Raw genomic sequence first — 72,089 nt, 5'->3', positions numbered from 1 at the left:
TCATTTTAGCACAGTATAATAGGAGTCTGAATCCCCATGAAAGTAGATGGCCCTTGTCATATAATACTGTTCTTATATGCTGTGACTGGCCTACTTTTTTCACAATACAGAGTTAGACACCTGGAAGTGTTATTTTACATTCTTGAATGGGGATTTGTAAAGGATATTTTTCATAAAGAATATAGCAATGAAGCAAAAATTATGAATATAAAGCCAAAAAAAAAAAAGCAGGAGAATGGAAGAAAAACCAGGAGGATGGAAGCACTCAAAATGTCTTGAGTTACTATGCGGGGCCACCATTTGTCATTCTGTCTTAAAACTGAGATTGGAAATCACAAAATTACAATGATGCAGCGTACACGGTTCTTCTGCGGCTGACAACAATTTCCTGGCTAAGATTACAGAGTACAGCACGGATGTGGCTTTTAAAAACACAATGCATTGGGAACATATGGAACAGCAAACAATTCCCAAAAGGGCTTCAGAATTCTGTTTTCTTCTTGAGACTGAAGGAAAAGAGATAATTGCTTTGAAATTATCTCACAGAAATGTTCAATTAAAAAACCGTTCTCTCTGTCTGGTTTAAAGTTAAGCTCCAAGAGCTAACCCTTGTACAGTGCTATTTATCTCAAACATGCTTTAAAAATTGTGATTATATGTGCAGAGTGCATGGATTACTGAAGGTTCAGTCAAGAAACTAATGCGGTAGATTATATATTAAAACATAGACTAGACATGAAGTAATTCATAGGCTATAGAAGACATATCTTCTTCCGCTATGTGGGTTGTTCTGCAGAGGGGTCTTTTCCTTATCTAAATAGGGTTGCTATGGGGGGGGGGGGGTCTAAGGAGAGGGGGCTTATCAAGGAATGTATGGGCTGGGGTTGGGGTTGTAGTATATCTATTGTTTTATACTGGAAACTCAGCACAGCTGGAAAAATGAGAAGAAAACTGACATCGCCACTGTCCAGAGCTAGTAGCTACGTATTAACCTATCATCTGTTACTCTGTATTAGGCCTAGTTCATATAATCTAGTACAGGGGTTGGCAACCTTTTTGTGCAAGACAGCCAAACTGAATGGAAATTTTGAGCAAGTGGTCTGCAACGAGCCAATCATAAACACACAATTTATGTATTTTTGTTAATTTCTCTGAAGTCCGGTTCACAGGTGGACAAGTTTAGCTTCATGCAAGCATTCAGGCTTTCTTCTGTTACTCTTGAGCACACATTGTTTCTGATGTGATTAAAGCGGGAGAATGCCTGTTCACACATACAGGTGGATCCAAACATCGTTAAGAGAGCCAAACTGACGTTATGCATTGTGTCGTATGTAAGTGGAAGTTCATTCCAAGTTTGCAGAATTACGTTATCTTTGCACTCCAATTTCTTCAAATCAGTCCATTTGTGCAGTTTTGCTAGTTCTTTGCATTGGCGAGCAGGGCTTTCCAGATTTTAATTTAGAGTTGTCACAGAGACACGGTGCAGCTGTACCGAGACTCGACTGCTAATCAATCATTCAATTGGAGTCTCGGTACAACTGCACGTGAATTAATAAAGTGCAATTCCCTGTGCTGACATATTATTTATTTTTACTTGCATGTGAAGTGCAGTGCAATCCTTGTGCCTAAATACAAATATACATTTTAAACACTTGTGTTACACAGACCCGTTTATATCCCGTGTACCAATGACTATACACCAACATTTAACACACCACACGCAACATATAACAGATAATATACACAGGGGCGGGAACTTTGTCACATAAACCCCCCCCTGTGCAAAGCATACATGGCCTCAATGGCCACCTCCCCCCTTAAAAGCCCAAAAATCCAACACAAAGTCCTGGGCCAGGACCGGAGGCTTCACGGGGCCCACAGGTCATAAGGCTGTCAGCAGCAATGCTGACAGCGGGGTGGCATACTCCTGCCAGGGTAGTCCTGGCATCTTCGGAGCCGGCAGCTCTCCTTGGTGGGGCTCCAACCACAGTATTTCCAGCAGCGAAGAAGCTGCAGTGGAGCAGGTCTCCTGACCTCCCCCACGATCTCTGGCAGCGAAAGTGCTGCAGTGGAAGCAGGTCTCCTCACCTCCCCCACGATCTCCGGCAGCAAAACTGCTGCTGGGGTTGGTGGTCTCCAGACCTCCTCCCCCTTCATTGTGGCCGGCAGCTCCCCTTGGTGCGGTTCTGGCCACAGTACTTCCTGCTGCGTTGCGGAGCAACAGGTAACCGTGTAGTCTCCTGCCAGTGAAGGTGGCGGAGGCAGAGGCAGCTCCTGCTGCTCTACTCCTGCCGGTGGAGGAGGCAGAGGCAGCTCCTGCTGCTCTACGCCTGCCAGTGGAGGTGACGGAGGTAGAGGCAGCTCCTGCTGCTCTGCGCATGCCGGTGGAGGTGGCGGAGGCAGAGGTAGCTCCTGCTGCTCTGCGCCTGCCGGTGGAGGTGGAGGTGGAGGAGGCGTGTAATCTCCTGGCAGTGGAGGTGGGAGCGGCGTGTAGTCTCCTGGTGACGGAGGTGGGAGCAGCGTGTAGTCTACCCTTGTTACAGGGGACTGGTGCGGCTCACCCTCTCTTGCAGGGGATTGGTGCGGCTCTTCCTCCTGCTCTGGAGACAGCGGTGGACACTCTGTCTTCCTCTTCCCCTTTTCCCTTCTCTGCCTCCTCCTCACCTTCCTCTCCTGGGCCAGTTCCTCCTCTCCCTCTTGGTAGGGGCAGCGCACCACCGGGTGCCCGAACTCCCCACAAGTAAGGCACCAGCCCTGGTCCTCTAGACCACCAAGTAGCTCCTCCAGGTCCTGGCAGCCATCTCTCCAGTTCCAGCCTTCCATGTTTTTTTTTTTTTTATTTCTTTTTTTTTCATACTCCTCTCCTGGTCTGATGCTTGGAGGCGCTGTTATCCCACGCAGGACACCACGTGTCACAGAGACGGCCGAAGTGGGCGGTGTCAGAACCAGGAAGGAATGAAATACACAAAGACGGATGATGTGAAATGATGATGGCGCTTGCTTGCGCCGGTTTATTGTAAAATAAAAGGGTTTAAACAAACAGAAAACAGGACGCGGCACTCTACGCCAAAATAAAAGAGACAAACAAAAACGGACTATACTTAACAAAACGGCACGGACAGACACACTGACAAACACGGTGAGTTTACATAAACAAGTATCATGCCGGTCCCACCAGCACTCAATAGCAATTGTTGTAAATAATTTCTCCTCTCTCTCCCTGTTCTCCACTCACCGAACACCCAACCCCAAGTGAAAACATGCTGCTTTTATGCAGCTGTACCGAGACTCAACTGCTAATCAATCATTCAGTTGGAGTCTTGGTACAACTGCACATGAATTAATAAAGTGCAATTCCCTGTGCTGACATATTATTTCTTTTTACTTGCACGTGAAGTGCTGTGCAATCCTTGTGCCTAAATAAAAACATACATTTTAAACACTCGTGTTACACAGACCCGTTTATATCCCGTGTACCAATGACTATACGCCAACATTTAACACACCACATGCAACATATAACAGATAATATACACAGGGGTGGGCACTTTGTCACAAGAGTTCAAAACTTTTCAACCCAAATGTCTGACTCCTTGAAGTCGGCAATTTCCAGTTCCAAATCTCTGATTGAGATGTCCAGAATCACCTTCAAGTCCAGTGCTTCCACATAAGTTTCATGGGGACAAATCATAATCTTGAGCAAAGTGCTGTGCCTGCGAAAGTCCACAAAACGAGACTTGAACAACATTTAGCAGATCAGATGTAAACACCACAAGCTGCTGCAGATCTAGATTGTTGCTAGGATACTATACCATGCATAAATCTCAAAACATCTGTAACATCGCAAAGTGAGTCAGTCTGCCAGTCTCAATATCTCTGATTAATAGATTCAATCTGTATTCAAATGCAAAAAGTGCCTGCTATAGAGACAGTATGGTGTTTCCTTGTTGAAGTTTAACATTAAATTAATTAAAATGACCTGTAATGTCCACAGGCCAGCCAAAGTACATTGCTGATCATCAAAAGTCCTGGATACTTGCAATCCACTTCTTCCAGCAGGAACTGGAATTGATGGTGATTGAAGGCTCAGGCAAGAATCCAATTGACAATACGCACTACCAACACCATTACATCATGACGTTCTACTTCACACGACTGAGCACAAAGTGCTTCTTGGTGCGAAATATAGTGAAAACTTAAAATGGGACATTTCTGTTGTTCTGACAAAAGAGCAACGAGTCCCCTATGTTTTCCCATCATGCTGGGTGCACCATCAGTACACACTGAAACAGGCTTCCCTATCTGCACATAGTACATACATACATAGTTGTGCAACATCACAGACATCCGATGACTCATCCAAAGCAAATAAACAATCTGTAGCATTTCTGTATTTCCTGCTTGTCAACCTGATCTGCCATTTCCACAGCTTGATCATGAACTTTTTTCAGATAACGGCATTTTTGTCTTTTGTCAAGATTTTGTCTTCTTTCGGGGAATTCATCAAACAGCTCCTTGTCTATGTTAAGCATACAGCTCTTCACATAATCGCCATCATTTAAAGGCTTACCTTTGCGAATCATCTCAAAAGAGCCTTTTTGCACACCTCACATTCTGGGTATTTCACTGCAAATGCAGCACATTTTGCCATTAGATATTGTTGTAAATTACATTTTTTGTGAGAAGCCAGCCGTTCACTGCATATGAGACAAATTGGAAATCCTGACTTCTCCACAAAGGCGTACATATCAGTCCATTATGGCTGAAAAGAGCAGTATTCCTCATCCAACTTCTTTATTTTTGCCATTTAAATGAAACTAAAGACCTATGCACTACACTTGACTGGAGATGCAGTACTGAGTGTCCTGTTGATATTCAGTGCCTTTTAAACCAATTTTATTGAGAAAAAAAATACTTTTAAACAGTGCATGTAAAATAAACAGTGCGTGTGAAAATAAATTGGACCTGACGTGCCTGACAGACGCTGAATAAATGGACCACTAAGGGTTAATAATTAGTGCAACTACTGCTGCTTCCCGAGCAGGGGACAGTCATGTGCTGGAAGTGGAGACACAGAATCAGCGCAGACGCCTTTTTCAAACAAGCAAAGGTTGGCAGACAGCAACGGGGCCAGAGTGTTGCACCAGCAGGGGAACAATCCCAAGGCTGACCACACTGAGTGTAAAAAGGAAATAGAGATTTTAATATGTAAACTAGGCATGCACAATGTGACAGTGTGCGTAATAAAGGGAGGGAATTAAATAGATTGGGGCTCATTTGAGGAGGAGGAGGAGGAGGAGGAGGAGGCAGGGGCTTTGAGGAAGAAATGTATGGGGGGTTAATGAGTTTGATCCATACAACAATGGAAATAAGCCACCACACATGGCTCCTGTGCACCCAACCTTTACCATGGATGCAGTGGACTGGAGGTACAGCACAGTATGTGCCATTGAGTTCAAAAGAATTCTGAACTAGTTAAAGAACTGGTTGATGGGAATGGGCAGAGTGCATGGAGGCAGTACGCCAGATCAGATGAGATTTAAATAAGAATGACTGGTCTGCCGTAATAGTAGCCTAATTTCACACTGTACACTATATCTGGGGGGGAATTCACACATCACCAATTTAATGCAGGAAGTAGCTGGGTTGCTAGGGTTGCAGGCAGGTGACAATATGCCGAGATTCACTTCCATTAAGCAGAAACCAGGAGATCACCCCCTGGCATATGGCAACCTTAAATACGTGGCCTATGAGTTAGTGGTACAAGTGCTGGTTTATAACAATGACCTTTTTTTTAAACAGGCTTTTGTAACTGGCTTGTATTCCCAATTTAAAATGGCTACAGGTATTAATTTAACAGCGCAACATCCCTGGCGAACCATTGTACAGTGTTTACAGGCTACATTTTAATTGTTGAAAGAAGGAGGGCTTTTGGCATCATGCCCCTCCATGAACCCTAACAAAGAAAAGAGTAGTGTTAGTGCAGTAGAAGGCCCAGAAAGGGGTACTAGATTTTTGTTTAAGTGCTACAATTGTGGGGAACCAGGTCACATCTCCAGCAGGTGCATTAAACCACAAAAACCAAAGGCAGGTCCAGCTCCTCAAGCACAGACACCAGGCCTCTAACACACGCCAGGACTATAGACTGACCTGACCAAGGCCCTTAATGAGCATTTGTCAAAAATGGGCCCGGTGTCTGAAGTCGAGCACACCCTGATAGAGGGATAAGCTGAGCTCTGCTAGGGGTACGGGGCTTCCCCTAAGGTGTTTTTTGTTCAGTTACAGATCAAATCAGATTTAAATTGACGGATCAGTGAGTGGAGGCCCACTGTTCCCTTTTTTGGTCAACACTGGTGCATCCGTAACTATGCTACACACCTAGCAACCCCAACGACACCCCCTAGTCTTAGGTGACGTCTCCTCTCTGGATGGCTTCCAAAGACCGTCAGCCAAAGCTTAGTTTTCTAAATCTGTTTCTGTCAGCACCACTAACGGTATATTAAGGGTGGCCAGACCTATGCACATGCATCTCCCCTGCCAGCAGAGGTGTGGCTGGTACAGCTGGATTATATTGTCACATGATTGGAATGGGATGAGGAAGGCTCATCAGTCACATCATTTAGGATTATCCAGACAAGCTCAAGCAAGCTAAAAACAAGATTAAATTGTAAGGTTCGATTTCTCCTCAAAAATAATAAGCTCTTCTTCAGTTAACTGTGCAAAGTGGTTGCATGTTGTTGATGCTTTAAATACAGACTGCATTCACAAAATTGGATACATTTACATTTAAGTAGATGTTACAAGAGGATTAAAACAAATCTAAAGCAACATTGTTGGTACATCAGTCCTCTCAACTAACAGAGAACCCGAAAGGAAGAATTTCTATCATTATTTAGAGAGGTGCGGGTATGTGACAGTGAGAGATATTTGAAGTATTTTAGAATGAGGGGAAAGGGTTTAGCTCACTCGAAGACCTGACCTACCAAAAGAGTGACCACACAAAACATGAAAAAAACACATAAATGGTGAGGCAACACAAACAACATGCACACTTTGATATAATTGTGCAACCGTGCAGCACTTTTAATACATAATAACACAAATAACATTGTTAAAATGCTACTATTTGCAATCTGCCCTGCAATGGATTCTGGGATTCCAGTTTTAACACAATTAGATGTAATATCTACGGTATTTAGTCGTAAACTACACATGATTTTTTAAAATAAATTTGGTCCGTGAAAACAAAGGATAATAAATCAGTTTTTAGTTTTTTAATGTAAAAAACTTTTTTTTAAGGAAACATTCTGTAAAAAAAAACATATTTTCTTGTTTTTAGTATGAAGGAAATATGTTGTTAAACTTCAGGTAAATTGTCATTTTATAAGGCATTTTACCTTCACCATTTACCATATTCTTACTGTTGAATTTACAGACATTTTTATTATTGCAAGACAGATGGACTAAGCTTGATTGCCCCTTGAAATCAGCTTGCTAGTTTGTCATTCTTGAAATCAAACACACCTGTTGCTAATGCAGCATTGGAACCTTTTCTATGTGATCTACAAGCTGTGTTAGCTCAAGAAGCACATATTTCTTTATTCCATTTTTATCCACATTTGTTGAGCAGAAAAAAAAGCTGCAGGTCCTATATTTTCTTATTTGCTCATAAAATAGCAACCTTCTGAAATGTAAATGACAGATGAAAACCTGAATTCCACATGATGTAACTCATTTGTTCATTTTATTTATATTTTCTATTGTATATTATGAAAAAAACTATTAGAAACTAAAAAAGTAAACAGTTTGCACAGAAAGCTAAAATAATTAACATTTATGTGAAATTCTTGGACAAAAGAGTACATACTGTACAGTGGTACCTGTGAGCACTGGAATATGCGGGCCATTCTTATGATGAGTACAATGTAAACAATGCTCAAACTCATCAAGTCCAATCAGTGCCATCCTGGCAGACTCTTAAAAAGGACATATTTAAAAAAATATTGCCTTTGCTAAAGACTATAGTGATCTGCAGGATTGTTTTCAGTAGACTGTAATCATTTTCCACATCTTTAATCAATATATTTAAAAAAAAAAAAAAATGCCTTTAAGGAAAACTAGCCAATAGTATATCATGAGTGATTTGGACAATGACTTTTTGATGAACATTTTTTTTTCATCACTACCTCATTCCAGTGGTTGTATGGCAGTTTGCGTGGATATTTGAGCATGTTTAAGTGCTGTAGACATTTTATATACATACTTTGGCAATCACTTTCAATTTGTATCTGCTATATTGCCGGCCCTATTGTTTCTAAAAATATAGATCAAAGTGAACTGTGCTCACTTTCCAATCTCCACAGTGTAGTATGTAGTTAGTACTGCCATTAACCACATTTTTCCTGTAACTTCATAGACTTTTATCTTTTTTTTTTTTTTTTTTTTTTTTTTTAATTTAAATTCAATTTGCCTAATTTAACCATTGAGATAGCCATCAAGTTTCCAAGGGGATCCAAACATATTTCACTGAACTAATATGACAAACCACTTTAGATTGTTATAATTTTTTCTTCATTTAAACTGAATTTGCCTTATTTAACCAGAATCTGTAATATACATCCTAGAGAGAGACAGGCATCCATCTTGTTTGCAAGACCATCACAAAACAAAAACTTATAAACATCAAACAATGATTTCTATTCACATAAGTTTACATTTTAAAATATTTTAAATCTGTATAAAATAGAGTTTTACATTCATTCATTTGTTTTTGACTGTTGTGGGCATATTAAAAGATAAAGATACAATTCATACTTTAAATTTTCTCAATGATTTGTAGATAGGGCTTGTAGTTTCAAGGGGTCTCACTGAACTGACGTGTAAGGTTCAGGGAGAAGCGCCATTTCAAGTGAGGCAATAGTGTTGGGCAGGAAATAAATAGCTTCACTCTTTATAAAACGTGAAAATAAAGCAAAATAACTGTGGATTTGTGATGCTAGAAAGAAGCCTTGATTATAATACACACATACAGACACTGGAAGAATTAATTATCACTGCATTTCACTCCATGTCAAAAGGAACTTGAATCTCATCCTATATACTTGAATAGTGCGGGTTTGTACGCTCTCTCATCTCTCAGACGTATGTCTGACTCAACAAAATACTGTACATTAAACAGAGTCAGAAAGACATATTCATTAAATAGATTTTTGGTTTGAAAGTCTATACATTTATAACGGCGTTGTTAACTGGCCCAACGGTTGGTCCTCGGCTGGCCCACCCCACCCCCACCCCCACCCTCTCCCCCCAGGACCGGGGGGAAGATGGGCAGTACGTACGTGGGGTCGCTGGTTACACCAGACCGGTCAGCCAGTCCCGTGGGCATGTGTGGTCTGGCCAGTCCCCTGTGGGCTTACCTGTAAGCTGTCCAAGGCTGCGTTGTCATCTGACGCTGTAGCTCTGAGGTGGCTGCATGGTGAGCCTGCAGTGTGTGAGTAAGCGGGTGACTAATAGCACATGTTTCGAAGGACAGCGTGTGTTCGTCTTCACCCCTCCAGAGTCAGTGCAGGGGTGGTAAATAATTGGACGTTCCAAATTAATAAAATTAATTGGTACCGACTAAATACATTTTTTAAATGTGTTGTTTCATTTTAGTAATAGGGCTAAGCTATATAAAATATTTAGCTTAAATATTTAATTCCTTTCAGCTAATGATTAAATGCACAGCTTAATTAAACAAATCCCTTCCATAATAATTCCAATGTTTTCAATAAAAAAAAATTCAAGATGGTCACTCATCAGAGGATGTTGTATGAATTTGCAATTTGAGCAGCATAATGATAACCCTTGGGCTTTGTTCCCATGAATCCGTCAAAAAGGATGACAGGATTGCAGTGAAATGTTGGTTTATATTAAGGTGCATTGAGCCAAGTTTGAAAATAATTGGATCTGAAACATCTTAATGCTGAAGCATTATCTACACTAAAATGATTGTAGCTAAAAAAAATGTAATAAAAAGTTCAAAATAGTTTTAGCAAGCATGCATTTTAATTTTCTATTTCAACGTGACTGTGACAGAGAAAGAATGAATTTGGTTATAAATCTCCCTCCTGATCTGTGAGGGTGCTGTGTAAAGGGAACAGAGTGCCCTGGACTGGGTGGCCTGACAATTCATTCCCAGGGTTAGGTGGAAGTCGGCCATCTAGAAAGGGGGGGGAGCTACGGTACACCAAATCATCGACCCGGAAGGGGAAGCGATGTGGCAACTGTGGATTGGTGCAGTAACAGTTGAACTCGCTAACCAAGGAGGTGTGACTGACTGTTCAAAAGGGGACACAGCGAGGTGATCTGTTCCTTTATTATGGTTAAACTGAACCAGAAGGAGTACTGTGGAATTATCGTGAGTGTTTTGTTTGTTTTGTCGTGTCTAAAAATCTGCTTGTTTGTTATTATTAGATGGCTAACACGATCCGGAGCTGTTGCAATAGGCTACCACTAAACCCGGACAACACTGCACATTTAATCACGAATAAATTGCAATTCACCACAAGCACAATAACAATCACTCTGGACTTGTGAACGTGTGTCTTTGTGTGTGTTCTACTGTGTTTATTATTTACAAACTGTGTCTTATTATTTCAGGACTGCAACCTGTTGTTTTGGAGCAGTGCAATACACATTGTTGTGTATTTTGCCTGGGATTATTCTTTCGGGTCGCCAGACAAGGATTATAAAAATACAACCTGTTTGAATCGTAAACTTTTTTTGTCTATCTTCTGTTTCACAATTACATCATCATGTTTTGCAGCCAGTAAGATGCTCTGACCCCCAAGACACTGCTGCTTAAAAGACCTAAAAAGTACAACAGTAACAGACAAGGAAAGAAAAGTGGCAGCTTTTTTTTTTTTTTTTTTAACCTAGTACAGTACCAGATATTTTAATGACATGTGTTTCTTTCAAAATTGCACATTTAAACTTACGTAGTGCATACAATTATATGGCAAGGCAGATTTATTAAATTATTTTATAAGCTACAACCACTTTAAATATGTTATAAAACAGTTTGAAAAAAAATTTAAATTCAATACATAGGCCTAACTCTAATTAAAAAGCACTGGGACAGAAAAAAAGAGACTGAGACACCTTTCCAATGTGATTAGCTGAATATAGTAATTATTGTGGATATGTTATAACTGTAAATACCAGTTACTGATAGATTTCCTATAGACTATAATTTGTGTGTATACTGTGTCACATTTCATCTGGTTCCTAGTAGATGATTGATCCCAGAACTTCACCTTGTTGCTGCTTAAAGCATCCCAATGATTCAGCAGCGACAACGCAGTTTGGTATCCTATTCTATACATTCACCACTGTGTAGAAAAGTGTCTCCTGCTCTTTGTCCTAATATGGTCTGCCTACACTGTCTAGCTGTGCCCTGTAATCCAGGTCTCTCTGCTGCGCTGAACGAGTGTCGACTCTTTTTAGGGTTTCACTTCCATCATCTCCACTCATCCTTTTTTGTTCTGGGCTAAACAGTGCCCTCAGCATGTCTTCATAACTATATCTTTCAGACCTGGAATTAACGGTAATCTTTGCTGGTCTCACTAGTGCACTGCACAACCTCATCCTGCCTTCACTTGCACTCTACACATTTGAATACTGTACAGTCAAGCGTTCTCTTGGCTTTTTTTTTTTAATTTGTATTGCCTCCCCACACTGCCTGGTTGTTGTCAGCAACAAGTCTACAAATCCAAGGTCTTTCTTACAGCAGACTTGTTCCAACATATGGTATTAGAATCCTTCATCAGCATGTACCACTTAACATTTATTAACATTACATTTCATAAGCCATGTTTCTGGCCAATTCTGTATGCGGTCTAAGTCTTTTTGGATTTCCTGGGCCTGTGTGGATTTCCTGGGCATATGTGCTGGGCACTACTCCCCATATTTGTATCATCTGCAAATTATTATTTTCATAGAACACATGCTTGCAGGGAGATCCTTAATTTTCAGTATCCCAGAAAAAAAAAATGGTTTGTATAAAATCGAGAGCCAAATGCAATCCGAAACGTCTTTAGGAGGCTAGGAGTATAGTATAACAGTTTGGTGAAGACTGATGTAGAAGCAAGGCAGTGGTCGTGGTGGCCGTGTAGAGACTAGGGCAAATGTCACGTAATGTCAGGGTTAACCCAAATTCAGACGACTTACTTATTAGATACCTCTTACCCCTTGTGTACAGTTGACCTAAATTAAAGTGAAAAATAGGATTTCCCATAGTTGGCACAATCTCCACACCACACAATGTCAAGTTATTATGTGGCGGTGTGCCCAACACATGTAAAATACCAGATTAAAAAAAAAAGTAGAATTTGAATTCATTTATTTAAATAACAACATGATGTTTGCTGTCACATGTTTTAAATTTTAGACAGTAAAAGGGTGAAAGATTGACGGTGTCAACTGTTGCACAATCAACAGCATTTTATTATATATATAATGTAATATACTGATAAAGAAACTGTTTCATAATGCCATATGCCATATGTCCGGTTCAATATAATAGATTTTGAAAGAATTTTATTACATTGTTGAAGTATGCAGCTATTGCAAAGCATAGGATTTCATATATCCGTATCTTACTGTTTTAACATAAAGCAACAGTTAAGTTGTATATTGAAGACTGCAATGGTATCTCCTTTTAACTTGTTATGAATATTATTAAACCAGTATGGCACTGCTAAAATTAAATGTCATGCTTTTATAAGTTCCATCATCAATAGCAATGTAATCACATAATAACTACTTAGTAACACTGTAATTCACAAAAACCGCATTAATTTAAGCCAGTAGTTGCAAGTAATAGTAATTATCAGGTTGTTACTCTGACTACATTCTGTTTGTAGGGTTTGATGCTTTTGCAGGGTGACCATGTGACTCTAGGTTAACTGTGACATTGAGGCAAGTCAAATTTTTTAACACAAATCTAATTTATTTTACCTCTCTTTTCTTTAAGGGATGAAGGACTAGAAGTACTAGAATGCATCGTGATTTGATTAAAACTCCCACCTCAACTGCAGGAGGGTCCTGGGAACACTGGGACAGCTGAATGTTGATCACAAGGTGTTTACCTCACATGAATTCAAACTGGTAATTCACATATAACTGAAATGTAATTGACTCAACAGAAAGCATCCCCAGCAAGCACATAAGAATGAGAAATATTTTACATTTCTTTTTCAGTACACCAATACAATTTTTTGTGAATTTGTTGGGACATAAATTCCTTCTTTTAGAAATATTCGGGCCAGACTTGCTTCATATAATAAGAAAAAAAACACAGTTTCATATTTTTAAAACCAGTACTCAGAGACATAGATGTGGACGTTGACAAGGTTGCGATGAGAAACGACCCCTCTGATGACGTAGTTCATTGCCAGCTTCAGCACGACGTGCAAGGGCCCGACAATGGGCTTCACCTGCCGCACCACACCTGTTTGAGAACACAGTTTACAGTGGTTAGACGAGATAACATATGCATACATACACATATATATATTCTTGAAAAATAACAAGTTTGCTGCACTGTTTTTAATTTTCCATCTACACAGCTAAACCTTTCGTGTACATCCCAAAATAAACTTGTTAATTTATGTACACTGCAGTTTATATACATATATATATATATTTGAAAGGAGTTATAACTGCAGTGTACATAAATTAACAAGCTTTTTTTACAGAATCTACCTGGACAAAACGATCTTGGTAGTGACTGACACTGAACTTTCTCCAGTGTGAATTTGTTATTCTCCCTGTGAAAACAAAGACCTTGGTAGGCTAATGAAAAGATAAGGCTGATTCACCTATTGTAGTGTGAACCACGTGTGACGTATGCAGCCGTTGCCATCTTCACACAATCTGCAACCATGGCAACAGGCGTGAGGAGGTAACAAGATTGAAACAGCGTGCATTGAGAAAAGCACGAAAAATATGCTTAATCTATACTGGATATGTTTTCAAGAGATAAAGCAGCATGTAAGTGTACTTTTTATTTTTTTCATTTCTTTACTGTTTTCTTTCAAATACACTGTTTAAATGTTGCTCAATGTCAAGTTGTCTTGAAAGAACTACTGTATAAAGATGTTCAATTCAATTTGGGGGTTTCTTATTATTCTGATAGAGCAAATTCCCAAACCGTATTATTTATTAGAGAGCTAATAAAAAGAATGGCTTTAACCGGGTTAAAAACCAACCCTGGTGTCCTGCCTTTTCTGCACCGCCACTGGAAACCTAGCATGCACTTTGATCAACAATTAACAATTTACTCAAAGCCTCCACTAGTGTTTTCTACTATTACACAACCTTGACTTGCATAAATGGTACTGGAATCCTCATATCAAAGACAGGAAGACAGAATAACATCAAACACAATTCAAAAGTAGCATACATTTTTATTTTAAACGCTTCATTGTATTTTGACAGATTTAATTTCGTTCTGCAATCAGCTTTAGAACACCAGGTGTGATAGATGTGGCGGCAATACGTAGACAGTCCTTCAAAGATTCTTGTGTCAGCCTGTTGTGAGCATCTGTTTTTAATATTGCATTCATTGTGGAATAAGCCGCTTCGCATGTGTAAGGAGATCCAAACACAGAGAGCACAAACAGAGCTAACGGTAGTTGTCTGGACATATATAGGCGGACCAGAATGATTCCAGATTTGTTGTGTTAATGAATTCAGTTTTCAGCAACGACGATGCCTGTAAATATGCTACTTGTCAAGTGGCCCTCTGCAGCTGCCCGCGGGTTATTTGGCCCGCCATCAAATTTAATTGCCGACCAATGCTATACACAGTATTTATATTGCAAAATCAAATGCCATTCCATGTTTGTCTAATCACAGGTTTTTAAGCAAAAGAAAGAAAAAAAGAAAGCATATTAAAAATGTATAATATTCTCATAAATCAAACTACCACATTTTAGAAAACAGGTTTTGCAGATCAGCACCAGACCAGCACCAGACAGTGCTGCGCCTGTAGAATAAAGACGGAGACTGCTTTTTGACAACATAAAAAAGCCTTCTAAATGTTTTTATTTTTTAAAATACAAATCACTGGATTTGTTTTTTCAAGGCTTGCTACTGTGGCATGTAGAATTATACTGAACTCCCTTACGCACACAGAAGCTGCTGCTGCAGTAGGAAGAGAAAGTTTTTTTTTTTTGTCCAAATTAGGAATGAACTATCAGACAACTGAAATTCATTCCGACTGTATCATCCAGCCAATGACCAATGACCGAAGAAGCTGTCTCTTCTTTTGCATTTCGTTCTTTGCTTGTTGTACATTTTCCATTTCGCAATTAGATAAATTGAAATAACCTTTCATTTCGTTCTTTGTCATTTGTCAATGCTCAGACTGCGAAATTGTTATTTTTGTCAGTCACTGACCGAATCCTGACTAAGAGTGTAACATGTAACATATACAGTATTTTATATACACTACCAGTCAAAAGTTTTAGAACACCTCCACTTTTCCAGTTTTTATTGAAATTTATGCAGTTTAATCTCTCAATGTACTCTGAAATTAAAGCATAGAACACATAAACAATTGGAGATAAAAAAGAAATCATGGAATCGTTTTATTTAACAAAATTTAATCTAAATTTTTTACTCTAAGTAGCCACTTTTTGCAGATATAACAGCAGAACACACTTGTGGCATTCTTTCTACAATGGAAATCAATTATATTGTTCGTAAGGTTCTTCCCAACACTGTTGCAGAAGTTCCCACAAATGTGTTGCACTTGTAGGTTGCTTTGCTTTCACCCTTCTGTCCAGTTCATCCCAAACCAGCTCAATTAGGTTTAAGTCTGGAGATTGTGCTGGCCATTCCATGATTTGAAGCCTACCATCTTGTTCTTTTCTTCCAAGGTAGTTCTGACACAGCCTGGAGGTATGTTTTGGGTCATTATCTTGCTGTAGGATGAACCCCTGACCAACTAGGCGTATATCAGAGGGTATTGCATGGTGCTGCAAAATGCTGTGGTAGCCGTTTTGGTTCAGGGTGACACTCACTCTGTGCAAGTCACCGACTCTGGAAAAGAGCCCCAGACCATCACGCTTCCTCCTCCATGTTTAATAGTTGGTGTCACACACCGAGGAACCATCCTTTCGCCTACTCGGTCGCATACAAAAACCCTGCATGATGAACTGAAGATTTCAAATTTTGATTCATTGGTCCATGAGACCTTTTTCCAGTCTTCACTAGTCCACTGGTGGTGCTTCATGGCCCAGGCAAGCCTCTTTTTCTTATTTTGCCATCTTAGCAATGGCTTTCTTACTGCCACTCAACCTGTCAAACCTGCAGCTCAAAGTCTTCTCTTCACAGTTGAAACTGAGAATTGCTTACTTCGACCAGTGTTAAGCTGTGCTTGAAGCTGTTGTCCTGTGAGCTGCCTATCACGCAAGCTGTTGACTCTCAGAAACTTGTCTTCTGATTCTGTTATGGATTTGGGTCTGCCAAACCTCTTCCTGTCGGAGTTTCCTCCAGTTTCCAAGAGCCTTTTGATGGTGTAGGAAACTGTACTCACTGACACCTTGGCTTTCTTTGCAATTTCTCTAAAGGAAAGACCGACACTTTTAAGGGTTATAATTATTTGTTAATTGCCTTTTCTCGCCATTATGATAGCAATATACTACTTCCTGCAGTACAATACTGTCCAAATAATGCTTAAGAGGGTGTAGTAACACAGTCTGTTCCAACACTGCTTTTATAAGACAAAGGGTGTGTAAGTAATCAACAAAAGTTGGGACACCAATAGGAATTATTAGCATCAACTTTCAAGGCTTAATTTACTTCCATTGCTGCAGAACAGCTGTAAGTTGTTAACCCATTACTTGTTCCCCGAAAAAGGCATTTTTATATAACTCTGAAATGTACATTATTTTTCAGTTTTTGGTAACCTAAACTTTTTTTTTTAACCACTGGCAGTTTACCGCTTGCCTTTGTACCATTTCGGGTTATTCACTGGACTTGGAAAAACTGGAAAAATGGGGGTGTTCTAAAACTTTTGAATGGTAGTGTATATATATATATATATATATATATATATATATATATATATATATATATATAAAATGTGTGGACATGCCCCCCCCACTATTTCATTATTTCAGATAGAATAATCTTTATACATGCATCAGGTACAGAAACTGTCTTACTCACACACACATACACACACGCACACACGCACTTTGAAAACAAATTTACACTACTGTGTGTGTGTGTGTGTGTGTGTGTGTGTGTGTGTGTGTGTGTGTGTGTGTGTATATATATATATATATATATATATATATATATATATATATATATATAAATACGTATGTAAAACGTAACGTTTTTGCTCAACAGACCTAGCTTCTGAAACCAAACTTATTTGTAATTTAAAAAAAAACCTCAGTTAGAATAAACAACAGGAGTGTACAGTGCATTACAGAGGCTATACAATGAACATAAAACTGTCATTGCGCATGTGCAGCCAAGATTGACGTGAAGAGACTTCAAGGTGTTTCAGTTGTTCATGGGGGAATCCTGTACATGACCATTCCTCAAGGAGTACTGCCTCTAATTGTTTCAGGGAGGTTAGAGTGGAAATTTGCAGCTGGTTTACCTCAGTGGTGAATGCAACTTAGCCATAATACAACTTTCAAATTCTTCTTTTATTAAATACAAAACAGTACATTAAATGCTAAACAGTAAATTACATGCTAATAGAATTTTAATTTATAGTAACTGACCCTGTTTGTAAACCAAAGCCATAAAACAGTCACTTTCACTTACATAAAGACAACACAGACGTTTTGTACCAGCAAATGGGCAAGAGGCTGACAATAATTACTTTTTTAATGTCGGATTAAAAATATTAAATTTTTTGTGGAAATAAATTCCTACTCATAAAAGCCTCAGTATACAGAAATACAAACACACACACACACACACACACACACACACACACACACACACACACACACACACACACACACAGATGAATCATAAAACAAGCTGTTATCTTTACTTTTATCACAGTTGCAGCTTTGTTATTTAAATGTTTTCAGCAGCTTGATTGGAGAGATGCTTGCTCTTACTGAGTTACATAAACACTGCCTGGAAGGATTTGATTATTTGACACATGAAACTTCTTATCTATGCCTACCGTTTAAGCCACTTCACTTGCAAGTCTTTTTGCTTACAATGACTTGTATTTCCCCTGATGGCTTCAATTATAAGCAGAGGTTGTAATCTTGGCATGGACCCAAAGAAGAGGCCTGTCTCGTGCAGTTAAATGCCAGAACCAATTAACTGATTAATTCCATATCTTGTAAGTTCTTCCGGATGTGGAAGGAGGATACACCGTGAGCATTCATGGAGCACTGTAGATATTCCACTGTTTAGGATAGTTGAATAACCACGGGCCCCCGAAGGGTTGTTTACGGCTCTCTTCATGAAATGTATATTTGCATTAAAACAGTGCCGCAAACACAGTGTTAAATACAAAAAGGTTATCCTGTACAACTGAGGGAAATGCATTGTACTGAAGGTTTACAAGTACACAGGACAATTTTGGTTTTATGGTTTCCTGATCCCCGAAGACTTGTATGACAAAATCCAAAATAAGCGTCTTTCACACCAAAACAAATGAAAAGTACACATTGCTGTGCCACAGTATTGTATTCTAAGACACTATCCTGATTAAATGAGTGTTAATTGCAAATGCAGTGATTAAAGTCAATTGCGTCTGCCCCGCAGGGAGTGGCTTCTCCAAAGGTGTGATTCTGATTAAAAACCCAGGGCAAGAGCATTAGTGGCCCAGCCAATCAATGCTGAGTATGTTGGAGAATCCTCTATCCAATCAGGGCCAGGCAACAATCCCTTTAAGAGACAGAATGAGCTTGAGTCACCGTAAGACTCCGGTTTTGAATGTAGACGTGGCAATCATGTCGAGTGGCAGACACAGTAGCACAGAGCAACAACAAGCAGCGCAAGTCAAAAAAGCAAGTGGTAGGTCACTCGGCAAGAGAATACGTAAACCATGCTTCAAAACATAGGAGATTGCTATATTCATATCTGTTAACACTCATTTGTTCACTACTTCTGGTCCTGGCTATTATCTGTGCCCTATATTATTGCTTTATGTGTGCTTCCCACTTTTTTACTTTTGGTTCTGTGTCATGTGTGGTTTATGTATTCTCTCCCAATGGCCTGTCCTTGTATGTGCTGACTAGGCCCACACGCTGTACTAAAATATATTCACTTTATAAACCATACTTTTTGTTTTAATAAACCAATTTAGCCTAAATAAGTTGTTTCATTTGTAATGCATTAATACAGATAATACTACATACCCAATATACCCTTCCTTTCAATGGAGGAAATTATAGCAATTACAAGCATGTCATCCATGATTATTAGGGGTCTACTTAAATCGTGGAGAATTTACTTATTTTTCCCAGGTAGGTTATGTAATAAAATAAGGATTTCCCCGACATGTTTAAACATTAAATAAACCTAAGTAGATTATATTTCAGAGCACTATAAAAACTTAAAAATAGTGGTACTTGCTTCCTTACTAAAGTGGAGTGGTGTCATTTGTTTTTTATCTGTGCTGACTTTCAAGTTTGTTTTCTGAAAGCTGTTATTTTTGTTTTACATTCTGTTTAGCAGCCTCTGTAGTAGCCATTTGTTTAATGTGTGATTCTGAAACAAAATATCTCCATCTGCATGTACTTCCTTTAGGAAATATTATTGACACGATCATCAGCCGAAATATACTTTGCTTTGTCGTCCAAATGCTGAAAACTAGATTTTAGCAACCTGAATCAAAACAACACTGACTTTGTCCCACCTCCTACTGTATAGTATAGGTCACATAAAAGCCAGTACAGATGCACAAATAGGCTGATTAAAACATCATTGTCATGTTTTTTTGCTTCTTTTAATGGTATTTTTTTTTTACTTTTCTTTCTTTGATTTCCTCTTTCTATGTCAGTCCAAGCGCATGCAGTTGCTACTTAGGACTACTTTGCTTTTTATAGTGTGTTCAGTTCTTAAAGTTCCTGACTGCGACACTAAATAAACCTGCTTTAACACAGGGCTCAATTGTCTATTTCTGTCCTCAGAATCACTTTAGCAAATATGTTAAAGAAACCACGCCCCGAAATTTATGCCGACCCGTGGCGCTGAAGCAGGCGCTCTATAATGGCACAACACATGTCTTCAGAATACCATTTCAGTGCAGTGGGGTTTTTTTACGTTTTCGCTCCATTTATGCACCACAAGTCGGGGGATAAGTGTCATTCATGCTTGCACTCGCATTTGCGCTGTTATCAAAATACAGCCCTATTTTTGGTAAGTGAGTACAAATCCTGGAATAATTTCAACTCACATTGACCCCACTATTTTAGTTACCAGGTACTTTATAAACCTTTAAATATGGTATGTGACGGGATACAAGCCAAAATCTTCCCCCATGGCATGTTAAGGCGATTTCTGTTTGCTAAGAGGGAGTATTAAAGTTATTAATCATTGTATTTAAATTAAACAAGATTTTGCCCTATAGGCTTTTATGGAAGTTTGCGGTTATCCCAGAAATGCATATATATTATAAATGATATGGTCATGATGCTAATGGCACTATAAACAATAAGTAACCCTTCAGCAACACATATGCAGACAATTGCATCATGCACAACTAATGCTAATGCAAAACCCTAACCTTGATTTACTGTACAAATCAAATTTCTAGTAATCCATGCAAACACAGTGTGCAAAACAGCACACATTTACAGTTATGTTGATAAATAAAAAAAAATATTAATATAGTTTGCCCATGTTAAATATTGATTTTTTCCAAAACTGAAAATAAACACAAGGCAGCCAAGAAGATTGGTCTTCACAAACAAAGCAAACCAAATGAATCATGCTTCACATTAAAGGCAACCTTTTAAAGCAACCATTCATCCCTTTTTTTATTAGTAATGTCGCTGCTGTAGACTGCTGAAGACACAGCAATTCTGATGATGGCTTCACACCAGCTCCTCTCAATTGAGTGCTTTTGTGTTTGCTAACTCTTTCAGTTAGATGGATGCTATTGCTGATAGCTGTCAGTGTATCAATCAGCAGCAGTCTGACTAACTAATCTTTTACATTTCCGGGTTTTAATACATTATAATAATTTGCACACCCTTTTAAATATACATAAATGTACAGCGTAACACAGTGTAATACAGAATAGCACCAGTGTGGGGGAGTAACGCATTACTGCAACCTGTTCAGTAACTTGTAACTGTAATTGTTCCTTTCTCAGTCAGGCAACAAAATATGGTAAAAGACTAAATTTTACATGAAAAATGAGTTACTTTTTGTTACACTGGAAAAAGAGGACTATGGCTCATGAAAAACTTCAAAACCAGAAAGCGCTTCAACAGCAGTATGTTCAGTATTATTATCTGTTTTGAATTCCCTGCATTACAATAGTCGGTGCCTCCCACTTTTGACAGAGAGTAAAGTGCAGCACACATTTATATATTTTTTTTTTTAATTGTGATGTTATTTTAATATAAATCATGTTTTGGCATTAAACAGCTTTTTTAAAAAGGTTTAAAAAACAATTTTTTACATTTTGGCTTTAGATACTGTAGTATCGGGTCTTGCAGGACTGCCGAGTGGGACTTTATGGTTCTGCATTGAACTGCTGGGGGGCGGGATTTGTGTTGTTCACTGTCTGTCTGTCTGTCTGTCTCTCTGTGTAGCTGCTGCAGCCTGGTTCCAATCAGGTCTGCTCTTTATAAGGTCTGGACAGCCTGCGTGCTGTTTTCGGAGTGTGCTGAGAGAGTGACAGCAGCAAGAGCTAAGACCATCTGCAAGCTAAAACAACGGCACTTATAAGCACCAATTCATTCAGCAATAAACGGCCTTTCCCGCACCAAAGAAATCCCTCTTTCTCCTGATGAACCCATGGCAAGCTGCCGCCACAGCATCTTTACCTTACATTAAAACTGATTATTAAAATCCATTTAGATTTGTTTTTGTTTAAATCTAAAAATAAGTTTGACCACCCTACCATTACTGTAAAATTCAAAAATAATAAAATTATTATAAATTGTAATAAAATGATTTTAGCGTAATACTATACAGTAACTTACATATACTGCACACACTTTAAAAGACTTAAAATTCAGACTTTTAATTATTAGTCCACATGTTGCCATTTCGATCTGAAGTCCATCAGTATTTGTGAAAGCTTCTCACCTTTTCTAACTGATCAATCGCAGTTAGTTTAAACTCTGTAGAGCACAAGTTTATATGCCAAATTTTAATCCTGTTCTTAATTTTACCGATTTTGTAGCTACTGGTACCTGTTCTTCTGTTTATTTCCATCCTGTCTGTAGTGTCAGTATAAAATCTTTTTTTTCCAGTGTGTCTCTTTGCATCATGTAATTTACAGTGATCTAATATCACACTTAATTGGTTATTATTGGGAGACATACATTATGTCCAGCATATCCGAATGTATGGCATTACGGTGTCTGTATTAGCGAGGGACTACAATTTTAATAGCGAGACAATGCTATTTAGTGAAGAAAGTAAGATGGCCATCTAGCTGAATGCATCAACAGATAGTGTGAATGTATTCATATACATGCAAAAAACTGTCAATAACCTTGTAATAATTCAAACAAAGTAACAAGACAGTCGCTATGTTGCCACTGGATCCTAAGAGGAAAAAATTTTCCAGGGACATGCTACACAAATGCAGCATCTGAATGCGATATGAGAAAGAACATACTTGAAAAATAAACTTAATGGAATATATCAAAGAAAAGGAGAGGTCTCTGGAATGATAAGGCTACCATTTCACCTATTAATGACTATGGAATATATCACTCATTCATCAAAAAGGATTCATTTGAAATCTTTGTTATTAACTATGAACGCTTGGAATAAATGAATATTTTTTGGCAGCATGGGATGTGGATTAATGTGAATGCAGTATAACAAAAATGAGTTTGCATACATGCTTGTTGATTTTTAATGACCTTCTTCCCGAACAATAACTAAAGGTCAATACATGAATTTACAATATTAAAACTTACAACAGATTCAATAAAATGCACTGGGACAAAAATACACGTGTGTCTTTATTGAACCTGAAATAAGTGCAAGTAAATCCTTATGTCACAATAATACAATTGTCATATCATCATGCTAGAAAATGGCACTCAAGTAGGGAACGAGTGGGTTCCATAGCTGGATCTTCAAAGAACATTTCGAGCTGCAGTCTGACCAATCCGAAAAAAAAAGACCTCTGTAAAATGTAAAGTGTGCCTGAGAAATAACTATTTGTAACTGTAACAACAGTAGTTACATTTTGTTCAAAGTAAATTCCCAAACACTGAACCGGCTGCTGTCAGGCATGGTGCCCAGAAAGTACAACGAGATAGTGTTGCTCTGTATGAGCACCTAAACCCCAGCTGGATTCAAACAAATCCAGGCCTCCAGGTTTGTCACCAAAGGGGGGTTCAAGGAAAGTTGTGGGGGGGGGGGGGCACCAAATACAAGGCATATTGACAACTCACCGGCGGGGCAGGGCCCGACCCGGTGGGGGGGCCCATGTAAAGTGTCAAGGAAAGTGTCAGGTATGACTCACAAACCCAGGCCAAATACAAGGATATTGAATTACCAGCACCAATTATTATGGTAACTATTAAACATGCCCCATGGTTAAAGTGACCATATGGCTCCGTGTTCACAGCTCAATCCATTCTGGTAAGTGTAGTCCTGCTTCTCTTAAAAGAAAGAATGGTACCCGAGACAGAATGCACTGGGTTGTGAGTTGAAATGCCTCAATTGTCCCAAACTGTACCGCTGAACACAGAGCCATATGGTCACCTTACCCATGGTGAAGACCTGCTATTCATACAGTAATTGGGAGTGTGAAGATTCAACATTTTATTTAATTAAACCTACAGAAACAAAGTATATGCACATTGTGCCAGATTTATATGTGTGTGTGTATTTGTTTTTACTAAAATAAAAGCTACATTATAAAAAGGCATGGCCCATTTAAAATCCCACCATAGCCAGACTGTTTAGATATCATCCAGAATATTAGTAAGCTTGTTTCTTTTCAACATTTATTTTTCAGTGGCTCCCAAAATCCAATACTATGTCACTGACCCTTTAGTTTACAGTGTGGATTTGACAATGTTAATCATTGGAACACCATGGAACATGTTAATTAAACAACAGGTATTGCCACTTTCAGCTTAGATGTAATTGAGTGGACCAAAGATACAAGTGTCCAAGCTGCTGGTCAGAGTAATAGAACATGATTGTGTAAGTAGCCAGTCCTGTGCAGGCCGTTACATAATTAACAGGCTCATGATGTTTCAACAAAGAATGTGAGTTGTCTAAAAAATAAATATATTATTCTAAAGGGTGAGTGATTTTTTTATGGTACTTTCTGAGCCCCTGAAAAAAACATTAAAAAAGGAGCAATCCTAATTATTTTCCATCTCATAGACTTTTAATAAGCATAATACATACTTTCCTCAGGTGTGTCAAAAAGCACAACAGCTATACCCAGTCAAGTGTTTCCCTGTTTTCTACATTTTTCCATACTTCAGCCTTCTGTGCACTCTACACAGCCAATGCACACTATTTGAGCTCAGGTTCCCAGTTAACAATAATATACAATTTTATATTGTTCCTTTGCTTTGTTTTCATTGTACTTAAATGTTGACAATATTGAACAACCCTCTGGTGGCCAGACAATGCATCACAGAGTGTCTCTGCCATAGACTGTTTTCCTTTGCATTTCATCCTCCACGTACCCTCCGGTTTTCGTGATACTCTGACCACCCTGTGCATATACAGTGCACGTCAACTTACCGACTGTCATGCCACGTTCGAACCGCTTGATGATGTCGAAGGAGTTTCTCACATTGCCTTCTGTGATATCAAACACGATATCTGACTGGATAGTGGCATGGGCTGGGGACATTGCTCTCAGGAAAATGATCTCTGCAGGAATGCAAAAACAATACTAGCCTCATTTTCTTGACCTTTTTTCATTTTTCATTATCACTTTGTAATTCCACAAGTTACTGTTCACACTAACCTTCAACAAATAATGTGACAAATGAGTAACTGAACAATGCCATTGAATGTACAGATATTAGTAGTAACTGTTGCAGGTCCAATGAAGAAAAAATGACCAACTCAGTATTTCTAAATTGGTAGAAGTTTGATCATATTTCCACTTCACTTGTAGATAATTATTCATTAAAATCTAATCAGGGACACTAGAATATGTAGTGTGCAAGAGGTCTGAATAACGTAAAATAGGTAATAAATGCCCCACCACCAGTCATTCTGCAGTGGTACATCTGTCTCCATTCTTTCTGGAGGATAGTGAATTTTATAATTTTATAAAAAATTCAACAGATCCTGAACAATAGTGCTTTCTTGGAATCTTCCTTGGTTTATTTCACCAATAACTAGAAGTTGGATCAAGTAGAAGGAGTTAACAAATATTAGGTCTTTCTTAGAGCCTATTCACATTCAGTTTGTTCTGGAAGTTCAAACCGAGTGTCGCTTGGTTAGTTTGAAAGCATTTATGAATGTGCCAAGCAAACCCATTCTCTTTCAGAGTGAAATCAATCTGAACTGCAGCCCCCTCAGGAGGAAGGAAAACAAACAAAGTTGGATTTGTTCTGGAGCAATGTGACAGCAAAATTACTTCAGAAATAAAATGTATTTTCTTCCCCCAACAAACGCAATGCCTTATTCCTTCTTTTTTTCATTAAATAAAATGTGCAAATGAGGTTTTAGTTTACATAACGTTGGTCTATTAGAGAGTTAATTTAAGAAAAGTTTGATACACTTGTGACCTCATGGTGGCCTGAATTCGAATACAAGTTTGGTCTTGATATTGCAAATCACAACAGTAAAAAAGTGTCCTTAAGTTTAAGGTGATGGTAAAGCAAAGTTTTACTGTAATTCAGTTTGATAAACAACAAAATACAAGTTAATCTGCCCTTACCTTCAGGTGTGTTGAACTCTCTGAATGTGGGCAGAGAGATGACCGTGTAGGACACTGTATGGATCGGGTCCAGCACACAGTTCACATCATTTAGACGGCAGGACTTGATGCAGCGAATGGTTTCTGTTCTGTCTACTCGAACCCTGTAGATTAAAAAAAATATAAAAACAATGTAGCTGTTACATAACTGGTAATGGGAATATCACACACCACTGGAAAATAAAGTCAACAGAATACTGAAAAATGAAATTGTGGTTATGGATTTAGAACACAGAAACTGAAAAATAAGGAAAACAGATGCAGCACGAAATGTCCCGAAATAAAAACTTTTGATGCATTTCATAAATGAGAAATCTATAGATCAGTAAAAAAAAAAAAAAAAAAAAAAAAAAAAAAGTCTGTGGCAAGATGGGTTTGTTGTGACGTCAGACCCGGAAGAAACACACAGGCAGTTGTCGGTTGAATGAGCCGCTTCGCTCAAGATTTATTAAATAATAACACTTTTAAACAATAAACAAAACAAACCGGCACGTTGGCCAAAATAACCAGACACAAACAAACGGAATACAAGCACCCTTTGGATGGTGGGAAACAGATAAGCTGCACAAATAGCAACTGTGTTCCTCTCAGCTCTCCTCTAACACACTCTCCTAACTCAGCGAATGCTGCAGGTTCTTATAGTGGTGGACTAGCTTGCTATCAATTATTGTATTAAACCCTCGGCCACATTTTGCACAATTTTAATAAATCTGCGTAACTGTCAGCTAATTCAATAATTACTAGGCGATAGTCACACATTCTCATAAGAGGTACTGAATACACAAAACAAAACACCTTTTCGCCGTCATACATTTACAAAACAGTAACAAATGGCAGATGAGTTTTCATTGTCCTGCAAAACACAATACATAATAAAATACCATACTCATATTAATAATAATAATAATAATAATAATAATAATAATAATAATAATAATGTCCATTTAAACATAGTGAGTCATTCTTGGTGTACCAGAAAATAGTTGAGAGAGCATAAGGGATTTACTTTGCTTGGTAATTCTCTAGTATAACTAGTGGTTGATAAATCTGAATTTCTAACCAATTTTTAAAATAATTTTTAAACCTGATTTCATCTTAACAAATGGCCAGATATATTCAATTCTTGAACTCATTGCTAACAGAAAAATAAGATGACTTTTAATTGTTTTTGTTTCAGTAAACTTAAATCTGATAAAGCTGACCTGTGAGTAACCTGACAGCTCCCTTCATTATTGCTGTGAAGCAATTATAAATCAAGGATACGTTTATAACCAATAATCAGAATATTAAATGGCGGTAATATTAAAATGTAAATCTTTCACTTACTATGTTTTTTTGTTGTTGTTGTTATGAGTATGATAACATTTAACATGTTTTTTTTTTTCTTTTACCCCCCCAAAAAAATAAAAAACACCAGAAACCTAATTATAAATAATACTAAATAATGCACACACCCTCCACAGCTGGCCTTTTATGTGTATGTAATTAATTTACAGTGTGTATTTTGCTAATGTACCAAAACAAACTTTGCAGGACGCTATTCACTTTCGTGAGGCCGTCTCTTGCCTGACCACAAATTGTTGAGACCACCAAGTAGACCAAGGAACTAAAATGTCTGACGAGGAAAATATGTTTATTTTAAGGAAATCGCCACCAAAGAGCCAGAGGGATAGATAGTCTGGATTTCCAGTTATTAAAAACTGCAGCCTGAGGAGAGTACCATGTTACAGTTATGTTTAATTTATCATTGCATGCTCTTTAGACACAGTTGCACAAAAAAAACAGCTGGCATGTCTGTGATTTATATACTTTTACTAAAAAGCAGTGAAACCCATAGTCTATAAGTTTAAATATCCAGTCACCTAGGATGTACTTTATTGGAACAATTTTATCTAATTATGTAACATTAGCTGTGGCTTTACCATTAAGTTGAGAGTTTTCTATTTGTCAAATGTAGGACTTGTAGGAAGTTATCAGCATAATGTTAGGTTATTAACATAACCCTGGTTCTCTGAAATAGAAATGTAACCATTACCATATGGGTATATTCCTCTTAAAGACCACAAAACCTGAATACCTGTCATGCTTGCCCTGAGGGCATAAAAGTAGTGCACTCACAGATCTCAGTGCCATTTTTCTTTCAAGCCTGCTGCAACAATGGAAGCAGTGACCTTGAAGGTTAATGGTTACATTTCTATTTCAGGGAAATCAGGGATATGATAATAATCTAACATTTCCCTTTGAGTACAAAATGTAACCATTACTGTATGGGTGAGTGCACTAAAGCCATCACTAATCTGTTAGTTTAGTGAACGACTGGAATGCTACAAGGCTAAGCTGAGAGGCTGCCCTCTGCGTTACCATACGGAACCCCAGCATCAAGCAGCTAGGGCGAAAATGGAGGGAGAACTCACCTATATGCCTGCGTTGCAAGGGTCGACTGAGAAGTCGCTCTTAACGCTCTAGTTCCAAAGCCAGGGTTTTGAGGATCCACGACATTAAGTCTGCAGAACCTAGTAAAGGTATGGGAAGTAGCCAACACCACTGTATTGTATATGTCCTTGACAGATGCACCCTGGAATAAAGCCTGTAAAGTTGCCATGCGCCTGGTGGAATGGGCAGTGAGCTTTTCTGGAGGGGGCAAGTTGGCCAGCTCATAGGCATCCTGACCATGTTTATTATCCATTTGGACAGCAACTGCTTAGAAAGGGCTTGACCATGGGATTTAGCCCCATAGCAGACAAAAAGTTGTTCGCCAGGGCACGCACTGGGCAGGGCCACTTATCAGACTGGAAAGAAGGTAGATGGGAAGCTTCCAATTCCACAGATTGGTTGACATGATATGTTGAGATCGTCTTTGACAAAAAGGCAGTACGGGTACTGAGCGTAACCTTTGTCCTGCTGCATAACCTTTGCAGGCTTTTGCAATGGAAAATGACTGCATCTCACTCACCTGCTTTGCGGAGGTGATAGCAAGAAAGAAAGCCACTTTGAATGATAAATATTTTAGCTAAGCTGAATGCGTGGGCTCAAATGGAGGCTTCATGAGTGCATTAAGCACCACATTTAACCTCCAGAAGAACAATGTCCTTCACAGGTGGCCGAAGCCGCCAAGTCCTTTTCAAAACTTGCCCCATCAGGAAGTGAGTACCTGGGGAGATAGAGTCAATTTTGCTGAAATGGCTGCCAGATAGACTTTTAACATGGAAGAGAATTTCCCCTCGTCAAAAAGGTCCTGCAAAAATTGCAGTGTAACTGCCAGGGGACAGCTTGTGAGGTCAAACCCACGAGGCAGGCAAAATGCCTGAAAGACGCCCCACTTGTACCCGTACTGGTAACGTGTGGACACTTTTCTAGCATTCTGTAGGGTGTCAATAACCCTATTGGACAGACCCAGACGGCTCAAATGCAGCTGTTCAGTTCGTTGAGATCCAACACGATGAGCCAGTCACCTGTCCTCATTGACTGCAACAGCTGTTGCATTGTCAACACATTGAAGCTCCTTTGCTCAGATACAGGTTGACCTGTCTGTGGTCGAGGATCGGTCTGAGGCCACCATCCCTCTTTGGCACTAGGAAGTACCTGCAGTAGAACCCTACCTCCAACTGGAGGGAGTTTATTATGTGAATAGCTCTTTTTTGCAGCAGAGCTGCTACCTCCTGAGACACCATTATAGCGTCCTGTCGGTCCATGACTGATATTGCTTGATCTGCAGTGAGTATCCGTTCTGAACCGCAGTAAGCACCCAGATGCCCATGGTGCACTGACACCAATACTCCAGATGTCTCCCTGAAAAGCAAACAGGCAGGAAGAGCATCACAATAGGCAGACTGGCCTTGCATGTCTCTCATGGATAAAACCTAGGCATGATGCAAGAAGCAAGCAATGCAGTGTACAGTGTACAGATGTACAGGTGCTGCCTCAATCTGCTTATAGACATCAACCGGATGGGTCAAGACCCGAACAAGACCGGTTTATTATCAGACTGGAGATATGAGTAGCGGGCCATGTAGGACTGGGTAGGTGGCAGGACGGTACCGGATCGGTGACTTTAGCACTGTACAGAGATCCCCATCTGTACCAGCCACCTGCAAAACCACTCAGTCAGTACCACACGAGACTGAGGAAAGCCTGCTTGTTAGATTGTACTAACAGCCTTCGTAATGGTGATGCAAAAAGCAGTCACCAAAGCGGCAAAAAGATACTGTGTATGAGATTGCAAGCAATCTCAACTGATGCACATATCTTGATCCTGCGCAGCACTGTTGAGCCCAGCAGCTGTGCACATATTTCTGAAAAATAAAAAAATAAAAATAAAAAAACACAAGAGAAATATTTGTCCACAAAAAACAGTAATTAAATAATTACAGTTAATAACATAAATGTCTCGTATTTTAAATGAGAAATAAAATAACTCCAGCCAGAGCTATTCACCCTGGGGGATGACCAACCAACTTATGTTGCGGGATCCCTGGGAAGGAGTGACTCAAGCCATTGGCTTCACGTGGGGCATAAGGCCACAGCGGGACATTACAAACAGCGGGCTGTAGTGCACAAAATACGCATAATTAGTAAAAACTAATACAGCGATTATTTTAATATCACATATAATTTGTGTAAAAACACAATAAATGCAAAACATATAACAGAAAAAAGTAACAAGTACTTTTTTAACCATGCTCTCCTGTCTGGTCAGTTTTTGAAAGTTAATATGCCGCTGAGATCTGCGAGCACAGTACTTTTATGCCCTCAGGGGCGGGCTAGGACTGTGTCACACGCTCTGCGAGTAGCTTTGATAAATCTTATTCATGTTTTGGGTCTTTAAGAGGTAAATACCCATACAGTAATGGTTACAGTTCATACTTAAAAGGGAACCACTTACCTATATATGCTCCAGGGGAGACCTTTAAAGTGCAGTAATGCTGTTTTATATACAATAGGAGCAGTTACATAATAAACTAAGTAAAGTAAAGCTACTCTACCTAACTTATATTTCTATAAACACATTTGACCACTGTTATAGAACATTAGTATATGCAGTTAACACACTGTTTGCACACATCAAAATTGATCAAATAATTACACTTAGCTGTTAATACTGTATGGCAAGTTTCAGGAGTATTATCATTGGACAAAAAGTATATACTGGAACAAGACGATCACTACTATACCCTCAGAGAAGGAACTTTTTGCACAAATTAACTATATAAAACTATAGCAATGACTTCAAACAGAATTTAAATACAAGGCGAATTCTGGATGGGATGCAGTGTTTTGAATGCAAAAAAGTTTGAAAAGAAATGTAAACTCTCAAAGTAATAAACATGATAGCTCTTGGTATGTCATCACATTTCATTATCAACAGTCCAGAATGGAAAAAGTTGTTTTTAAAATAGAAAGTACTCCACAATTGACGACTGGTAGTTATTTGAAGTCTTAATTGAATGCCCTGTTTTTACTGTGCACGTTTATACAGTACAGTAACGTTACTTCTAATTAAATAACAGTGTGTGTCCTCGTTGCTAAAATGTATGTTGTCTAATACAGGGATTTACGGTTCGCACTTTCTGTATTGCTGGAAAAGTTAAATTGATTTTGATCTGTACATGAACTGAAGAAAGACGAACGGCAAAGACAACACAATGGTAATAGCTTGCGTTACCTCAGTGAAGTGGAACGCAACTTATCACAATTGTAATACTTCCTGTCACTTTTAAAGTTTATTATGCTTGTGGTTTAATGAAACGTGAATGACCTCATACAGTAAAACCTGTCTAATCGAGCCCTTCCACAACGGCTCTCTGTAATTCGGCATCATTTGTGGGTCAATATTGGTAGGGAAAGGATCGAAATCCCAATTTAAAATAATGATGTGATTGTGGAATCTGGCACGGTTGGCCTAAAATCAATGTCCAGCATAAAGTCATGTGATTTTTCTTTTCTATGTTTAAAATTGCATATGTTGTGTACATACACACACCTGCAGTATAATCCTTGTTTTCATAATGGAGGAAGTAACATTAAAATGAATACAATCCTTTAATTAGAATGTTGTTTTTTTTTTTTTTTTTTAAAGTGTTCATATACGATTTTAGGTACAGTATTAGATTTGACATTACCTCCGTTATCCAGAAAACTGCATAATCTGGCACAATTTTCCGCGTTTTCCGGCATTCGTTACCTTGTTAATTAAGGCCGCAAATTTATATATATATATATATATATATATATATATATATATATATATATATATATATATATATATATATATTGCTGCTGCATTAGTACATGTAGTAAAGCATAAAAAACACTATGGTAAATTAATATAGTAAAACACATTATTGTAAATGCAAAGAATAAGCAAAGGAAACGCATGGTGAACAGCAAATTAGCATGCACTTAATTAACTTTATTTAAACATGTGTTTGAATTATTTTTATATACTTCCTGGGCAGCAAATGTTCTTTTTTTCTGCTCAATTTATTGTAAACGGTTGTTCTCCAGTGCTTTTAGAAATGGCCGTTACACAGAACAAAAGAAAAAAAAAATCACAACATTCACAAATTCACACATTTATTAGCAAAAAACAAAAGTCACTGGTCCCTAAATCGAGATATTACATCATTTAAACTTACAGTAAAATACCTTTGAAAAAACCAAATCACATCAAAGCAAATGGAACACAGACATTGTCAACACAGTCAGCACGGTGCCCGTTACTGTGCCTTTCACTGTCCAATGCTGCCTCCCTGTGGCCATTAAAGCATACGACATCTTAAAGCAAGAAATTAAATGATTCCTGTTAGCCATTTCTTTTTATTTGTTATTATAATTTGTGATTGTTACGACAAGGGGCATTATTTAGTCATTATTAAATGATGGTTAATGAACTGTTAAATTTGAAACATAAAAAAAATAATAAAATAACTAAGACACGAGGCAATCTAATTTTATAATTAGTAACTGAATTCTGGCTGTTCAGCAGTTACAAAGACAAAGATTTTAGCTAAAAATGTATTTACAGTTCCGTGACGGAAGAGGGTCATCTCAACAGTGAGAACAAAGTCTTGAGGCTGAGTGATTGGCTTTTGCATGGCGACAACTCCACCAGAGTTCACTTTTTGAGTGGTGAAGAAGCCTCCGTCATTGCCACCTGTGATGGTGAGAAGAATGTCATCTCCGGGCACTGCATTAGAGGGACCCATGCGGAAGACATTGGTGGGCACAGGCATATTGGTAGGGAAAGTGAGGTGATAGTAGGTAATTCTCATAGGCAGGCCCTGGCACTCCTTATTCTGATTGCAAGGCAAGCGCTCACAACGACTGCAAGAAAAGTGAGGAGAAAAAAAACAAGAGACAGTGATGTCAGTTGACAACATGCAGAGACAGCGTGGCAGCGCAGCAGCTCAGGAGCGAGGGAAATGGAGCACATTACTCCTTCCAGTTTGACATAGTGCTCAGTGGCACGGCAATTAAGATATGCCATTACCTGTCATTCCTTTATACAAACTGATGATAAACAAGAATCATTCCTTTTAGCATAGAGTTTAATAGGTAACATACTAAATAATGGAGTGTTAGACATACTTATTATCATATACTTTGACATGTGATATCATATTTGACATTTCACACCTAGTTCTTCTGCTTTCCAGTATTTTTTTTTTTTATAACTGTGTGATATAATCACATAATGAACATTGCTTTATCTTCTATAATGAACAATATCAAATTCAAAGAACCCACACAAACTCCACAGGCTATAACACATCCCATCAACAGGTGTCCAGTTCCATCCTGTTTATACCAGTGCCTCAATTTTGACAAGAAGGAAATATGTAAATGTTATCAAACTAGTGAAGAACAACTCCAAATGTTCATTAATTGCTTCTATTTAGTTGTTTTTGCTCATTTTAAAACATTCCTGTGATGTCACCCTTTGATCTTTTGATTGTTTCATTCTACAAGTCTTCTTAGTAAGTGGCTGCGTGGCTTTGGCGAGAAGGGGAGCGCACGGCAGATATATTGTTGATTAACGAGTCCATAGTTTGTGCTACGAATCCACAGAAAACACTCCATTCAGAACCATCAAAAGAAAACCGAAAAGCATTTTATTACGTAACAACCACTTCAATGACACTATGTAACGCAATTCTTGTTCCTGGGTAGTAAGTGTTATTTCCTAATTGCTTATGCCTCAAAAGTGTAGAAAATGGCTATTATTCCCCACAAACTTTGCTTTTGTGACCAGGACAGTGATATTTTGAAATTTACCTATTTTACCTATTTACAATTTGTCAGAGCTCTAGACAAGGAGTCGACAGCCTTCAAGTGCCTTCAAGACTTCTTCCCTAAGCTGTCTGAGGCAAAGGTCAAAGCCGGTGTCTTCGTCGGACCACAGATAAAGAAGATCCTGGAGTGCAATGAATTCCCCAAGAAGCTCACTAGTAAGGACAAAGCGGCTTGGAACAGCTTTGTCGCAGTGGTTCGGGGCTTCCTGGGCAATCACATGTGGAGCTGGTTGAGACTCTGGTGAAGAACTACGGCACAATGGGCTGTAGGATGTCCCTCAAAGTCCATATCGTTGATGGTCATCTTGATAAATTCAAGGAGAACATGGGAGTGTACTCGGAGGAGCAAGGCGAGCGATTCCACCAGGATATACTGGACTTTGAACGCCGCTACCAAGGACAGTATAACGAGAACATGATGGGAGACTACACTTGGGGGCTGATTCGTGAAAGTGATTTACAGTATAATCATAAATCTCGAAAAACTACTCACATCTAAATCTTTTGTAGTCATTTTTGTATTACTTTAGTATAAATACATGTTAATTTGGATTCATATGTTGTTTTTTTCTGACTCAAAAAAGACACAAATTCGCCCGTTTTCTCATTGGAAATAGGTAAATTTCAAACTATCACTGTCCTGGTCACAAAAGCAAAGTTTGTGGGGAATAAAAGCCATTTTCTGTACTTTTGAGGCATAAGCAATTAGGAAATAACACTTTCTACCCAGGAACCAAAAAATAAATAAAAAATTGTTACACAGTGTAATTACTTAATTATAGTATTAAACATTCCAAATGAAACACTTGAGATTTCAGTTTAGCATTTTATATTGTTTGCTAAAAGTAACAGAATAATTCATAAACATTATGTAAAAAAAGATTTTCATAATTATTAATTTCTACATAAAGACCTCGCTTTTATTTTATAAGTTTTATTTCACATATCTTCTGGTCAGGGTCTGGAACAGCAATTTCATCACCACTTAATAAATCTCCATCAATTACACTTTTGCTATTCCTTTGTTTAACCATTGTTCAAACAAGCTTACAGCTCGCTTACATTTTGACTGACTACTTGAAAACCGATCACTGGCAATGATACTTAGATCTTCATCTGTTTTAGGTTTAGCAAAACTGAATTATTTTATTCTCCGTTCCTGGTTCAGATCCCTTTGATTTTTGTACTTATTTTGTCAATTCCACTTTTATTTTCTACATCTAAAACATAGTCCTCATTACTATCTCCACTTACAGCATACACTTCTGTCAGTTTAAGTGGGATTTAAACTCAAACTCAGGAACTCATGACAACAACATGAGAGACAAACATTTTTACTGTTTAAAAATAAAGCGTAACAAAAGAGTAAAAACCAAATCAAATTTCCAAATTAACAATTAATTGAATCTCATTATCGGACAAGTATCAATTAACTGAACCGGTACAAAATTAACCCACAGTTTCAAGTGCCTAATGGCACTCGAAACAATGAAATATTTGTACAGATTCAACACTTATCATTGTTTATCCTACTTATAACATATACACTGTAGAAGAACTTTGCACTGAACACAGCAAACCCAACAAAAAATTGTGGTTTTAATAGAAGAATATGAGAATTTAATTCAAATATAACCTTCTGAACAAATTCTTCTGGGAAGAATCTGCCCAGTGCAACTGTAAACTTCAAACCAGTTCAGAAAGCATGTCAATTCCTGGTTTGGGGGTTTCCAATATAAGTTAGTGAGGAAGCGTAATCAGTATATTATCCGAGATTTGAGGATAGTCTGGCTTCGATAGTCTGGTTTGTCTTTCAGTTGCAAATCCTGCCGGATATTCAAGCCACAAATTCTGTGCAAGCCATTAGCTATTCAACCATTTCAGACTACAACATATAAATCACACGTACAAAAGTAAAATACCACATAGCATGAGAATATTCAGACAGCAAACATATGCATCATTTTGTGAACAGCACTGGGGAGTAACACATTACTGTAATCTGATTACATTTTTTTTAGTAACTTGTAAATGTAATGGTTCCTTTTTCAGACAGGTAACGAAACGTGGTAAATCAGAAAGTGCAATTCAAACCTTACATGTCACATGAATGCGCTTTTCATATCATCTTAGTAGATGGTGTCAGAAAAGTGGGTTTGAAAGCTAGATCATCAAAGAATAGTTTGAATATTACAGTTTGATCAATCTGAAAAAAATAACTCTGTAAAATGTAAACCATGCCTAAGAAGTAACTATTTGCAACAAAATATGTTACTGTAACTAGTTATAATTTTGTCCAAGTAACTTGTAACTAACAGATTACTTTTTAAAAGTAACTTCCCCAACACTGATTATAAGAAGCAACAATGGCCCAAATCATTAAATCTTCAACGTTAGACTAAAAACACCCCTTTCCATTCAAACAATGCACTTGGAGCTTCAGCAGCAGTTCATTCTATTTCATTGTGCTATGCATTTACTGTGTATTACCATGGATTACCATACTTTGTGCTTTACCATACTTATATATTTGTACATAATTTACTACGACCTTGCTATGCTGTCAAATACATTGCAAGCAGATTTAAAAAACAGAATAAAACACAACATGCACAGTGTATGAGAATATAGGAAAGGCACTTTCAAAATAGACAAATATCCCTTTTGCTATTCTATGTCTGACCCATAACTGGATGCAAGTCCTGCAGTTTATTTTAATATCACAATTTTCAACCACGTATGATAGGAAAAAAATAGTTGTTTCCTCCTTGTGATATATATACAATCTCATTTATAGACACTGGAAAAAATAAGCCACTCCAATATGTGGTTAGCTTAGAGTCTGGGAATGGTCATTTCCATGGTCAAGGCAAAACAGAAAAGTGTTGTCACAGACTCACTACACAAGATGAAAGCTGAATATATTTGAAAATAAACAGCATTACAGGCACGTCACATACCTTTCTTGCAAGATTTATGATAAAGTACCTTCAGTAAATACTGAAAAGGATCATTGTCATAACTTTGACTTATTCTGGGAAAACACAAACTATGTAGTTGTTCACTGTCCTGCACTCAGTCCAGCTGTGCAGAACTAGCTTGTTGAAATTTGTTAAGCAGGGATCGTAGTTTTCCGAAGAAAAAAAAATCAGATAAAAACACAATAAAAATCTGCGTTATTCCGCAATTAAAATTATAAGATATACAAACAGTACTACTGAATATCAGTGAACACACAAGGTATTTTATTAGTACATTTTTCAATTCTAAGGAAGTTACAAACTCACCAGTGCCATCAATCAACAATATAAACAAACTTACCATTTTACTTTAAGCATTACAAATACTTATGTGTAGTAGTAATAAACTAAAAATAGTATTCATACTAGTTTACCTAAGAGTTAGTCTTTGTTATCTGGATGGCTATTGCCAAACTCCTTGACCTGATCTTAAGGGTGATTTTTATTGTATTTGGCATATTTAACAGCTTGTTCAATAGTAACAACACGCTAGATCAGTGATGCGCAAAGCGGGGTATGCATTAACCACAACCTTATATTTCAACTGTAATGTTACTTTGAATTACAGTACAAAAACCCTGTCTTACAATAAAAACTTCCCTTTTCTTATTGCTCACCTGAAAATAAAATTTAACAATGTATTTTTCACAGCCATTCAGTGAGTCTCCTTCTACCAGTACTAGGCTGTTACAGTTATCTTGTGCTCTCTCAATTATTATTATTTTTTTAATTGTATCGATACTGCACTAATGGAAACAAAGAAACAGTAATATTGTATCGCTATAGCAATATAAAGCATCCTGACTCACTCCAAACACACTGTATTTATTATATAGATTAACCTTCCAAAAATTCAGCTGACAGATAGGTAAACTGGTAGGTTAGGTTGAGGGGGACTAAGACAGCGAGAAATCCTAAGGATCAAGAATCTAGTTGCTTATTCACCAGTCACAAACATGCATTGCAAGTGAGATGATTCAATTTTTTGCTTTGTTCTGTTTTTGTTTTAACCCTTAGCGGTCCATTTATTCAGCGCCTGTCAGACTCGTCAGGTCCAAATTATTTTCACACAAGCTGTTTATTTTACACAATGTTTTCAAAGTATTTTTTTCACAATAAAAGGTTTAAAAGGCACTGAATATCAACAGGACACTCAGTACTGCATTCCCAGCCAAGCACCACCCCTTGTTTGCTGCATTTATCACACACCTCTTCATAGTAATGCATACCGATAAATCCTCTCCTGATCACTCGTTTTATCACCAAACTCCTCAATAATGCGATCCAAGTCATTATTTTATAACTATAACATCTCAAAAATCTCTGCAAATGTCTGTGATATTCTTTGAGCGCTGGATGTGGAAGCAGCTGTTTTGTTTTTTGTGTTAAGCTCAGGTTTCCTCAGCTTTTTCCGGAGAAAAAACGACGAGAGACCTGTGCTTGACGTCTTTTTGATGACCGGACCGGAAAGGGAAAATTGTAATGTCGGACCTGGTACGACATAAGACCGCAAAGGGCTAATTGAAAACTAGGACTAATTGGTCACGTGTTTCTGGCAATTCCCAGGGAGGTATGTGACAGACAGAGAAGGAATCTGAGCTGCAAATCTCCCTTCCTTCCAGAAAGGGTGCTGTGTAAGGTTGGTGGTATGCTTTCCCATAGACAGGGCAACTCGATATTATATGGCAACCAGAAGTCCGCCATTTTGGGGGAAGTGCATGAAGGCACCGGGCTGATCACAGGGAGTACAAAGGGGAAGCTGCAGCCACTGAGCCAGCACACACCCCTGAGCACGACCTGCACAGCACAGCACGGACACGCACACGCACCACCATCCCAGGTCTGGAGAGCATAGTTTCGTGCATCAGGATAAATAACATGTGATGTAAATATTTGTGTTTGAGACTGTAACCCCCCGTGTACCCCCCAATACCATCGTTGGTAGAGGGCCGGCTTTATTAAGTATTGTTTTGGAAATAAACACGGACTGTTTTTAAACTAAAAGTACTGTCTGGACATGAATCGTATCAGCAACACCACTCATCCCCTGCCAGGCTACAATTAGCTGTCCCGACCAGTGAGACGCGAGGAACCAACGAAGTACAAGAAGCTTAATAACATACAAACTCAAGCCGTGCAGAAACATTACTATGCATATTCTTTACATATTCAATTTAAATATCATACATTGTTTATATTCTTTCAATGTGTAAATCACTTATCTAGACCACTGCCTGTAGCTTTAAACTCTTTAAAGCTCTTCATCGACTGTCATGTAATGCTTGTGATTGATGATTAAAAAACACAGTAATGCAGTTTCTTGACTGAAAGAATGAAAAGGTTTTAATACTCACGCTTCTCCAGATTTGCGGTAATTGTCCGGGCACTCAAATAACAAGCACTTGAAGTGACCCTGTACGTTGAAGCAGGTCTCAGAGCCAGTGCAATTGTGTGTTCCTGTTACACATTCATCAATATCTGTAAAAAACAATGAATACACTCAGGTACGAGTACTGCACAGGTAATGTCAAATTAGTTCTGAAAGCCTCAGCCCAGTTCAGTATCCAGGTGTCCCCTCATCGCTAAACCTCCATCCCATGTGGAAGTACACATAAGTATCATACATACCCCCACATAGGGTATAAATAACACATTACAGAGGCCCTGAACACTGTTCTCTTATGGTGTGACATGGCTAGTATCTTCAATAACTTTTGTGTAGATGTCCATGATCAAACTGAAATAAACTTGATCTCAGATAGTCTTGCACGTTCCTGGTCATTTCAACTGGAAAGTGAATCGGTATTAGTAACCAACCATCGCCTTTCTCTAATGACTGACATGCTTCGACACAGACACAGACACAGCTTGATTTTAATCGCATATTTAATTGATACAATTACTGCACCCATCTCATTTAACCCTTTAAGGACCGGGATCGTGTATACATGATCATACTGATGGGGCTTCTAGGACTGTGAAAAAAGCACTTTGTTTTGATGACTTACAGGGCCACCGTACTTTGCAGTACAGCCTTAAACACATATCACTGGATAGGGGAGGGACTGACGTTCACTTCCCGGTAGTGTTTTTGTGTCACTTTATTTTGTCTCGTCTGTTTTAATATATATGTTTTTTACAACATTTATAAATATCAAGAAACAAGTGGATATAAGCAGATAATATTTCATGAACTAAATGCATCAGGTACGTTTTTTTTTTCCTTATTATTGATAATAATGGAATCAATAACTATTTTGTTTATCAATATTTATTTTGATAAAATCAAGAGTAGTGTCCATTATTGCTTATAAAGACCCTGAGAATAAACACGTATTATGTCATTGCATCACTCAGGTGAAACAATGTCTTATGATTTGCCCAAACATCAATATTTTTCAACAACACTTTCAGGAAGTATTGTAAGATCCCTGGTGTCACTGAATAACACATTTTTATACATGTATCTCTAAGCAGAATACATAATAAAAACATTTTTTACTTTGTGTAAATAATAAAACAAAAATAAACAAAACAAAAGTCTAACTCCAATTGGGAGCACTAACTAAACTTTTGTTTCCCGAACTAAATGGTTGGGATGGCTAAGCCTTTTTTCTCCAACAAAACCCCTCCTTTAAACTGCCAGGCTGGGCAAGGCTTCACTGGTTTTCATTTACCTCTTGAAGCATTCGCCTCACCACCATAAAGTCACAACACACAGTTGTTTAACATTTAAGCTCCAACACTCACATTCTTCTTTGTTGTACACAGCTCTACCCTTTGTTACCAGCCCCCTGGCAGTTCTCCTAATAGAGCTGCAAGCTCCCTTTTTATATCATGTGGCTGTTCCCAATTAGCACCAATTATCTAAGTTGGGAAGAGCCACATCCTCACATGTATTTGGCAGGGATAGGAATTAATCCCATCCCTGCTAAGAGAACTTTGCCAATCCAGTTATGTGTTTTGGTGGTGGTTGGCAGAGGGGTCTATGACAATTTATCACAAACAATTCATCACCAGCGACAATTCATCAAGGACAATAACTCACCAATTAGTGCCGCACCGGTCATTTTCACCTGTAGCGTTTTAAACAGCTGTGATATGATAATGTACCCTCCGTGATGAATTGTCGCTGGTGATGAATTGTACCTGGCGATTAACTGTTGGTGATGAATTGGTGACAAATTGTTCGTGATGAATTGTTGGTGATAAATTGTCATAGACCCTCCTGCCAACCACCACCAAAACACATAATCATATTGGCAACGTTCTCTGCAAGAACACTGACACTACAGAAGTAACCTGGCACTGGACACCAGAAGCAGGGAAAATTGCACCCAAAGACTCCGCAGAGAAGCACAGCAAAGCCAAACCAGTAACTCCATCCAAGTTGTGGAACAGCAGGACAGGACTGTCAGGACAGAAGGACAGGCCCGGGAGTGCCAGTTTGTATTAGTGGGAACAATAAGGGCAACTAACAAGCCAATAATAATTCATTCTACTCTATCTCAATAATACGATTTTATGGCACAAATCCGGTTTCATTTTCTCATAGGAAGATGGAGAAGATGCAATGCTTCTGTATGGAAGTTTAGAGCTCTTCAGAGTTCTTCTAATTATACTGTCCTCAAATTGCTAAGGAGCACATAATACACCCTGCTGTGTCTCCTCTGACGTCCACTTTAGGAGGTATATGAAAAAGTGAGACTCTGAAGTGTATGTTTGTTTTAAAAAGTTATTAGAAAATACAGGTGTGTATCTTAATTTAATATTGAAATGGTGGCAGTAGTTAGATCCGCCACTGTTTAAATCAGTTGAATAGATCATAATGTGATGTGAACAATAATTCATGATGAAAATGAATGTACTTAATGCATCACTGCAGTGGCATCATACTTTTCTTTTTTGCATACTAATGAATATTTGGGCAAAAGCGAACAATTTGAAATACACTAGTCTGGCAGGAGAGGGAAGGAGTATGGAGTTTGAACTGAGACGCAGCCTTAGAAAAATGTAGTTGCTCCTGCTCCCTATTCCTACCTTGACAGCTGCGTCCGTTGGGGGCCAGGGTGTACCCTGTGGTAGGGCAGGTGCAGTGGAAGCTGCCTGGGATGTTGTGACAGCGATAGGAGCAGATGTGTCCCCCAGTAGGTAGAGCACACTCGTCAATATCTAGGTTAAAAAAGAATATAATAAAAACAAATAAATAAAGACAAGCTTACACAAGTCCTGAACAAAAATGAAAAAGCACAACATAGCAAAAAAAATAAAAACAATATGTTCTTGTGGCAATGTTGCCCCGCGCCTTTGTATTTCTGTGTTGTATGTTACGTGTAGGTGTGTTAATGTTGGTGTATAATCATTGGTACACAGGAAGTAATATGGGGCATGCACACACGTGTTTAAAATGTTTATTTGTATTTAGGCACAAGGATTTCACAGCACTTCACGTGCAGGTAAAATGTAGTAATATGTGAGCACAGGGAATAGCACTTATTAATTCACGTGCAGTTGTACCGAGACTCCAACTGAATGATTGATTAGCAATCGAGTACAGCTGCATAAAAGCAATATGTTTTCACTCACTCGGGGTTGTGGGTTCGGTGAGTGGAGAATGGGATTGGAGATAATAGTGATAGGAAATAATAATATCAGCTCATCGTGTTTGCCTGTGTAGTCCATTTTGTTTATCTCTTTATTTTGGCTAAAGTGCCGTGTCCTGTGTTTTGTTTGTCTTGCAACCATTTATTTTATCTGTTTAATTATTAAATGCTTAGCAAAAACAATCGCTCGGCTTCATCAAACTCCACCTCTCTGTTTATTCTGTGCTGGTTCCTGGTTCTGGTCTGACGTCACCCACTACAGCCGTCTTTGTGACAGTTCTCAAAAAATGTAATTAAAAAATATTGCTTTGCATAGTTAAGTGGTATATCTTAGTGATAACAATAGCTCACAAAGACCTAATGGATAGTTACCCATTTGAAGTTGGGGAAAGAAGTATCCTAGGTCTTTGATATTTGGAGCCAAGATGTGTGAGGCATTTACTTTGTTTTGTCCTCATGAGCTGTGTAACATATCACTATATTTTGTTGTTTTAATTGCATGTACAGTTTTATGACATATTTTATTGTTAACAAAGGTAAAGTCTCTAGTGGCACCAATTGTAAAAGCATTGCTGTTTAGAGTGCAGGGGGAGTCATGCCATTGGGCTTTGTGCTCTCAGAGGGTTTGGGTGGAAAATCAAACGGCTAGTTTATCAAGGTTTGGCAGGTGAAAAACAGAGGCAACTGGCTTGAAAGCTGGAACAAATGTTGTATGTTACTTTTCAGTTCTGAACGGTAAGTGGGTTGCAGTGGTGTGGCGACATTCAAGTTGGGCTTTTCAAACAGTAGAAAACACAGGGATGAAAAAAAAAACAAGGATAAGACTGTGGTAGGGCAGAAGCCTTGCACATGTAAATAGTGGGGTTTTGGTGCTGTGAAAATGAAATATGTATTATTTAGAATTTAAGTTTGGCAGGGATGGGGTTAATTCCATCCCTGTCAGAATCCACATGGGGAATGTGGCTGGGGCCTTCACTGAACAACTGATGGCTAATCAAGCCCCAGCCACATGCTATATAAAAGTAAGCCAAGTCCTTTGTTTACAGAGGCACAGTTTAGTGAAGGCAACTGCCCAGCCTGAACACGAAAAGAGTGTGTGATTAAATGATTTATTTTGTTTAAACCATTTCATTTGTTCATGTATTTTGTTTGTTCCTGTGTTTTGTTTGTTTAATTAATAAATAAACTGCAGCTTTCCATCTCTGGGTCTACTTCTTGCTATTCCCCAGCCTTGGCCGTGATGTTATCCTGTCACAAAGACCAAACGAATACCTGAGTTCCTTTTCTAAAACCCTAGTGAGATTTGTTGTTACAAGGGTGACTACATGCCAAGTCATAGTCTTTCCTTTCTTACCTTCACAGGTAATTCCGTCTACATCACTCAGCTGGTAACCACGGCGACAATAACACTGGTATGAACCATACACATTAGCACATTCTTGACTACAGGGATTGCTCTCACACTCGTTCAGATCTAAAGACAGAGAAAACTAAATATTAAACATGTATTTATATTATATGCAGTGTTCCTGGTTTTATGTTTCACCTGATAAAACAACCCACTGATCTCAAGAGGTGATTTGTTTATTAAAATGAAGTGTTAATATAAATACTAGTTTTTCAGACCTCAATTATTTTCTTCAGATGTTGGTGGACATTAAGAAATACATGACTGACACAGACACAAAAAAGCTGGGAGTGGCAACTAGAAAGTGCCGTTCATATTCCACCTGAAGAAATCTGAGGCTTTGCAAGCTATTGTTTGTATATAACAGTACAGATTATAATTATTATATTAGTTTGCTGTATGTTGCTGTGTGTGTGTGTGTGTGTGTATATATATATATATATATATATATATATATATATATATATATATATATATATATATATATATATATATATATATCCAATGATGTATCTCAATCACAAATGAGAAACATGTTAACAGTAAATTGATTTCATTTAAAGGGTTTCTCTATGAAACAACTAAATGGGCTTTTAAATTAATCCTAAGTCTTATGTTTTCATTTCAAAGCAAAAGCGACTCCTCTTTAATAATGTAAATACAGTTACGCTGAATGATTGTAATAAAAGTATGTCCAGCACAAAATACTTCATTTTTCATTGTAACTTTAATAAAGATTAGTTGCTTATTAACATGTTGCGATCTCGTTTGTACTTTCTGCTTGTTAATCAAAAATGAAGGCTTGGTCAATCTAGAAGCCAATTTAGTTTTTCACCGAGGAAAACAATTGTAAATTCAATCAACTTTACTGCTAACACGTTCTCAGTTGTGATTGAGAGACATGAACGGTTTAGAGGTATCAACTGACTTCTTAAAGGAGAGTAGAAAAGTTGGGATAAAGCACCAAAACTCAGAAGCCCTACTTGTACCATAAAAGACAAGGTCAACTGTACATGTTAACTTATATTATAGGCAACCTAACACCTCAAAAGTCAAATTAAAGAGCTTGTTTGCATTGGTGTAATGGTCAATTCAATAAAAATTAATTAAAAGTTTAAAATAACATTTTTTGTTTGTCTTTTTAAAAAGACAACTTTGAGGAATGGTATTGTTGCAATAACAAACCTGGGGCGTGTGTTGTGCTTGGATAAGACCACTTCTCAGCCTTGTGCCTCGCTGAGTTACCCCAGCAAACGCACACCCTGTGATGTGTCAAATAAAACCTGACATACAACTAAACAAATGAGGGACTCTACTGTTCTTCAAATAACAAATACAATTTAATCATCAAAAGAACACTGTAAAGACATGAACTGTGCATGCTGGTCATAACCAGGCTGGAATGATTTCTGCCTTGTAATTAATTACACAGACTCCATATATTAGTCAGTGTAAACGTTGATTGGTTTACCTTCACAGTTCCTGCCATCACTTCCCAGCTTGAAGCCAGTGGTGCAGCTGCAATGATAAGAACCAGGGGTGTTCTCACACTTGTGAGCACAGAGGCGTCCTGGGTAGCGCCTACACTCATTGGTATCTGCAACAAATAAACCAAAGTAAGGATATACATTAATAAACAAACAAATACATTCAATAATTGTATTATCAGAATGTAAATAAACAAGCAATTAATACATGTTTTAATGTTCTACTTGTCATAGGGGATAAATAGTCATAGGCCATCTGTTACTATTCATAATAAACAGTGTTTTAAAATGTGGACTATTAAACTGTTATTCTGCCTGCAGAGATCTGAAGTTCCATCATTTAAGTTCAGATTAAATGACAGATGGGGAAGGGGGCAGTGTAACACTGAATGACAGCTGTTTGGAAACTGAGGAGATACAGAAGGTTTATAATAATATTAATAATAATAATAATAATATTAATAATAATTATAATAATTTATTCAGAGGTGTTTCATTTCAGGTTTTGTAGTGGGTTTGCAAAACACCTGAATAAACATTATTCCCATAGCACACACTTCCTCCCTGTGGACACTTCTATACAAATTTCTCACATCTTTCAAAAATAACTGGTTTAGAAAATAAAATTCTGAAGGTGGAACTAGCACCTTTTATAATTTATGTATTCTGAATAAGTAGATTTGGGGATATAAAAAAATATATATTTTGCAGCCCCAGAGCAATTAAAAATAAGGCAGCTGGGTAAATTCGACTGTTGAGCACACATTTGCAATCCAGAATTTATAGTGAGCAGTGTTTAAAACCTTACCAACACAGCTCCTGCTGATGCTGTCAAAGTAGTACCCGGCACTGCACTCACAGCGGAACGTTCCAGCAACGTTGATGCACGCATGACCTGGACCGCAGGGCTGGGACAGGCTGGTACACTCATTTATGTCTGGAAAAAGGTACAGGAATAAAACAGGAGAGACCCATTAACATAGTTTATTTTCTCAGGGCAGTGTTTACCATCAATCTATCTGTTCTTAGTTTAATGTGTTACAAGAACCGCATTACGTAACACAGTGATACATTGCTGACTCTCTGGAAATATTTAATCAAACATCATGTGACATTTACTCAGGAAAACTCACTCACCAGGAAAAAAAAAAAAAATCTAAGGATCACAGTGCATCCAGATCACATTCTGTCTTGCATCAATGCCGGTTTCTGCTCCCACAATACAGCACTCATTTTGTATGAAGTTTGAAATGCTACAATAAGCATCAATGTTTAGTGTTGAAGTGATTTCTTTCATTAGCAACAGCAACATGGAAGCTTGCACTAGCTACAGATTCCTGGCTAGGTTCTCCTTCTATTTCCTTTTCATGAGATACACTTTTGTTGGAGGAGGACATTGTACGAATAGATATGTCTAAGTTTTTTTTCGAATAACAAATGTATACACGTTTTCTTACCATTTTGTCTGAGTAAAAAGGCAACGACATATACTGAAATCTGTCAAGTTATTTTTTTTGAACACGACCTGTCAGCTCTGCGTCTCCAAGGCAACCAGAACAGACGCAGAGCTCACAGGTTACGTTCAAGAAAAAAACTGGACCATTTAATTTCTTCAGGGGTTCAATGCCATACTACCATACTGCATGCTATTGCAATATTCTGAGCCATCCTGTGATGACAGTAATTCACAACATCTAAACACAGAAACTGAATAATTCTTTGTCACAGCTGCGGCTCACATTTCATGTTCAATCTGATTAAACTATACCATAAGGAGAGGCAACGGCCCTGCTGCAACAAAACGTAAGTTTTCACGGGCATCTACACAATGCAAGCGTGGGAAGGAAGGGCAATAAGGGGCTGAGGTGGGGTGTTAGGCATGCAGTGAGCCCCATAAAGTACAGATTCTAAGTAGAAAGAATCGGTCAACAGCAATGCTAATAACAAACTGGAGCACACCTACATTTTTAGAAAGCACACATAAAATGTCTTCTGTTTAAATTAAACACATATCCATTTTTATGTATATTTAAGAGGGATGAAAACAATGGTACTGCAACAATGCACAAAATATTGTTTACACTTTCAAATGATTCAGAAAATGTTTTCAAGAAGTTCATATATAGTAGCAGTGTATGATTTGGTTTCATTTGATAAAATACAAGAATATTGCTTAACTCAGCAAAACCACTCTTTAATTACTGGTACAGTTGCTGCCACTTACACAGTACAGGGTTATTGCGTGCAGTCGTTTATATCGGACAAATAGCGTTTGCCATTCCCACTGATTTCAATAACAATGGCATTGTTTATACCGTGTTAAGCACGCCATATATTTTTGGGCAAACTCAGCTGTTTGGATCTCGTTATTTGCCATTCACATAGATTTAAATAACAAACGCACTGCTTATACTGTAATACTCGCTCTTACTAATCTACAAATCAGCTGTTTTCACCTGGTTACCTTACCATTCACATAGATTTTAAAAGCTTGACAGATCGATCAATCAGCTGTTTGCACCACATTACTGAGTGATTATCACTATGTAACACAATTTTTGTTCCTGGGTAGTGTTATTTCCTAATTGCTTATGCTTCAAAAGTATAGAAAATGGCTATTATTCCCCACAAACTTTGCTTTTGTGACCAGGACAGTGACATTTCAAAATATCACTATTTTACCTCCAAAAGCTGAAATAAACTGGTGGTGTTTTAATAAAATTCTTATTCCTATGAATATACATTCATCACATTCAGACAAATAGATAAAAATATAAAGCTTACAAATAGTGTTATGGATTCCCTTAAAATAATACGTTCCTCTCTATAAAGTTATCTTTGCAAAATTTACCTCTAAAAGGCAAATAGTTGACATCTAATTCAGTTTAGAGTTTGTATATGCACCCATGTACTGAATTTCCAATGCAAACGGGTGGCAGCAGTTGCAGCATTGCTTAGAGGTAACCACTTTTTAAACTCTCCTCGAAAAAAAATTGGGAAATTATTTTATTTCAATTACTAACTGGGGATAGTCAGAATCTTTGAATTAAAAACTATTTAGACCTTGGAGATCTGGCAAATAGAGCAGCACTTTGCAGATGTGCAAGAGACAGCTCTTGAGGAGAGGGGTAGCTGCTAACTGTGGACTCCCAGAGGTTTCCTTCAGTTAAGTTAGGTTTTTACTACAACCCCTAGTGCTTAAAATTTGATTGTCTATTTATTTTAATAAAATACTAATGCATTTATAAATTGTCCTGCTTTCGTTCTGTAGTGGTGTCTGCACTGCACTTCAGAGCAACCCCATATATTTAGTGCATCACCTGTAAATACATCTTGCAGATTTGCAATCTGGTCACATTAATCACCACCTAATTCCACACAGCCCATATAATTTGATAATAAATAATAACAAGTCTTGCTCAACAAGAATTAATATGACACATTAGGACTTCAAAATGATAAAAAGCATTGTTAAATAAATATTTAAATAAAGTATGGTCGGTTTCAGAGTGAAGTACGAGTAATTTCCTTTGAACTCCATCATTTAGATGCTTGAGGCAGTCGTGGTTACATGGTAGCCCCTGTTAATTGCCAAATGAAGCCACAGACAGGAACTTACCGACACAGCGGGTCCCTTCTTCATTAAGGTGGTATCCGCGGCCACAGGTGATGGAATTCCTCTGGCAGCTGAACGAGCCCACGGTATTGATGCAGACTTGTCCAGAAGGACAGGGCCCACTGGCACGCATACACTCATTGATATCTCAAAGAAAAAAAAAAAGTGTTATTCTAAAAAAATATAATACAAGTGTTTACAAAGCAATCAAAACATCTACAGCAACATGCAGTTCACTGCACTATGATCGCAAAGCAACCAAGAATGAGTGAAAGCAAGCTGCAAGGCGTTTCCTACAAAGGCAGAATGGGCAGGATTAACACTATTGCACAGAAAGACTAGAGATGGATTGCAGGAAGTACTGAGCACATTTACTTCCGTTGTCAAATGCTTAAGATCATACTTCGTTCCTTAGTTCCATTCTGTAAAATTAATGTCACAGAGTGAAGTACTTAAATTGTTAACCCAGACAGTTAAGCAGCAGTACTCTAACTAAACGCACATCTGCACTGCTCTAGGTCTTTCTCACAACCACCCAGTAGGAAGAGTAAGCAATCAGTAAAAGAACATACAACTGGATACATTGGTATCTGCAATTGTGACTGGCCAAACAGGTGCCTCACTGAGCGTCATATCAGTCCTTACTGACAGTGCTTCCTACGTACTAAGATATTTAGAAAGAAAGGGGTCCGACTGGAACAGGAGATAAACATTCGCTTCTGGTACTTAGGAGGGCAGTGTAGACGATTCATCCCAATAAGAGCTGTTTTCACCCGTATAGGGTCTCAGTTTGTACATTTATGACATTCTAGCTCTGAAACCAACTATACCATAATTAGTGTGTTTTTCATATAGGAATGACTATAGATGTTAGGTAAGATTTACTGGAATTATTTTGTTAGCACCATGTACTTTAGTATTTGATGGAAGTTGTCAAGATCATCAGCATAACATTCGTCTTGAGACAAGGCAATTCATTGGTCAAAATACTAAACACTAAACATTCTCAGTAGAACATTTTGATTCGTTGTAAATTATGAAAATATACACAATATGCCTGTGTTTGAATCTCATAACAACACCACCACAATATGCTGTGCAATAAATACATACTAAAAACATTTACAGTGGCCCCAGAAAAGGCCTAAACTCCACAGGGACCAATTGGTATCTTAAAAATAGTGTATCAATCCAATTGAATCTGAAGGATTTACTCAAAAATATCAAGTAGCCCCACTCAAGTAACCAAAAACCTGTTCTAATAGAAAGCGATTTATACTGTTTGTGATTTAAAAGTTGAAACAGGTCCAGCATCTGTGAAGTAAGCAGGAGTGAAGTGTAAAATGTAAACACATCAGAGGAATTAGCTCTGTGCTGCCTGTACAATCTCAGCAGGTTACATATCACTATCTGACAGCCTGGACTGAACGCCCACTCATGTGCCATACAGACTGACACAATATGGTACCATGGCCAGCAAGTAACATCACACAGATGGAAATGCGTGCATCCAAAAACCTGGGAGTGTTAATACTTCACGCAGGAGATGGCAGGACCAGGTTACATACAAGTACAACAGAACTTAAGCCTTATGGAATCATCAGCACATTAATGGTTTTGGTTCTTACCAATACAGTTTCCCTGAGCATCCTGGATAAAGCCTTCTCCACACTGCACAAGAGGCTTGCATCGGAACGAGCCCTGTGTGTTCTGACAAGCAAAGTCAGGAGCGCAGTTATGAGTCCCGGTTTCACACTCATCAATATCTGAAAGAGGAGAAGGAGGGGGAAAAAGACACAGTTACATAACACTTCAAATTAAGAACAAAGAATTGAGTACCAAGGTTAGAACTAACTTCAGTATCATTTTATAACTTTGGAATGTTGTTTAGAAAGAATAATATGCTTATCACCATTACAAAACTACAATATAAATATCGGTGCAAGTGTTTTTAACTTTATATTCTATCATAGACTGGCGGAAATCTGATTCAAAATTGATTGAGTAGAGCTGGACTCAGCTGAGTATGCCCTCTTGAGACAAAACAAACAACCAAAGCAAAACTTTATAATTGCCTCTTATTATTTCAATTCTTCTTGATTTTTTTATTTAACTTCTATCTTTAATCTATTAATGTGTTAAGTATTACACAGAGCAGATGAAAGGTGACATTTACCTTGACAGTTGTTGCTGTCAGTCAGTTCATAGCCGGTCCCACAGCTGACTTCCCGCTGGCAGCGGAATGCCCCCTTGGTATTGATACACCTCTCACCACTGCGGCAGTTATGAGAGCCCAGCAGACACTCATTTATATCTAGGCAGAAGTCAAGAAAAAGTGTTACCTTGGTAAGTGTAAAATGTTATACTGGTATTTTATCATCACACCAAAATTCAACTATTATTTGTCTAATGGAAAAAAGTAGTAGCGATAATCTTATATAAGGGAGACCTTTGAGCATTTAAATTACATTTCTGATTTGGTTGTTACTTTTATTATAATAGTTAGAGTTTTTTACAAACTAGATTAAATGTAATTTTGCCGTCTACCCTGGTAAATGTGGACCATTGAAAACACATTGTGTATAATGTAGGTGTCCCCTAATTCAACTCTCGCAGTTCTAAAGCAGGCCTGTCAAGTTTGGCCTTAATGATGCAGTGGAAGGGAGCTCTTCAGATCCAACCCAAGGAGTGACAGAGAGGTGTCTTGAAAGGAAGGATGGACCACATGAGCTGTCCTGGCTACACTATACTTACGTCTTCCCATGTATTACGAAAAATTATTCTATTAAAATCAGCTGTATCTTGGATCATTTTTATTTATTTATTTATTTATTAGCAGAGGCCCTTAACCAGGGTTATTTTAAGTTGTATACAAAAAAATACATATCAAGAATTACAGTATAAATTAGGCTATAGGGTGCATCCTACACTCCACGCAGAGCGCCTTGACACCTTTGACACTGATTATAAAAAGGAGCAATCCTTTAGCCTTTAGTGCAACAGACACCTGTGTCCCGCAATGGTAGATACACTTACCTTCACAAGTGTGCCCGTCTGGTTTGAGCTTGTAACCTTGGAAGCAGGAGCAGGTGGCTCCCGATTCAGTCACACGGCACTGTTGTGAACAGTGAGCCGCTCCTACACACAGGACACAGACAATCCAGGATCAACATTTGCCCATATTTTACTGTAATTACACTATGTAACATAATTTTTGTTCCTGGGTAGTAAGTGTTATTTCCTAATTGCTTATGCCTCAGAAGTATAGAAAATGGCTATTATTCCCCACAAACTTTGCTTTTGTGACCAGGACAGGTAAATTTCAAAATATCACTATTTCCAATGAGAAAACGGGTGAATTTGTGTCTTTTCGTTCACATAAAGTCAGAAAAAAACAACATATGAATCCAAATTAACATGTATTTATACTAAAGTAATACAAAAATGACTACAAAAGATTTAGAAGTGAGTAGTTTTTCGAGATTTACGTAAATTTACAGTATAATCGTAAATCGCGAAAAACTACTCACTTCTAAATCTGATTTGTCCAATTATAAGTGGAATCACTCTGCCATTCCAAATCCAACTAATGTTTACATTCAGTCAAAAATGAAAGGCAAGCTTTGGTGGAAGACAAAAACTAAATTAAGACCACGTTACCTCAACAAAGAAGCTCTCCACACATCCTAATTTACATTTATCCTTCCATTCGAAAAAAAGTATATTTATTATTCTAAAAACACTGGTGATTACAAGGACATTTTACCAAAAACAAAATATTTCTTTCTAGGCTTAAAAGGAGTTGACGAAGTTAATGCAAGTCAATACTTTAAGTACAGCACAGAAACCAGACCGGAAGACACAGGTGGAGATAAAGTGGTGACGGTATGGAATGGGTCACCAGCCATGTTGTTGAGGCTGAATTATTGGGATCCTTTAAGACTGTTCAGATAATCCAGCTACTAGGAAAAGGACGACAACTGTTGTATGTCTTGTTTACTTGTGTTCCAATACTAGAATTGGTGAAGGCTCTTGTTCTGTGCAATGACATCTTTAAAACGAATGAGTTGACTTTTGCCTACCTCTACACTGGTCGTTAAGGTATGGGTCATCCTGTTCACTGGTTGCAGGCTCTGTTGACAAGAAGACAGGTTATTTCATTTTTAAGTTTGGCAAGTACTGTAGTGCAAGTATGTTATGTTGTCAATCAAGAGCATGCACTGTAGAGCACAGAAAAAAAAATAAAACACTTAATAAATCACATGAAAAGCAGTTTCAAAAATTGAAAAATCTGTGTTTAACTTTAATTGCATTTAATAAAATTGAACTTGCTCCAACATGTCTAAATTACACAGCATTTTCAATTATGTAAGATTCAAAGAAGCATGGAAGAAATAAAAGTTGCTAGAATCTGGTTAAAGAAGGATAGTCCAGTAAGAACCACCAGAGGGCAGTATTTACAAAGAAAAAAGTAGAAAATAAATTTGAATTGTACACATAAGAAAGCTGTTTTTTACAGACAGATTAGCACTGAGTTTAGACTATTTTGCAATATGTACGTTCTTTCTTTGAAGGAATTAAGCTTTGAGCCAAAGGGGTCTATATCAATGATTTAAACATAGGTAGGTCTACAGCAGATTCTTTGTTGACCTAATTCATGTGGATTGCTCTTGTACATAGTAATGTTAATAAATAGGACAATACATCAGTAAAGGAGAAAACACCAGCAGGATGAATAGAGACAGTTACAGAGTCATGCTATAAGTGTCTATGGCAATTCAATAGTTTTACAGAGGCAATGGTATTAACCACTGGTAGAATGGTACCCTAGTGTAAACATTTCTTATTTTGACATACCATACCCTTGGTAAGAACCAATATTTACAATCATTGCAATACTGAAACACAATATCAGAAAATCAATGCAGCTGTGCAGCTGTATTGGTAACATGCTGTGCAGTCCTTGTTCCAAATCAAAATGTGTTTCCAATTCTATTAATGCTATGGTCTGTTAAAGGACATGCTGCAGTTTCTTCAGATTAATATACTAGTATTCCATCCCAATTTAAACGTTTCTGTATAGGTTTTAGTTTCAGTATTGAGTGAGGATTCCAACTCCTTGCTTATTTTAAAAGGTTAATTTGGGATTTTGGGCCCAAGCCTATTGCTGACAGTGTTGTTTTTAACAATGCGATGGATTCTCAGACAACAGACACTTTGTTATTTCACCTTGTGGAGGCTGCACAGCTAGCAGAGCGGTCCCGGTCTCCTGTCCCTCGACACAGCATGCTCTGTACACCAGTCCACATTCGTAACCCAGGGACAGGTTCTGTTCACAGCTCAGACCTTGCTGCTGGGCGTTCTTTCCCAGGAGACAGCAGTTACAACACCTCTGAGAAAAGGAAAGTTAATTTAAATAATGCAAGCACTGGCTACAGCTGGCTATGAAACACAAAAAACACGGGACTTGACTTACGCTTATTATGTTGGGGCAAAATATTGTATCATTTTAAACAAATAATGAATGATGCTGCAATGCTATTGATATTTAATATGCTGTTGTTTTTGCACAAAGAACAGCACTCGAAACGCAAAGTAGCTGTAATAAAAGGCTTATATTGTGTACTTCATGTCACCTAGTGAATCCTTCACAGACCTTAATGTTCTTTGCTTCACAGCTAGTGGCGTCAGTGTACAGAGTCTCACACTCTCCGTGCTGCTTGGCCAGATTGATACCTGTTGTACAGTAGTTATCATCCTGCGCAGCAATGCAGCACTGCTCTTGTGCTATTCTGCAAAGAAAAAGAGAAAAGATAATGAAATAACTCAAAATGAAACAGGTCACCTGTGAAACAGGCAAGGATTAAAACTTTACTGCGGTACGATAAAAATACAGCAAAGTACAGTGAAGCATCGTAAAAGCAAGGTAAAGCACACGCAGACAAGGCAATTATTGTAAAGTATTATATTAAAACATTTAATTATGGAAAAGCACAGTCAATGCAAGATATAAACACAGGAAAATCAAACTTTTCTGCGCCAATTTACAATGGTAAAATGTTATAACAACAGAGTAATTCATTGCTTAGCCTACTCTGTTTCTCACTTGTTTAAGAAAATCTAGGCTTTCAGTAAAAGCCTTTTTGGATGAGCAGTAGATAGACAATGCTTTGATTCAGATACAGCAAAACACTGCTAAGTGGGAACAGATGCTATGATGCAATAGTATAATGGCCTTTCCCAAACATCTGAAGCAAAACAGTTCCTTCTGCTAAATCAGTGTAGTCCCCCTTACCCACAGCAAGCATGTGAGCGAGGAGAGGCTCCTGTAAACAACAGCAAGTAACAAGTGAAAAAGCAGACTCTCCATGCTCTAAAAATGATGTACTATGACTGGCAATACACACTGAACCTGAAAGGGGGGGAGGGGGTATGTTTAACTCAAGATTACGAGGAGTAAACAGATATAGTGTCAGTACGACAGCTAGAGTGCTTACTAACAGGATTCAGGATTGATTTTAAGGATCCTGCTTCTTACTTACAAAGCCCTTCATGAATCTGGGCTTTTGTATCTGCAGGATCTGATTGTACCTTATACTCCCAATCTCACTCTACGGTCAGCAAGTGCTGACCTTTTGGTCATCCCTGGCAGTCACTTAAAATCAGGAGGAGGAAGAGCTTTTAGTTCTTGAGTCTCTGGAACTCTATTCCAAGTGATATCAGAGGTGCAGCTACAATTGAATCTTTTAAGTCTAAAGACTAGGTTTAAAGACATATCCGTTTTTACGTGATTACTGTTAGGCTGAGCTGTTAGCCATTTGTTTTTGGGTCTTGTAAAACGTCCTGGGATGCTTCACATGAAGAGCCCTATATAACAGCAAATTGTATTGTATTGTAGTACTATTGGTTGCCTTGTGTATTTTGTTTTGTGTTGACCTGAGTTCAGTGAGAGCCCAGACCAAAACAATGACTCAAACTCACAAAGGCAAACAGAAAGATATTCATTAAGTGATCAGAAAAAGATCTGAACTCTAATAGCCCAATGGCACTGAAGCAGGGGTCTATAGCAGGGGTTGACTTCTAGGGAGCACAGCATGTGGATCAGCTCATGCAAAGATTCAGACACATGCTTTCCAAGATATACTGCAGCTTTCACTAGGTTGCCCAATCAGGTGTCAGTACTGTGCAGATGTGTGTTACCATCCATTCATGTGTAACTGCCACTTAATCAGTTGCTACTTTACTAAAGTGTTGTTTGTTACCACTCGTTATAAAAAATACACACAAAGCAATTTATACTGACCTGTCAAATTCACAAACATTTAAATTGCTTGAACAGCGAAACTGTGAACATTTTTCAGTCGTTTTGCAACAGTGCAAAGTTTGCACCTATTTTTTCAGCATGAAGACACACAATGCTAATTTTACAAACTAAACTATAATAAATAAATACAAAAAAAATACCACTTACAAAGGTAGCCTGTAACAACCCCTGCATTATTTCTGACAAGTGCTTACCTCACTGTTTAGGACCATAACCTTTTGTTAGGACTCAATTATATCTTGTAATATGTTACAACTCCTAAGATTTGCCTAGTTTTAAAGACTACCTTACCAAATGATCTTCAATGGCAATGCAGTTGGACTACAACGGCTTTACAATGATTTTGACCAAGGGGACAAGTATCAAAAGGGCAGTTACAATGGTATGAGCCGCTGGTAGACTGGTCACAGTATTTGTTACCATCCCTGTTAATAATACAGTGTTTAATGGTTTTAATAGTTTTAATAGGTTCTTCAAGGACATGTGGGTATTACAATGATTTCCCAATGGAATCTATCAGTTACTGTATGGGATTTGTGTTATCCAAGCACCCAGCTCTAACCAATAGAATTATCTTCTGCCAGGCTGACAGAATAAGTCAGTTACTTTTTTATGTATAAAGAAATAAAAAGGGTTGTAAACAAGTGCATCTGCTAAAGAAGTCTGCAGTAGAAGATATAAAATAGGAACGTATTGAAGCCTCATAAAGTTCTCTTGTGCTTGCATGACAGCTTCGATTGGCTTGCAGTGGCAGCCTGATTTACAATGTGCTTTAAGTTTGTTCTGAGTAATTGAACTTTGGCGCGCGGGGGTCGGGGGTGGGTGGGGTGGGGGGGGGGATCAGTTCTTTCTAGTTGTACAGCATTGCGTCCTCTCAACCGCTCCATTCAGACTGTTACTCAGAAACCTTTCACTAAGCTCTGGTGAAGCATTTCACATTGAATCATTCCCAAAAAATTCCAAATCTTTCCTTTTAAGGGCAGAGATTTTGTCTGATTTAATCCTTCTGGTTTCCTGTTATTCACTTTGCCTCTCAGTGCAATTTCACCTCCCAGGTATTTCCTGGATTAAGAAGCAAGTCCCTTTTCTCTCATTTATACACATTCAGGACCTTTTTTGACTGCCAACAAAAATGTTTACCACAAAAAGGCAGATAAAGTACCAAAACGCATTTTGTTCTGGTCTTGTGTCCCCCTTGAGACCCTCTGCCTTCAATTACTGTGGCATTGTGTTGAAAAATAGGACATGTTTCCATTTGCGTCATGAAACCAGTCTGTGAAACTCAATCTCATCTCATTCCAGTTTCAAACTGGGCTTGAGCCAGTTTCATCAGCAGTCTACAATGCAATCTGCAAGCAGACAAAGGTCAAAGCTGGGCTATATGCAGTGCTCCAGACAAAGTTTTTGATCACTGAGTAATTTAATCTCCAATTTAGACAAGATGTGCCAGATTTTCAAAGTGTTTACTCCAGTCTCAAGGTGTTTGTTTCTTACTTTGTAAGATTTACATTATTTGTTCTCCTTTCAAAAAATATGAGTTAAAGACTGGAGGTAACATATGGACCTATGTGAGTTAAATGTATGTTGGGAGAGTAAAATGCAACATTTCACTGTAGTCATGAGTAGAGGCAAGTCTAAATCTGCAGGATTTCCTCAGAAATCACAGAATTTGCAGGCTCAAGTACAATTTGCAGTCTTCCACAGATTTGCCATATTCTCCAGCTGCATTGTCGTCATAATTATCATTAACAGACCGCTAGCGACCTGAAATATATTACTTAGTTTTTCGGTTCTAATTTTAAATTAACAGATGTTTTATCTCCTTAAAAAAAGTATGAGTTAATTAAAAAGACTGGAGTTCTGAAACTGAGCCTGCAGTCGTAGTGGGGAGAACATCGTTCGGGGACTTCTTCCACGTCCCCATGCACATTGACGGGGTTCTCTATACTGCTCTAGCTGACACAGGCTCCACCGCAGAGTCAGATCCAGCTGGAGGCCACTACAGCGTAGCTGTGAACTGTAACCAGGAGCTGTCGCCCATATGGTGGAAGGGAATAATGACAATTCACATTGAGAAACAGGCCATGAAACATCCTGTGTGGGTTGCCCCTGTTCAAGACCCCTACATCCCAGGCCTGGACTTCCTGAGGCGTACTGGGAGCCAACTGGACCTCCTAGCGGGACTCATGCTGTTCCAGGGGGGGCCAGCGCTTGCTATGGCTGAAGCAGGGGAAGCCTTGTGAGGACTTGAATCCCACTCTCCAGCAGCCAGCCGCCAGCCGGCTCCAGCTGGGCCCAGCTCCTATGGTGGCTAAAACTGGGGACCCAGCCAAGCCCAAGGGGCAGCCCCATGGGAGACGTCGGGCCCCAATAACCAGCCGCCAGCTCCAGACAGCACAGACGGAGCCCCAGGAGCAGCCGCCAACCACCAGCCATCAACAGCCAGGCCCAGCTCCTGTGACGGACACACTGGGGGACCCCACCAACCCCCCGGGACAGCACCACAGAAGCTGTCGGGCCCCACTGCCATTTGTTTCCAGGCTCCAGCCAGACCAGCCTACATCAGCAGCCTGAATGCTTGTTGCTGCACCTCTATGGCCTGCCTCTGAAGATGCCGCACTGGCAGCAGCAACCGCGGTCTGGCGCCGTAGCTGTGAACTCCCACTTCAGGCAGTGGCTGCATTCCTCCTTGGCGCAGGAGTGACATGAAAGAGCATCTGGATTGGTGTGGCGCACTATGGCAGGATGCTCAGCAGTGAAGTCAAAGGACAGCAGCTCAATTTGTGGCAAGAGCAAAGCAGGTACATATCAATAGCACAAATCTGTATTGTGTGGGTTGGTGCTAATGAGAAGAGAAGGGAACACTGTCGTTATTGCAGATTGGGTTATGGTTATTTTGCACCACGCTGCACTTTTATTTTTCTGTGTTTTAGTCTTTTAATACATCGTTCAATTTGTAAATCCAACCATCCTGGCAAGCCTCCATTTGTATTTTGTTACAATACTAATTCTTTATTGAAACTGCTTTCTTTTTAGTAATCAAGCATTACAATTAAAAGTCTTAATAGACATTATTTTATAATAAATACCTTTTTAAAAGATTTATTTTTTGTACCAAAAATTATAAAACAGTTTAACCAAATCGTGTGTAATGTAAGGCTTTTAACAGGAGCTACATGACTATATTGTCATTTCAGTTATCGGTCTGTGATGTTGCTTGGCTGTATAATATTGTGTTTTTGCCACTATAGAATACTATTTAAGAAAATGTAAAAAAGCAAGAGACAACAGAACACATATAGCTTCCTGTTTGTGCTCTGATATACAGTACTCTTGGCATCAGAAACTAAAATACTTTATCTACAGCAGGGGGGAAATTCTGAACAAAAAAGTGCAGGTATTCATATGCGCAGCCGGGTGTAAACATTAAATAATACAGTCAGTTTATGTGCCAATAATAAATACTTCTAAGACATATAGATATCGGTATATGAGAACTGTTTTTATACAAAATTAGCCTTAAAAAATAACTGATACAATATAACCAATTCACCTTAAACAAATTAGTTGAAAACACTGAGTTTTGTGCCCTCTGTATCACTCAGTCATGTACTGTAATGTAACACTTAAGCTAAACCTTAAATGGTAAATATCAAGAAATATTACACTATGCAGTAACTGCTGTAGAGAGGGAGTTTTATTTCAAGATATCCTAAAAAAAGAGATGTAAAATTAAAAATTGTATAAAAATAAACAAACAAAAAGGTCTTAGTCAAACAATGCACACCAGGGGTTGAATTTTGTAATGTTACAGGCACTACCATAGGCGGCGCGGGTATAAGAGGTTATAAATCGCCCAAACCGTCACATGAAATTGTTCTGACCAACACAAAAAATATTTGTGAGAGAAGATCGATTTTTTCCGCAAGAGCGCAAAACAGGTCTAACTAACATATTCCTCGTTTTTCTACTGCGCAACCGCCATACCGCTAGGGCAGCTGGGATATCAAAATCAACACTGTAGACTGAGATACGGGATTTAGTTGCATTTCAATGTCATTGGAGGAGACAATGCTTGGCTGGTTTAACGTAAATTCTTCCCGCCGATCTGAGCCCCCCATACCGCTGCAGGAGGCAGCCGACGAAAACTCTTCGTTGAATACTTTTCGTTCATTCCCTTACCTGGAACATCCTCTTCACAATTTCTACATTTATTCAAATTGCTGTTGCCTACACAAACAGCTTGATCTGAATCTGATTTTACAGAACTTGTGGCAAAATATTTTCGTACACATCATATATGGTTTTCCTATTGCATACAGCACAATGCTTTTATAAGGGAGGTGATAGAAAGCAGACTCATAAGCTACAATATACAATGCCAATGATCAGACACAAGCTATAAGAACCCTGGGCAAGAAACAAAACAGAGTGAGTAGAAAGCTAGATCACTGCTTATTGAAATACAACAGCACCCAATACTAGCAGAATTGTACTATGCTGCTGTATCTGTGCACTGATAGTGAACTGGGTAATCTTTGCAAGACCCTGTCCTCACCTGTAGCCTCTAGGGCACCAAACTTTCTACATATACACAAACAGAATTCCACTAAACTGTTTAATCAAGGGAGCAGGAGAAAGATAACAGGTTACTTACCTACACATTTGTGAGTCTGATGCAAGGGCCCTACAATCCTGCCTCTGACCAGCCCATTCCTGTCCATTTGCACAGCAGTCATCCAGTGTGATCTGCGCATTCACTGCATGAAGAGAAAACGCAATTGGCATGTTGAGTTTAATGTGTGGTTTAACACCATTAGAGGTATGCCATCTCAACAGCCAGAATATTTGTTTTTCCATGCGTATATTGTACCACTTGTATTTTATTCATCATATAAAGTACTCACATGTATTTTGGCGGTGTTCTGTATGATGGAGGTACTGTAAAATGTAACACTGCATCTAAAAAAGTAAACTGACAAACTATTTGAACACAAAAAAAACTTGAAGTACTGCCAGTTATAATCCTTTAATTTAAAGATTGTATTCATTTTAATTTTACTTTCTCCAGTATCTAAACAAGGATTTTACTAAACCATACCCACGAGAAATGCATGCATGTATGCAGCATATTTTATTATGAACTTAGAAAAGTCACATGACTTCATGCCAGAGTGCAGATTTTAGGTTGACAAGACTTACAAATCATGCGGCTGGATTCCAGAATAAACAGGTTCCAGGTTGCAAAGGGGATCGCACCACTAATTTTAATAAGGATTTGGTCGGAAGCCAAAAATGATGCTGAATTATACAGAATGATGTCTGTACAGGATCTGGGTTAGACAGGTTTTACTATAATATTACTTTACCGGGCTCTATGTATCATTGATTTTTATTTCGTATCTTGACTTTTCAGAGGTTCGTAGACCTATCCGCAATGTATTAAAGTACTTTTTACTCCTGTAACTTAGTTTCATCCCTGCTGCGGTAGTTTCATTACGACTGTTCGTTTCAAATTCCTTTCGGAAGTAAATGTACGAATTTCATCATAATATCAAAGTTTCGCTTTTACTCTTGATGTATCATCATTTTTGGCTGATTTACGACTTCGGTTTGTGCCTGTTATTTTACGCATGCCTCTCACTGGTGTATAGTCAACTACCTGTTCGTATGTGAAACTCCCTGTTTAAACGTTTGCTTGCATTTAGTTACTTTAAAAAAAAGAAAAAGACCCCCCCCCCCCCCCCCCCCCCCCCCCCAAAAAAAAAAATGTATTTATTAATGCCTTATATTAATGTCTATGTTAAATAGCAATGGCATAAACACATTTTGTTTTGGTTTATTTTATATTTGAATGTGCTTTATTTTAAACTTACATAAACGACTATTCCACTTTACTACTTGGTGGTAGAATGAAAGACTTTGACACGCTGCTCCTTCTAATTGCTTTAGGTAGGAAAAATATCAAACCGAAACCACGAGATGCTTCACATAATCAAAACAAACTATACAGGTAACACTACTCGGAAGCAAACATTTTACACGTAGTTTGAAAGCAAGTAGAGCAAAACAGCATTCATTTTTTGTCTCATCACAAACAGTAAAATTGTGAAATCGTCCCTTGGTAACTCTAATGGAAAAAACATATATTTTTCATATATGGTAGAAAAGTATGATCTTTATATTTTTTATTGTGACAGGGTGGCGTGTGGTGACGTCAGGCCAGATGCAGGAATCGAAACACACACAGGCAGTACTGCAGTGAAAGAGACGCGGAGTGTGCTGTTTTTATTTAAATACAAAAATAAAATAAAAAGTTCAAACAGAAAACACTGTACACTGCAGTAGCCCTCACGGTTCCTTTAAGTTTCTTTTTTTTCTGATACTCCCTTGGTCACATTCTGCACAGGTTTTTTCATGTGAATGGGACTTCCCATCCATGCTGCAACACAAATACAAAACATATGGCTACACTATCAAAACAGTAACAGAAACACAGCTATCACCATCATTTTTACACATAATAATAACTAGAACTACCAGGCAGTTTTACGGGTCCCAAGCCCCAGTATCAGTACCCGTCTAAGCGTGTTTAGTTCTCAATGTGCCAAGTTTAAAATCAGCAACTTCAACTGTTCCACAGAAGAAGCCTTTGGCTGGGAAGCCTAACAACAACAACAATAACAAAAACATATGTTTTAATAATGTTCAGGGCTTTCTACCACCCTGCTACATTCATATATAGAAATTGGCCCCTTTTTTATATTTAAAATATCTGGGATATATTTAAAATATATTTTCGTCTGTAATCCATATATTTATTTTATATGTTGAAACTATATGGGGCATCATATATTTTCATTAGTCTGTAATCACTATAAAATAAATACATGGATTACAGACGAAAATATATTTTAAATATATCCCAGATATTTTAAATATATAAAAAGTAGACCACTTTCTATATATGAAAAGTATAAGGATCATGCTTTTCTAACATATGTTTGTTAGATAAGGGAATAGCTGATCAATTTTTTGAATCTGGCTTTTTGTACATTTAACATGTTATGAGATGACAATATAAAGAAAATACATAGTTGTTATCATCTGCAATACACACACCCAATGTTTAATTTTTTAAGTTACTATATTATTGTATTATTATATTCTGTTATTTTAACTGCTTCAGAGTTAGTGCGGCCTCAGTGAATTGAAGAAAATAAAAGAAAAGTGTTTCACTCTGCAAACATGGTAACCCAAAATTACATGAATAATGCAAAAAACTAAAACACTGATACAAAATCCAAGCCGAACGACTGGACAAAGCTCACGTATATTCAGTATTTTCTCAAATTGCCTACAGTCGGAGCACAGTGCAGTGTCTCCTACAGCATGGTGTGTTGGCTGAACAATAATACTGTACAGTACCGGTTAGAAATTAAAATTACTGATGTAGTGCACAGACAAATGAAACACTCCAAAAAGTATTTACCTCTGTAGCCTGCTGTATGTACTTATTTCTTTTACTAAAATATACATATAGACTGAAAAAAAAAATTTCTGCGATATTCTTAAATTAAATTAAAGCACTGAAAGCATGTAGGGAAGCATGGTTAGGGTGCAGAATTACCGTGCATGTGTACCACGTTAAACTTCCATATATAGAAACACAATTAGTTTTATTCATGCTTTCTGTTTTTGGGGACCCTTTAGATTTTGGTTTGTTTTTGCTGTGCCTGTGGTCTGTTTGCGCTACACTATTACATTGTAATGTGTATTCCACTTCTTGAAGTTCTACATTTTGACTTTCGGCGTTGCAAATCTATTTATAATGAGATGCAAACTCCAATCTCTCGTGTACAATGAGCAGTAATCTATGCCATTCGTAAACTTGCGGTGAAATTAAGACAGTTCACAACATAGAGTTGCTTAGTAACTCAAACAAGGACGGAGGCTACGAATTTGAAGTATTTAGGAACATGTAAGTAATATTAGGAGGCCACACAGAGCCCACCCTTAATTTATATATACAGTACTAGGGGTGCATAAGATAATTTCTTCCCCACTAAAAAATTGCAATGAAAAATGTAACTCTTTCAAGGTAGAATAAATTATTTTTATACTGGTCTAATTACAGAAATTGCACCTTGCTCAGGTTAGCTCAAATATGCTAGTGACTCAGGCATGCCAACAACCCATTACAGTAATTATGATTTCCATTACATGAGAGTAGATGCTAAAACTTCATGCTGATTTGAACTCGGCTCTCGCCAAGATAAGCACCAACTAAGACGTAGCTTTACAGTAAACTAATGTGATCCATCGGCATCTCCATCCGTGTTTCTTTCCATCTATGGATGTAGATATCCTTCTGCCTGGTGTTGATGGCTGAAGTGTAATACTCCAGGGATCAGCTTATTTAGTCTCCCCAGGGCATCAGCACACACAACAGCTGTGATGCTGGCTCCGGGGATCAACCACAGTGCGGTCTCCCCAGCGCATCAGCATGACAACCGTCTGGATTGAGCTAAGTAGGGTACATCTCTGGGGTCTTCAAGTGGGCACCTTCCATCCTCAATGTTTCTTCGACTAGCCCACAACACCTCAAGAGGGCTCGACAGTCATTCTGGCATCACCCCATTGTCCCCCATTTACTTACCAATACATCAGCGTTGCTTTCTATCTATTGTGCTTGAGATCCCCAGCCAGAATCTTTCCATCTTAACCACAGCCAGTTGCTGCTCCTTTCTGCTGCTTCAGGTAAGTTTTTCAATGTGCGACTCAACTCTTGGCCACTGAACCCAACATCTCTGAGAAACCGGGTTGTAGAGTGTGCCACAAATCCTCGACAACCCATCTCCACTGTATAAACCCCGTCCGCTTCAGCAGCTAGTTGAGCATACCGAAGTTTCTTCCACTCACCCACAGCATCCTCCCATGGCACTGTTAACTCTAACAGATGAACAAGGTGTGCTAATCTAGACCACAAGACAGTGTCTGGTCGAAGGTTACTGGTGGCAATCTCAGTTGGAAAAATAAGCCGTTGACCAACATCTACCAGCATTTTCCAGTCTCTAGCCGCTTCCAGTTGTCCTGGGCGAGGCTTCGTTTTAACACCTTTTCTTGGTGGTTGCTCTCCTGGATGAAGGAGTATTGTCTTTTGTGTGTAATGCTTTGATGGAACTGGTGGCAACTTATTGGTCAAGTTACGCTTGTCTTCCAATGCTAAGTAAACCGTCCTTGGCTAAGACCCACCTTACATCCTGTCAAAATGTGTCTTAATGTTGCAAGTGATGAACACAAAGGACATGATATATCCTCATCCATCCAGAGGTTTAGGTTCTGTGGTGATGGGAGAACATCATATGTTGATCTGATGAGGAAACTGATCCTGCTCTCTTCCACTGTCCATGAGTCTTGCTAGCCAACCTTGCGTTGTTCCACACTCTCCCATCTCATCGATTCTCCCTGCTTGGCCTGGGAAATAGCCTTTACACACCTCATCCTCTCTTCATGCTTTTGCGCCTCGTTGACCACAGGCTTCCTACATTGCGCTGGGGTTGCCTTGTGCCATGTAGGAGGAGCTGAACTGAGACCAAGTCCCCCTCTTCCATTCTGCACTTGCCCCATAATATCACTGATTCGAAGGGCAGTCTTTGCATCTCCCACGACTTTCTTTGCCACCCACTTTCTTCCAGTTTTCAACACAGGTGCTGCCTCCCTTACACATTTGTCATGTGAATCTACTGATGTCATTTCCAGTCAAACTTTGGCGCAATTAAACTCCTCCATTAGAGCAGAGATTGGTAGCTGCAGTATTCCTTTACCATAAAGGCCCACTCTGCTGAGGCAGCATGGAACTCCCAACCATTTCCTGACATATGAACTGATTAAAGCTTCCAGCTTCTCAACTGTTGTCAAATAAACATCGTACACAGTCAGTGGCCACAGCAGCCTTAGCAGTAGACCAAACTGAAAGCACCAGAGCACCCCGTCGTACCACCTCCCAAGATTTTTCACTGGCTTCTCAGACGCTGTTGGTATTGCCTCACCATTAATGTAGAACCTTTTATCTACTAGTTTACCATTAATTATAGAGATGTTCCTTGATACAGATTGGTCTTGAATTGCATAAATAATAAAGAATGAATACCCTGAGGCAATAAAGAAACAATGGAATTTTAAATAAACAGTTCAGACTGCCAAATCCTACTTAAGAGTGATCTCAATTAGAACATTTTTTAAAAACCTCAGACACACATTAAAAAAACACTGTAAAATGTTACGACAGCTCACATTTTTCTACGGAACAGGGGACTATGCCAGACTGCCTGTGGCACATTATCAGGCTTCCAAAAGTTTCCGAAACATTTTTCTGTAAAAAGTGAGTCTATTTAATTAATCTAAATCATGGCACATCTTACAACGATCTTCCCTTGCTTTTTACACAGGAATTAATAGCACTGCTGTTTTTTATAACCTTCATAAACAAGGAAATTATTTTAATGATCCAAATAGCTGTAGTATATTGGTAAGTGTGTTATGTAACATATTTCCTGCATAGAAATAAAAGAAATAACATGACACACACCCAAAATAACTTCTTGTAGAAATATGTGTGGCATGGTTTGTCGTGTTTTACCATATCTATCTGGGCTTTACAATGCTTACCTATAGACTTTACCAAGCTTTCACTGTGTTTTATTACACTGCTATGCTTTTAGTGTGGTAAACTTTTATTGGGAAGGGTGAAGATGCAGGTATTTTTGAAGAGAAAGGTGATGCTGGGGGAGGGGGAAGGACAACGCATGGTGGGTTTAATACTGCCTGTCCCAGCAGGGAATAGAACTGGGAAATCTGTAAAGCCCATTTGTCACACACTAGGGGGTGGCATTCTAAACATTCAAAAGGACTCTCTCCACAAGAGTCACACTACATTGTGGGACGTGGTAAACAAGTCCTAGTAATTTAGTTGCCTGGATTGACCCTCAACTTTCTTTTGGCACCCATACTGTTGTTATGCTAATGAGAGGTGATGTTTTTGTTCCAAATGCATTATGTTGCCATTGCTGGTGAAGCTCTAGCACATTGGTTTACATCATGCTATTGTCTACAGGCGAATAGTTTGTGTATGTTGGCTTTCACCACACAATAGAAGATGATTTCATTGTGTATACTTAGTCTTTACTGATTGAAAGACTGATTAAAGTTTCAAGTTATGACTATTATTTTCCATTAATCTCTGTTCATCCACAGGACTATACCAAAAATGTCTACAACATGGCTGTACAAAAGAGGGTTCTTGAGCTCAATATGACTGTTGAGGTAAAGCGTGGATGTCAAGTCTCAAGGTTTACCCATGAAACTCACAGTTTTTCACAATTTTGAGAGTGTCATGGCCATGCAATGGATTCTTACGTCTGTGCCTAAGTTTGTGATTGTTTGCGACGCTGCCAAACCCTTTATACATGATACAGCGGTAAATCCACTACAACTGTACAAACGTATTATTTCATTTTGGGGGGAGGGGGGTTACCATAAAGAGGTGTACATTACTATTCTATATTCCTGTAGCTGCTACGCAAACTCCCCCCTTACTCCAAAGATAAAATTGCCTTGTCTCAAACTGATGGTTTGCCTGTGCAAGCCTTCTATGTTTCTGTACACAACATGTCATTACTCGGGCAGAGTCGAAGGAGAGGCTGTCGGACTGTCACTGTCTCGTTCACACAGAAATTAATACAGAAATAAAAGAGAAATGGAAATCAATGAGAATTTAATTATTAAAGTCGAAAAATATAATGATCTCTATGATGCCTGTGTCAGTGGTTATAAAGACAATACAAAGAAAGACGCCACATGGTAAGAAATAACAGAACAATTGGAAATTGATGGTATGTCTATCTCTCTTTATTTCACCTTAATTTTAGTCAAAGTGACGGGGAGCGCCACACACTGGTTTCGTATTTCTGTAAAATGACGATTCTTTGTTTGAATAATGTTGACCAATAATAATAATCACATTCACACACTAACTGAAGATTTTATTAAAACTGAAAATCAATAAAAAAAAGTATATTAAACTAATTTTTTCAGTATTTACAACGAAATATGTGTAAATGTATTCCTTTTTATTGATTTACATGTTCAACCAGATCACATATAAACATTCACTGTTAAATGTCATTTTTTTAGTGTGCAAAGTACCCAGACTATTTTTTTGTTTTATTTTGTCTCCACAAAAGAAGCACAAGCAGACAGTTTTTCTTTTCATGACTAGCTACAATTGTGGGTTTTTTTTACGTACTCGTGCTGTATTCATGTTGTTTGCTTAGCTCACGGTCTGCACAGCCCTTAAGTCTAGGTCAGATGCATAGCTGTCAGCCATGTGTAAAAATCTTTTTGCAATCCCAAGGTTCTTCAGCAGGGGTCTCACTGGTATGAACACTTAGGGGTTGACATGTATGGGTAAAGGCAGTATTCATATGCACTGTCAGATTACACTGGACAGTGACAGGTGACAGTATGACACAAACAAATTGGCCTCAGCATGCAGAATAGCAGATCTTCTTACCATTTTGGTACAAAGAAAGGAACATACATTTGTATAATGTCCTTTATATGGCTTTGTAATCACTGTGTAGCCACTGACAAAGAGAATACCATGTGGTAGAAAGAAGGAAGCCACAGGTTTAACACCCATGCTTTAATCTCAGTGCCATGAGATCTGTTTTATGTATATATAGTACTAAAAATAAACATAGTAATAGATTTAGGCAAATGTTTAAATGTGCAATGGAGTACTTGTACATAGGAATATTTCCACATATGAGGAGGCACTTCGACTCATCAGTATTTAGCCTAAAGGTGGCTCCTTTAAAGATGTTATAAAAACTTTAATCAATTCCCTGCCAGTATTCAGATACAGATAGTACTGCCTGTCTGATTGCCTGCTGAGCCACCTCAACCATTCAGCAGCACCTGGTGCTCATTGTAAGTGCCCTGTCCAAACACTGCCCTGGTCTGCTTACTGTAGCTTTTGAGATCTGAGGTTTCAGGGTGTTAACACTGCAGGTCAAATTAGAGAATGTTTCAAGAGACGTGAAATACATTTAGCTTGCAAAGAAAAGAAGCTAAAAGATTGATTTGTCATGTTTGTCTTGTAAAAAAAAAAAAAAAAAAACAGCACCAAGGGAACATTTCAGTAGTGAGTGGGCATTCCAGTTGAGGGACAACGTCTGGGTCTAGTATATAATTAACAGGGGGGTCACTGCCAAAATATCCAGGCTGAGCAGGTTTCTTTGCAGAAATTAGAGAACTCTATGGAATGTTACTGGGCAATGATCACAAAGTGCCCAATTTATAGTCTACACAATATTTAAATATACAAATTAAAAATAATGTAGACAGTTCCTCTGAATATGCAGCTAGTGACTGCTTTTCAAAACAGCCTGCTGGAGTTTTCTTTTCATCAGTTTCTAGTATTTTAAACATGCAATTCCCTTAGAGACCAGGTGATCCACAAATGTGGTCATGTCATTCTATGGTAAATTATTAACATGCCAATATGTGTTAATATATTTATGTCATCAAAAATGGCCTTAGGGGATGACATACTGTACAACTATGGACAAATGTTTTGCATCTCTTATAATTTTTTTGATTGTAATTACATTCTGTATTGTTCAGCAGGTCTCATTCCACTGTGTGAAACAAAATTGGTTAATTCTATTGGGTGGTGCAAAACCTTTGTCCATAGCTGTGGAGGTTGTTATATATTATGATTTGATCAAAACGCATTTTGCATGACACACGATAGTTTGAAGTGTTAACGTGAACAACGAATGAAGCATTACCAAAATTCACGTACCAAAATTCGCAGAGCAAAAAAAAAAAAAAAACGCTTACATTAAAACAGAAAAAAGGTAACTGTTTACTTACTAGAAAAAATAAATATACAATAATCGCTCACGGGTATTCAGACACAGGCTGGCTGGCGCTCTCTCTCTCTCTCTCTCTCTCTCTCTCTCTCTCATATATATATATATATATATAATTGTATTTTACTGTGACAAACAAAGGTTAACAAGCAACAAGTCTAATTAAATTACACAGCAATAAGAACTAGGCACGGGATATTGATGTTTAACCCCTAATTAATGCAAAGCGGTGTTAATCGATATTTTACCAGTAATCATATATTAAGAGAGTGAAAAGAACCGTCAAAGCAAGCAACGAACTTTTAAGAGCTAATTAGTCACCGGTCTATGCTCTGTAATACTTCTACGCATTTGATAGTGTCACTCTTACCTTGAAAAATGAGAATGCCACAGAAAGCAAATGATAACAAGTTTGAGGGTCCCATGGAAAACAACGGAAAGTAGCTCGTCCAGACAGAAGATCTTTCTTGGTATGTTATCGGTATGTTTTAAAGGAAAAATGCCTCTTGTATAAAGTGCGGGTTTCTTTCTTTTTCTCCTAGTCTGGGCAGAAGGGGTTTCAAAAGCACGCCCTTAAGAAGAATGGCACCAGAATGTTCTCGCTACAAATTCTCTCGCAAGTTGATTCTAATTATCCTGACTTTTGGTAAGACACCCGGGGCGAGGGGGGCGGGAGGGGACTGATTGCCAGATACTAGTGTAGTGTTTATTTTAACTGTCAGAGAACCATACATTTCTTGTAAGTGCTAAATTGACGTCATGGAACCGTCCTGTCCCTTACAGAAAAGACAATCACTATTGTTGTATTGATACATTATTGTATACAGTATCTGCGGCATTGAAAACGTTCTTATTAAGGTCTGCACAGCACTGTATAATGTGTATTTTTAAGTAGCATACTGTTTTAAGTCGTATGCTATCACTATATATATTATATATATATATATATATATATATATATATATATATATATATATATATATATATATATATATATATATATATATATATAGTAGTCCCTGTTGTAATGGATTGTACAACTTCTAAATTTGCATATGCAGAACAAAAAAAGGGTTATTCAATTGTGTTAAATAATAATTCCAGATGATGCTTTGAGCGTGGTAAGTTAATACATTATATTTTGTGATTTATATTTTTAAACGTTGAGTTTTGTTCAGTTGGAGGAATGAAAAAACTCACAACAAATTAATCCTAGTTTAAAAACAGAACATGACTTATTCTAACAGTTAACCCTATTGAACA

At 38.2% G+C, this 72,089-nt stretch overlaps 1 protein-coding gene across 2 annotated transcripts; it reads right to left on the bottom strand.

The window, feature by feature from the left end:
• Window positions 1–12,365: 12,365 nt before the first annotated feature.
• fbln1 (fibulin 1) lies at window positions 12,366–71,440 on the bottom strand. 2 transcript variants are annotated; one of them, XM_041255273.1, is made up of 17 exons: window positions 71,197–71,435; window positions 61,544–61,646; window positions 55,219–55,354; window positions 54,792–54,954; window positions 53,645–53,695; window positions 52,599–52,700; window positions 51,739–51,876; window positions 51,191–51,328; window positions 49,566–49,709; window positions 46,755–46,883; window positions 45,931–46,056; window positions 44,406–44,525; window positions 42,489–42,620; window positions 39,803–39,926; window positions 26,099–26,241; window positions 24,946–25,077; window positions 12,366–13,492 (listed from the first exon to the last, which is right to left on the bottom strand). In XM_041255273.1, the coding sequence occupies exons 1-17, from the start codon at window positions 71,249–71,251 to the stop codon at window positions 13,353–13,355; spliced, it is 2,076 nt and encodes a 691-aa protein (XP_041111207.1). In that variant the 5' UTR covers window positions 71,252–71,435; the 3' UTR covers window positions 12,366–13,352. The 2 variants fall into 2 exon arrangements, with proteins under 2 accessions (XP_041111207.1, XP_041111208.1); XM_041255274.1 differs by lacking the exons at window positions 12,366–13,492; window positions 24,946–25,077; window positions 26,099–26,241 and adding an exon at window positions 32,694–33,460 and having other exon boundaries at window positions 71,197–71,440.
• Between the last annotated feature and the right edge of the window lie 649 nt (window positions 71,441–72,089).

The sequence above is a fragment of the Polyodon spathula genome, chromosome 7 (genome assembly GCF_017654505.1).
Source record: "Polyodon spathula isolate WHYD16114869_AA chromosome 7, ASM1765450v1, whole genome shotgun sequence".
Classification (NCBI taxonomy): domain Eukaryota; kingdom Metazoa; phylum Chordata; class Actinopteri; order Acipenseriformes; family Polyodontidae; genus Polyodon; species Polyodon spathula.
Note: the sequence above shows the minus strand (reverse complement) of the source record. Positions and strands in the feature narration are given on the sequence as shown.

Bases quoted from the DNA above. Each gene is read 5' to 3' on its own strand.
- fbln1 (XM_041255273.1), bottom strand. From the start codon at position 71,251: ATGGGACCCTCAAACTTGTTATCATTTGCTTTCTGTGGCATTCTCATT. The intron at 54,955-55,218 runs GTCTGTGAAGGA...TCCTTTTCTCAG, and splicing joins GTGAAGCAAAGAACATTAAG to AGGTGTTGTAACTGCTGTCT. The intron at 49,710-51,190 runs GTAAGAACCAAA...TTTTTCTTTGAG, and splicing joins TGCTCAGGGAAACTGTATTG to ATATCAATGAGTGTATGCGT.